Source organism: Arachis hypogaea, chromosome 14 (assembly GCF_003086295.3).
Source record: "Arachis hypogaea cultivar Tifrunner chromosome 14, arahy.Tifrunner.gnm2.J5K5, whole genome shotgun sequence".
In the NCBI taxonomy this organism is placed as follows: domain Eukaryota; kingdom Viridiplantae; phylum Streptophyta; class Magnoliopsida; order Fabales; family Fabaceae; genus Arachis; species Arachis hypogaea.
The window spans coordinates 130716749-130787888 of record NC_092049.1 but is presented as its reverse complement, the minus strand read 5'-3'; the positions used below and the strand labels follow the sequence as shown (position 1 = coordinate 130787888).

Sequence of the window (71140 nt, the reverse complement as noted above, 5' to 3'; positions counted from 1 at the left end):
GATACTTGGATATTTTGCACTTTGGTTATATTATTTATGAAATTTGTTTATAAACATGAATCATATTTGATTATAGATTTGAACATAAGACTACTACTTTCTTATACAAGTGACTGATAAACGGCTGATTTTTGGATCATGTGCGTTGTAATATTATAATAATAATAATCTTAAGATATATTTTCTCTATATTACTACTATTAAAAGTTGTGAAAAAAAAGCAAGAAAACTTCGTATAAAAAGTGTCTTTATCGATGCCATTAGAAGCCAGGTAGAAATTATGATGGTTGGACACAGATGAACACGAAAATAAAGTAAATGGAGGCTACATGTCCAATATCTAATTAACGAGTGACGTCAAATATAGCATCCTTTTTCCTCTTGGCAAGATGATTGTTGTTTCACATTTCCAACTCCCAACACGTGTCTTCAATTACCTAAAAACAATGAGTTGAAGGCCGTGAAGTGAAACGATTTTGCAACCATTGAATGGAAGCACATGCAAAGCAGATATTGTTTGAAGAAAAAATTTAATTGGACATGTGTAATTATGTTTGTTATGGGTTAGTTAATTATGAGTAGTAGGAAATCTGTTATGAAGTAAGCATCAAGTATATAATAACCCTCCATTTGGGTAATGAATGAGAAAATCATACTCATTTCTCATATTCACCTTCTCTAATCTAAGTAACTGGTGCACTAACAATGTAAATGAGAAGTAGCGATAGCAGAATCAATAAGTTCGAGTATGAATGTTGAGCTATCAGAATTCAGAAGCATAACTAATATATACAAATGGATTGCTCATGCTTTTACAATAAAAGACATATTACAAAATGTGTATTAAGAAGTCAGTAATATGGCAGCACGCTCTTCCTCTTGTTCATACAGTGGAGGGGAAACCACTAGCATCTTATTCCTAGAAGCTGGAGAATGTGAGATCATGTCCATATTCAGTTCAAAGAGTTGCTTTTCTTTTCCCTGTTTGGGATTTTCTTTTCTTAAAATCTTGAATGTCTTGCTTGCACACCCAACGTGCACTCCTGTCTTTCAATAGGCACCCAGCCAGTGCTCAATATTTTGACATGAAAACAAGGATAATCAGAAAAATATTCAGGTTCACCTTCGCTGACCTGTTCCTGCAGCCGAATCAAAGGTTTAAACCCCATATATGGGCGATATTCATTGTCATTGAAGTAATCATTGGTCAAGCAGAGAATGTAAAGGTTATAACCTTTGCACATTCTATATGTTCTCCAAGGGATGATGCATCCATTACCATATCTAGCAGAATAAATTAAAAACCACTGATTTATCAAATCACCCAAGACACTGTATAAAACAAGAAACATAATTAACCTTTGCATGGCAATCAAACTTTAGCAATCAAAGTTCTAATGAGGTGCATCAAAGACATAACCCACAGAACTAGGTAGGTTATTCTTTATCAATAATCACAGATCAAAACAACTCGAAACTTACAAGAATGGCAACTAAGTTGACGTTGGTACTCTCCATGGCCTGCAGATTTTCTCCTTCCCTCTGTAATGAATCTGAATCTGTGTTGTTATTCTTCCCAAACAAGTTCTATGCTGCAGCAATGAAAAAGTCAAACCATTGTGAATCTCAAGCGCCATCTTCCTAAACACCCTCCAACCCAACAAAAAAATTTTGTTGTAACCTCATTGCAACAATTTACACATGAAACCAAGATTAAAATGTTTCCCGCATGATATTTAAAAAAGATAGAAATGCTATCACACTTGAACTCAAATACAACCTCCAAATTCCCAATTCATATTCCTCCCCACCCACCTTTTTTCATATTCACAATTTGAAACACGCAATTTAACACAGTCGCACATTTCCAGGAATCACATAACACAAACTCGCCACTATCGGAAACCAACATATTATTTTTCCTAAAAATGGAAAGAGAAAGAATTACAAAATAAAATACAACTTCAAATACCAATCTATTATATATCTATTATATATCTCTAATTTTAAGGCTAAAATGTGCCACATGTCATTCTCTTCTCTCTTCCTTTCTTTATCTCTTTCATTTTTTTATTTACTCTATCTCTCTTATATATCATTATCAATGACTAATTACGAATTTGACAATTAAAATATACAACATAACATTCTCTAATTATATTTAAATTAAATTAAAATTAAAATTAAAATATAGCTATATTATATATTAAATTTATATATTACTAACTAATTTAATAACTAAAATGTGTCACATGACACTCTCTTATTAAAATTTAGATAAAATATTTTCCTCTTAAATTAGTGAACATTCTTCTTATATTTTCTTATCTACCTCTCTCTTTTTTTCTATTTCTCTTTATTCTTCCCACTCTATATATAATTTATAATTCATATTTTATATTAGTAATTTGACAAATCAAAATGTATCACCAGATATTTTTATTATAATTAAAATAAAAAATTTTCTTAGCTTCCAAAATTAACAAACTCCATCTCTCATTCTTCTTCTTTATCTTTCTCTCTCCTTTCTCTCATTCTTTATTTTTCTCTACCTTTAAGTTCTACGAAAAATAGAATTAACAACATAATATAATTTAAATTAAAAATATTATTATATACATATTTTTTTATTTAATTTTAAATTTTTACTGCTTATCTTTTTAATATATATTTTTACTTTTTTTTAATATTTATTACATATAATTTTAAAAAAATACTAATGTTATGATTAAAAATTAAAATTAAAATTCAATTATTTTTAAAAAAAATAAGTTAATTTTATAACTATCAATATAAATTTTTTTTATGTTAATATCTAATTATATTTTTATATATATAGAAAAAAATATTATTTTTAAATAGCAAATATAAAAATTAATTATTTCTATTTGTACAACAAACTTAATATCTAATCAAATATAAAAATATACATGTTAAATTCTTTCAAATTTTAGATAACGAATGTTAAAATTAAGTAAAAAATTAAATTCTTTCATTTAAAAATAATAACTAAAAAACTTATTATTTAATTTTGTTTAAGACTCTGGTCTTCTTAGTCGACGGGGACTTTTGTCCCTTACGACCATTTTATAAAAGTAGTTTAATGTTATAAATTTTTTGTGTCATAATCTATAATACCAGGATCGATGTAATTTTAAAAAATTTATATTCCCGTAATAGTATTACCGGTAAAAATACTAGTATTATATAAACTCAAGATTTACATTTATCTCTGGGTTCACATGGCTATTGGATAGATGCAATGAGGTCTCTGAAAAGCTTCAAATCTGGGGAACCATTTAGCTGAAGAGATCTAAGCACTCTCAATAGCGCTCTCCACTATGGCAGCACGCTCTTCCTCTTGTTCATACAGTGGAGAGGCAACCAGGAGCATCTTATTCCTCTTGTTCATATAGAAGGTGAAGAATGTGAGATGATGTCCATGTTCAGTTCAAGAGTTGCTTTTCTTTTCCTTGTTTTCAGTTTTGATTTGTTGAAATGTTGAATGTCTTGCTTGCACACCCAACGTGCTCAAGATCTCCGTAAACGGATATTATCATAATGATTACTGGGAAATAGCAATTGGAAGCGATTGTGTTGGCATAACAGCTTACTAAAATAGTAACTGTTCACGCACACAATGCATAAATTATTATCTAACTACAGCGCTCGTTAAATAAGCTCTTGTTGATTAATTCTTTACCGTTGCAGATCAGCCAAGGCTGTACGTCATCATTTACTGAAGGATTTTCAATTAGGAAATAGAGAGCAAGTGCGATGGTTTCAGTTGAAGGGAATGAGACTGATACTGTGTTACCTTCTTCCTGATGATCAAACCATGATGGAATTTCCTTCCCAGGTATCCCCATTTGCAAGAAGTCTTCACGATCTTGGCTAGCTGATTCTGCAAAGACACAACACGCCTTTGATATAACACCATTTACATTTGATGCAACCAGTGAATAACAACCCAGTGCGTCTAATACTCTTAGACTTGATGGAAGCTTTAGCTTGCACATATTTGAGAAAGCTAAATCTCTTATATCCAAATCTGTCCACTTCATGTAACGTAAAACGATGCCATGAGTTGCTTCAAATTCCTACATAGATTATTTATTCATTATGGATTCTTATCGTAATTCTATACATCATACAATTGTAAGAAAATGGCACATACCTTGTTTTGTGTAAGGACACGATCAACATCTTGATAAGACCACAATCTACTACGCTTGCTCAGATTGTTGGGAGATTCTTGCTTTACAATATGTTTGCCCATATCTTCAAGAAGGTCATGCATCCTGAGTATATCGCCACACTCATCATCATTTGTTCTGGTTAGCAAAGATTTATCTATTAAAGTAGCAATGCCAATTTCAGCATGATAACCACACCTGTTTAATATATTTGTCACTTTCTCTAAATATTCTCCTTTAAAAAAGCAAGAAATATCTAAAAAAATATTCTTTTCCAAATGATCTAAACCATCATAACTTATTTTCAATGTATTAAAAATTTTGTTACGTGGACAGCTCTTTATTTTTTCAATAGCACTCTGCCAAACATGAATGGTTCATCCACAAAGGTGAGAACCCAATACTACAAGTGCCAATGGAAGGCCATTACAATAGGTTTTGGCCTTCTAAAAGCATTCAAATAAAAGAGTTCAAGTGCTTCATTTTGCTCCAACCCTTCAACCTTACAAATTCTATTCACGGCTCCATGCACTTCTAGTACATGTGTATCTCTAGTTGTGATTATTATTCTGCTTCCAGGACCAAACCAGTCTTGTTCACCAGCCAAATTTTCCAATTGGCCTTCATTGTCTACATCATCGAGAACTAGAAGGACCTTCTTACAGCATAAAGAGTCACGAATAATCCCTTTTCCCTCAAACTCGTCATTGAAAGTACCTGAATTTATGTTCATGCTAGCAAGAAGTTGCTTCTGTATTTGAACAATACCTCTTTTCTCACGTGTCTCTCTTACATTGACAAGAAAGCAACTAGCTTTAAATTCACTTCGAATGGTTTCATAGACTCTTCTAGCAATAGTTGTCTTACCTATGCCACCCATTCCACATATGCCAATGAAACGAACATCATTCACCCCAATACCGATGTGTCTAACAACTTCTTCCAACCTTGAATCATTCCCTACCAGATTCTCCATTGAAGATGGTAATTTCATAATCAATCTTTCATGTATATGTTGAGTAACGCTTTCCACGAGAATGGCCTCGTTCCTATACAAGAAAGCAATATCTGTGTAAAGTTTGGCAATAAATAGAACCAAAATAAAGTAACAATAACCTTAAGAAATTCCATTAGAACTTAGAAGGGAAATACAAAATCCTAAGGAGGATAATGTAAGTGTTCCAAAATTTCTATTCTTTGTCTTTCTGAATTTTTTTTTGTATTTTCTAATGCACATTTATTTAACTATCTATCTATTCAATTTATAATACACAAATTTTGATACCAAAGTTGTGGAAAGTTAAATTCTTGAATCTTGATAACTAATGTGATCTCCAAATTTGCCATAATGTTAATATCAAATTATTAAACTATTCTAATATTCTTTCCAACCCAATCTCATTCTTCCACCTCACAATTAAATTACATAGCCTCATAGATGTAAACGGGTAACATCACACCTTAAACGTAAATGAATTCGTTACGTGATTGGTTAATGATTAATTGTAAGCTACAGAAGTTGATTATAACTTCTTAAGTTGATAAAAGTATAAAACAAGCTACTGCTTTAATTTGAATATGACTGTACGTGTAATGTTTGAGATTTCAATAAATAATATTGTTTACATCTGAAAGATATTTTACTGAGAAGTGAGAACTGATCCAAATTATACAACAAACACACCCCATAAGATTTAGATTTTGCTCGTGCCATAAAACAAAAAGGACATTCGATATTTATATTTATGGCACATAAATTAGGACAGCAAAATAAATGAGTTTAATGGTGAGTTAGCTTACTCGAATCGTTCAGAGTCGCAATTAGAATAACTGACAACTTGTGTTAAGGCATTTCTCCATCTTCTAACCCTGTCACTTTCTTGTCCAAATCTGAGTTCATGTTTCTTGAAAGCATCTTCAAAGGCTCCAATTTGATGCCTGACGTTGCAAGGCTTGACATGATAGAACACTGCCACAATCTGTAGCCCCAGGTTGTTGCTGCACTCAACTAAATATTATGCTCAGTAAAATACTCTCATTGTTTTGTTGCTTTTATTTTTTTGTAATTTTGAATGACTTTATAAGCCTAATGAAATGTGCATAAAAATTATAGTAAAGGAAGTTTACAGAGAAAGTGGCTTCATCATTGCAACCAGAAATTATAGAAACCTATATCTGTATGAAACAATACCATATATAATTATACATGTCTTGAAGCAAATTATGGATGGCAAACATATTATTCTCATCTATTGTTATCAAAGGTCTTTCCATCAATACAAGCTTCAAAATAACAACCCTGGTTTTTTTAATGAATTTGTTACATAGTGTCTTCTTTTTCTTTTAAAACAACAAGCAATATCTAAAAAGACATTCTTTTCCATGAAATCTAAACTGTCATGACTTATTCTCTTCAACATTATTGGGCCATGAATGCTCTTTACTATTTCAATACGATGTCAATACTTCAAGTGCCAATGGAAGACCACCAATATATTTGACCACTTCTATGGATAAACTCAAATACCCTTGGACGGGTTTTTATTGTTTCGAAGCTTTTAAACAAAAGAGATCAAATTTAAAACCAATAAAGTCATTAAGTAATCGGCCACTTAGTTTTTCTTTTCTTGAATGTTTCTTCTTTATTAAGTAATCGACCACTTACTCTGATGCATAGGAAGGAGGAACCAGGGAATGATGCACAAATTCTGTAACTATACTTGCCCATGCTACGAATGTACATTATGGTGCAAGACCTGACCTAAGAATTGGGCAATTTGCTATTATTTTTGTAAAATATAACACTAATTACCTTTATAAATATATCACTAACCTCAAGTGAAGGGCATTTTATTTTAAACTATAGCCTAGAGACACCAAGGGAATGGAATTGCCCTCTTTTCTTTTTCTTTACTTTTTTTTTCTGTGTTTTTTATTTTCTTTTATTTTTTCTTTTTTGAAGGATTACTATTGCAACTGAAGGATTACTTGTATTGTTAAAAGATGTAAGATGCTTAACTATTAGCAAGAGTTGATCTTAGCTAGCTTATTTTGAGTTAGAATTTTTGTTATTTTTTGATAGTGTAAATTGGTTATGTAACAAAAGTTAGACCCTAGTCCCTAGCTACCACCAATAACAGTGCTTGCTTATAAATACTTGTAGTCTCTTGCTTCTAAAAAAATAAAATCTGTCATGAGGAACACACACACAAAATAAATAAAAAGGTTTTTAGTTCCATATCTTTTTCTAGAACATTAACATACAAACAGTTTAATATTTTATAAATTCAAATCGTTTCATGCATGGTTACATCAAACTCAAATTTATATAACACAATGCAGATTGACAACAACTGAAGTTGTGCATTGCTAAGGCTTCCACAGCTTTTAAGAACTGATGTTTCATGTTTCCAGACCCGGAAAAATGAGATCACTTTAGTTCTTGGCCAAAATCAAATTTGTATACTCCAGCTTCTTCAAAAACTAATCAAAATTGGAAAAAAAAAATGTGAAAATGTTATTAGCTTTCAAAATTGATTCTTCCAAAAAATTAAATAGTGCTCTTGGGAAATGGCCATACCTTTCTTCCCTGCCAAAGTTGTTCAGTTCACTCACATCATCTTCAAATATCTTTGTCTCACATATATTCATTATCTCAATGCTTTTGTTCAAGTCAAACAGACTTTGTCTTTCATTCTTTTGCCTTTCAATCTCACTTTTGTTCAAATCTTCAATATCCTCAATGCATGTCCAGCCAGTGCTCAATACTTTGGCATGATAACAAGGAAGATATTCGAACTCTTCAGAATCAAATTCCCCATACTCAACCTCCGGCCGAAGCAATAGTTTAAACCCCATATCTCGGTGAAATTCTCCCCTGAAGTAATCATTGGTCAAGCAGAGAATGTAAAGGTGATAACCATCACACATTCTATATGTTCTCCAAGGAATGATGCACCTATTACCATTGCTAACAGACAAATTCAACTTCACTGATTTATCAAATCCCCAAAACGTTGTATAAAACAGGAAACATACTGCAATACCCTTTAAATTTTTATTCAGATGGCAATCACTTGGATATGGGACTAGTGCTTGTGCTGCACCATTACCATTCAGAGAATAATTGACAAACAAAGATGGAATTTTGGTACTTGGGATCAGCATTTCCAAGACCACACCTTGATTTTCTTGATCCTGGCTACTAGAAGATTTAAAGGCAGTGCAAATGGTTGACAAAACATTGGATTCAAGTATGTTCAGTGATCTACACCCATATGCTTCTAATTCTCTAATACTAGGTGGAAGTTTTGGCAGAAACTGAAGACAACCACATCTATTTAGCTTAAGGGACCTAAGCTTGGAAAGTTCATGAATGCTTATTGGGATATTAGCAAACCAGTGACCACTTAGATCCAAATGCATCAATGATGGGAAGTAGCAAAATAGATCATGAGAAAAAGATATTTCACTCTGGTAACATCCACTCAAATTTAGATTACTCAACAAGGGGAGGCTTGAAATTGAAGATGGTAATCCATGAAGGTTAAAACAAGAGCCAAGATCCAAGTTCTTGAGGGTCTTTAACCTGTGAATGGTATCAGGAACAGAATCAAGTTTTCCACAACCCTTTATGTTCAAATCTTCAAGGCCAACTAAATTTTCAAGTGATGAGGGTAACTTTCCTATAGGAGTTCCGCTGAGAGAAAGCTTTGACAATTTTCTCATGCATTCTCCAAACTCCGGGGGATTTTCGAAACTCTCACAATGCTCAATGATCAGCTCCTTCAAGGAACTCATCTCCAATTTACCTGGAAGAGTTTTAAGCATTTCACAGTAGCTTAGATTTAAGTGAACAAGGTTCTTGTGGTGTACAAGGGATATGTGAACCTCAGTTAGGCTATCACAACCTTGGAGATCAAATGTTTCAAGAATGGGAACCCCAGAAATATCAGGTGTCTGCTTTAGGTTCCGGGAGCTACTCAAATCCAGGTACTTCAGCTTTTCAAAAAACTGATTAAAAAGAAAGAAAACACACAAATTTCAAAATATTATAGTCTTTCATAAGTCAATATGGTAAAATCAAATTTAAAAGATCTGTTGATGAAATGATCTAACCTTTTTGCCATGCCAAACTTGTTCAAGGTTGCTACGTTGCATTTTGATTTCAACAGCTTGATATTGTTGATTTAACAAGGGGAGAGTTTCCAAAGGACAAAAATCCCAATGCAGAACTCTTACTGCACTAGGGAAGTGGTTGAGGCCAAGGGGAAGTTCCATGTATGGTAAACTGAGATATCTTAACTGTGTTGTCTTTGAGAAGGCTTCAATGCTCCAATGTGCTGAGAATGGCTTACTCCGAAACCAATAAAATTTATCATGTCCAAAGCTTAGAACCATACTTTGAATTGCTTCTGTTCCCTGAACAAAATAAAGATGACAAGGAATAAATTTTACAATCAACTGAGATACCTAAAATGTGACCTTAAGAAATAGAAGGAAACTTGGACATTGATAAAACTTGAGGAAAATAGGAAATAAAACAAATAAATGTTTATTTTCATATCAGATCAATCAGTTGTAAAGGAAGTTTCACCTACCAGATCATTTGTCAACACTTGATGAATGTCATCTTTAGACCACAGCCTGCTACGCTTGCCTGGGTTACATGGAGATTCTTTATACACAATATGCCTCCCCATTTCTTGAAGCAAATCATGCATTTCTAACTTATTATTCTGATCTAAAGTTACCAAAGCTTTATCAATCAATGTAACAATTCCGCTTCCAATATCACTTCCAACTCCAACACAAAAATCACACATTCTTAATATATGTATTGCCTCATCTTTTTCCATTCCTTTGAAGAAACAAGCAATATCAAGAAAAATATTCTTCTCTGTTGGCATCAAATGATTGTAGCTTATTTTCAATGCATTGAGAACTTCAAAATGTGGAAAATTCATTATTTCTCTAATGGTACTATGCCAAAAGTCAGCATTTCTTCTATATAGATAGGAACCTAAAACCTCAACTGCCAAAGGAAGACCTTTAGTATATTTCACAACTTCTTTACCCAGAGAAGAATATCCTTGTTTAGGTTCAAGTTGTTTAAAGGCTTTCAAATAAAACAGATTATAAGCTTCTTCTTGATCTAACCCTTTAACTTCATAAGTTCCATGGACTCCATGTATATCTAGCAAGTGCATATCTCTGGCTGTGATTATTATTCTACTTCCAGGTCCAAACCAATCTTGATTCTCTGCTAAATTCTCTAATTGCTTTAGCTCACTTACATCATCAAGAACAAGAAGAACTTTCTTATTGCACAAAGCACTTTTTATCATTGATTTTCCATCTTCTATGTCATGAAAATAGCTATTTATGTTTAGACATGCAAGAAGGTCTCTTTGCAACTGAACAAAACCATTTTTTGCAGACAACTCTCTAACATTTCGCATGAAGCAACAAACTTTGAATTCACCTCGGATGGCTTCGAATACTGCTCTCGCTATAGTTGTCTTTCCTATGCCACCCATTCCCCATATCCCTACAAAGCGAACATCATTCAACCCAATACCTATGAGATTAATCACTTCCTCCAACCTTGAAGCAATCCCAACACGATTCTTAGTGCAAGATGGCAATTTCGGAATTAGCTTTCTATGTATGTGTTCAGAAATGCTTTCCACAAATCTTGCCTCAAGTCTAAAAAGATCATAAAGTGAAGAAAAGTCATACATCTTGCTTGTCACTCAAGAAACACTAGCAAAATAGTGTAACCGGTGTTTTAGTTTCCAAAATTAAGCAAAGATATAATTTTCTAACAAAAATACGTAGTATAAATATTATAACTTGATGAAGAATCATTCCGAAAAAAGAAATAGCACTTCAGCAATTAGATGGTTATCATTGACACCAAAACCCTTAATTACCATAATATGTTGATTGTATTTAAATTTTGATTAATACAAAAATCTTGCTAACCAATGTTATGGTGATAAGTACTAGTGTGCATTCAGATTAACATAGTAGAAAATAAATGAAGAATTACTTACTGATGTTTGGAATCCCAACCAGAATAACTAGCAATTTGTGTGAAAGCATCTCTCCACCTTCTAACCCTCTCACTGACTTCACCAAATCTGTGTTCATGTTTTCGGAAAGCTTCATCAAAGGTTCCTTTTTGGTGTCGCACATCAGAGGGCTCAACACCATAGAAGATAGGCACAATCTGTAGCCCCAGGTTGTGTTTGCAACTCCACAATCTTTTGAAGCTCATCCAAGCACCAAGCAGAGGAAGCATAGTTTGGCGAGAGAACAACGACCGCGAACATGGACTCTTGAATTGCTCTGAGAAGTTCAAGAGAGATAACTTGACCTCTCTCAAGGTCCTTGTCATCCTTGAAAGTTGTGATTCCCTTCCTTTCAAGCGAGGCACATAAATGATCAGTGAAGCCTGTGCGAGTGTCTTCACCCCTGAAACTCAAGAACACATGATAGGTCCATGATCTTGGTGAAGGAGGAGTGGAGAAAGAAGAGGCTTCAGCAGCTAAAGATGCCATTGCCATGTATACGGGAAAGTGTAATAACAGATTGTGTTTTGTGGTGTGTATATTTTTTTTAGCAATGTTGTGTTCAGTAAATATTGTTAACATGGATTAAATAGCAAATAAATATCATGGTTTAGTGCATGTGAATAGAGAGGAAAGTGAGCAGAAGCTGCTTGGGTAGCTTCCATCACAGGATAGGAGAAAGCCAGGAAGGAGTGCAAACCATTTTCTTTAAAGATATGGCCTACACACTACAGGGAAAAGAGAGGGTGCAGAATAGCTGAATAAGCGTTTACTTTGGTGATTTGTGTGGAAATTAAAATAAAGGTGAATCGTTAAGAAATAATTAAAAAGGTGAATTGGGTTGTTGCATCTAGATAAGAGCATATTGGTCTCCCATTTGCTACGTCTTCTTTTAACAATAACGGAATAACTCATAACAAGAATCTTCTTCATATGTATCCAGAAATTCTAAATTATAATAATATATTTTATCATAATGGATAACATTTATATCATGAATTTCATCATTCGTATTTAACTTTTACTTTTATTTAGTTAGTGTATTTAATATTTCAAAAAAAAAAAGCAATATCAAGAAAAATGTTCTGCTCTATTGGCATTAAATAGTCATAACTTATTTTCAATGCCTTGAAATTTTTGATCTGCAGACCACTTTTTTATTTCATTAATAGTACCATGCCTGAAATCATCATTTCTTCCACATAAGTCGGAATCCAAACCAATCCTTCTTAGCATTCCAACACAGTTCTCTGTGCAAGATGGTAACTTTGGAATCAACTTTTTATGTATGTGTTCAGCAATGCTTTACAGGAGTTTTGCTTCATGGGTGCAAAGGAATTAAGAAGAGAAGTAAAGTCATAGTTACAGTCTAGTTACTAATCTTGATTGCATTATATACAGAGATCTGAGACTCTGACATAATATGCAAGTAAACTAAGTATGATTTTTAATCCCTAAATAATGATTCATAGTTTATACGACTTCCTCATTTTGTATTTATATTATAACTTTGAATTGAAAAAAAAAAACTTATTAACTTTATAGACACTGTTTTATCAAATTTGATCAGAGATCTGTTCTTTTTTATAAAATAAAATATGTAATATAAATACTAAGTTCTCCTACAGTTAGATAATTAGCATCTAAGCCATGTCATTCTCTAACAATATATAATCTTGCACTATTTGATTTGTGCTTAAAGGTAGGTCAATGTCACATAAAAAAGAGGAAAGAAGTTGCAGCTGTTTGCTCATCTAATTTGACTAAATCTACATTTTGAGTTCTTTAGATTTTGACTGGCGATATTACTATTAGAAGGAATTGATCTTAGCTAGTTTATTGTGAGGTAGAAATTTTGTTACTTTTAACAGTGTAAATTGACTATATAACAAAAGTTAGACCCTAGTTCCAATCTACCACCAATGACAATGCTTGCTAACTAGTCTTCTTTGTCTCTTACAACATAAAATCAGTCATAAGAAACAAAACTAAAAGAGATAAAAAGGTTTTTAGTTCCACACCTTTTTCTAGAATGTTAACATACAAACAAGTTAATTTATTATTTTATAAATCCAAATTGTCTCATACATGATACATGGTTACATCAAACTAAAATTAAGACAACACGAGATGCATATTGACATGGGCTAAAATTTGTGCATTGCTAAGGTTTTCACAACCTTTAAGAACTGACATATCAAGATTCCAGACCAAAAAAATGAGATCACTTTAGGTTCATGAGGGAACTCTTATTGTTGTACTTTCAAGATTTATTCTTCTAACAAAAACTAATCAACACTGTAAAAAAATGTGAAAAAGTTATTAGCTTTCAAGATTTATTCTTCTAACAAAATTAAATTTAGCTTTTGGAAAAAGGCCATACCTTTCTTCTCGACCAAAGTTGATCACTTCATCAATCACATCATCTTCAAATATATTTGTCTCACATAAATCCATTATATCAGCTCTTTTGTTCATGTCAAACACTTAACTATCAAAGTCCTTACACCAGATTATAAATTGTCTTCAGCACTAGAGTTAATTATCTGCATTAATCCTTCATAAAACTTCATCATACATATTTTAAATTTATATATCATTTTCCTGAACATGTCACGAGATTTTTTTTTATAAAAGAAGTTACAGCAGTGGAGGAGAAATACAATGATTCCTCCAATGCCATGAAACTTTATAGAGCATAATTAATTACATTTATTAGCTTGAAGCAACAAAATTTCCTAATAAATCCATGCCTTTTCAATCTATGTATCTTACCTTCAGAAAAATATGTTGTTCAAATCTCTACTTTGAGATACCTATCCGAGTTTGCAATTTACCAGTAACTTAATATTGAAGTGTGCAGCATGGTACATTCAATCTATGATTACGACATCAACATTAACATATCTTTTAGTAATTTCACAAAATGGAAATTTCATTTTTTTTATCCTTCATACCATGATTATAAAAGGGAAAAAATCTTACACCAATATTAAGATCACAATTCATTTTCAACAACAATAAGATTAGAAGTTTTCAAATTAAAGGAGGATACAAAATCAAAACTAGAAAGGTTCCTACACTGCAAATCCTTTGATACAATTCAAGATGAACTTGGTTGAAAAATGGAAGATATAAAGGTATCTAGGCACAGAGAGTTGCTTTTGTCCAATGTGTATTCTTTTCTTTGAAAGCTGGACCCTTTTTGGAAAGAAAAGATGTCTGCAAATTGAAAACATGCAGTTGTTTTAAGAAACGAATCAGCATATTAAAGGTTTATCAAGTAAGAACTTCAAATAATGTGTGATAAAAAATTAGTTGTTAATCAAACAGTATTCAAAGTTCTAATGAGGTACATCAAAGACATAGCCTGCAGAACCCGACAGCATATAGGTAATTCTTTATCAATAATCGCAGATCGAAACAACTGGAAACATAAAAGAATGGCAACTAATTTGACATTGGTACTCACCATGGGCTGCAGATTTTCTCCTTCACACTCTAATGAATCTGAATCTGTCACGTCAGGCTTGCCAAGTCTCACTCGTTGCTGTAGCAACATAAAATTGAAAACATTGTCAATCTCAAGCCATCTACCTAAAAACCCTCCAACCCAATAAAAAAGTTGCTATAACCTCATCGTAACAATTACAGATGAAACCAAGATTAAAATTTGTTCTCAAGATATTCAAAGAAAAAAGAAAAAACAAAAGTGGAAAAGCCATCACACATGCACTCAAATACAACCTCCAAATGCTCAATTCATATTCCTTCCCAACCCACCCCTCTTTTTTCTCATATCAGCAATTTGAAAAAGAAATAAAACTAAAATACAAACTTCAAATAAACTCAAGATTTACATTTCTTTCTGGGTTTAAATGGCAGTTGAATGGATGCAGTGAGCTGTGTCAATAGCTTCAAATATGAGGAGCCTTTTAGCTGAAGAGATCTAAGCTTGGCAATCATGTTCTTCCTCTTCTTCATACATTGGAGGGTCAACCACAAGCATCTTATTCCTAGAAGATGAAGGATGTGAAATGATGTCCATGTTCAGTTCAAGAGTTGCTTTTCTTTTCCCTGTTTGGGATTTTCTTTTCTTGAATTCTTGAATGTCTTGCTTGCACACCCAATGTGCTCCAGATCTTTTTGCTCGGGTTTTACAATAATCACTGGGAGGAAATTGCAGTTGGAAGCGATTGTCTTGGCATAACAGTTTACTAAAACTGTAATCATTCAGGCAGAGAATGAACAAAGTCTTAGAATTTGGTTCCATTGACACCTTCAATAATCTCGTGTTGATGAATTCTTTACCGTTGCAGATCACCGATGGCTGTTCTTCAGAGTATTCGTCACCATCTAATAGGAAACAGAGAGCAAGTGCAATGATTTCAGTTGAAGGGGAATTATGCGGGAATGAGAGTGATACTCCGTTATCTTCTTCCTGATCCTCAAACCATGCTGGCATTTCCACATCATTGAACAACATTTGAAAGAGATCTTCACGATCTTGGCTAGCTGATTCTGCAAAGACACAAAACGCCTTTGATATGACATCATCAACATCTGATTCATCTAGTGAAATACAACTCTGTGCGTCTAATTCTCGTAGACTTGATGGAAGCTCTGGTATAACCTTCATGAAATAGCAACAACGTAGCTGCAGACGTGTAAGTCTGGGAAGTTGATGGATACTTATTGGAACTCTTAAAGAACCGCACTGAGATAAATGCAAATCCGTCAACGAAGCTAAGTGGGCAATATCATAGGAAAGGGTCGACTCTTCTCTAGATGAGTCAATATAGTAGGAAAGGGTCAGGCTACTCAAAGAGGTCAGGCAAGAGAGAGAACGTAAAAATCCAACAATATTTGGGCTGTCAGACGTATCGTGAACTGTGAGGGACTCTAACCCATGAGTTTTGTGTGGAAGACAACTAAGCTCCACGAATCTACTTAACGCCAACCTTTTTAGGCCAACGAAACATCCAAGCGCCAAGGGAAGACCAGTAATCTTGTTGCATCCACTTAAGTCCAACTCAGACACGCCAGCCAAATTTCCAAGCGTGGGTAGCTCTTCTATGCCTGAACATGTCAGAATAAGAATTGATAACTGTTTCATGCATTCTCCAAATTCTGGCAGTCTTCTCAAACTACTGCAGCCATGAAGATATAGTTTCTCGAGTGAACTCATCTCCAATTTATCTCCAAGTGTTTCAAGACTCCTACATTGACTTAAATTCAATTCAACAAGCCTCTTGTGGTGTGCGAGAGACGGGTGAATATAATCCAGCTCCTTGCATCCCTGAAGATAAAGTTTTTTAAGATTGGGAGCCCCAGAAAGATCCGGCGTTTGCTTCAGCTGCGTGCACCCTAACAGATTCAAGTACTCTAACTTTTCTAGAACCTGAAAAAACCAAAAAAAAATATCACATGGTTAATATTTTTGCTGGAAATGTTTATGTAATAAAATTTGATAGAACTGTTGATGAAAAGGTCTACCTTCTTTCCATCCCATAACTCTACAATTTCGCTACAAGGCAGATCAATATCAACAAGTTCATAGCGTTGATGATCTGTAAGGGGCAGAGTTTTAAGCGGACATTCTTTCCAACAAAATACCTTTAATGTACAAGGAATATCGCAGAGAATGGGAGCTCTCCTGCCATCTAAAATGAGAAGCTTTAACTGGCCCATTTTTGAGAAAGATAAATCTCTCAGATTCTCTGTATACCAATAATCTAGAACGATGCCATGTGTTGCTTTAGTTTTCTGCACATACACGTAAATAAATAAATAATTAATTAATTAAAAAACCAATGAAAAAATTATATTGATCGAGATAACCACAAAAACAAAAAATAGTTTTTAGTTACCTGGATATAATATCAAATACATTGTCAAATTCTTATTTTAACTCTATGCATCCTATAGTTGAGAAAAAACCGACACTTACCTTCTTTTGAGTAAGTACAAATTCAACATCCTCTGAACACCACAATCTGCTACGCTTACAAACATCATTCTGAGATTCCTGAATTACAATTTGTTTGCCCATTTCTTCAAGCAGATCATGCATTCCCAACCAATAATCATAATCATATTTGTCTATAGTGATCAATGATCTATTAATCAAAATATCAATACCGATTTCAGCATCATGACCACATCTTTTTAATTTCTCTGTTACCTCCTCTTTCGGCCATCCTTTAAAGAAAAAAGCAATATCTAGAAAAATATCCTTTTCTGTATCTTCTAAACCCTCATAGCTTATTTTCAATACATCAATAATTTCAGAATGTGAAGACTTCTTTATTCTTTCAATAGCACTATACCAAACCGCAATAGTAGGTCTACCATTAAGATAGGAACCCAATACTTTAAGTGCCAATGGGAGACCACCGCTGTATTTGACCACTTCTTTGGACAAATCCAAAAACTCTTCTGAAGGTTTTGGCAGATTAAAAGCTTCTAAAGAAAAGAGGTTAAGGGCTTCACTTTCCACTAACCCTTCAACGTTATAAGTTTCATGCAACTTATTTTTCCTTAGCAGATGGAAATCTCTAGTTGTGATTATTATTCTGCTTCCAGGACCAAACCAATCTTTTTCCCCAGCCAAATCTTCTAATTGTTTTTCATGATTTACATCATCAAGAACAAGAAGTACCTTTTTGAGACGTAAAGAGTATTGAATTATTGTCCTCCCATCATACTTGTTATGAACAGCATTTGAACTTATATTCATTTGTTTAAGAAGTTGCTTTTGTATGTCAGTAATGTCTTTTTTCTCGCAGTGTTCCCTTACGTCGGCAAGAAAGCAAGTAACTTCAAATCTACATCGAATGGTTTCAAAGACAGCTCTAGCAAGGGTGGTCTTACCCATGCCACCCATTCCCCATATGCCTATAAAGCGAACATCATTCAATCCAAGGCCTATTAGAGTAATCACTTGTTCCACTCTTGAATTAATCCCCACAAGATTCTTCATTGAAGATGGCAACTTAGGAATCAATATTTCAAATATATGTTGAGCAATATTTTCCACAAGTACTGCTTCGTCCCTGTTTAGGGAAAGAGAATTTCTTTGTAAGTCTAGCAACACATAAAAAAAAAATAAAGCAACAACTTTTATTATAAAAAAGAAATTTTGTAATAAGATAAACGAAGACAATACAAAACAAAACAACTGAAGTTTACAAAAACAATTTTCTTTTACAAAATTTATTTGCAGTAAGCTATATATATTTTCCAGGTAATTTATTCATTTGATATAGTTTTTTATAAATTTATTTTAATTTGATACCTGATTCATTGAATTATTATTAGTTAGGTGGCATACTAACAAACCGTATTATACGAAAGTATTTCTGGTTATATAAATCATCATAAAAAATCAATAACTCTTGATATCTATTTATGCCTCAAAAAAGGATAATGCAATATATATTTTTGAGAAATACTCCAAATTAGTGTTTAAAAATTTTTTAGTCGGACATTTTAGTTTTTAGCTTAAACATTGCATTCTATTTGCTTTAGAAAAATATTTAAAATGTAATATTACAAAATAATAATACTATTATATAATGTTAAGAGTAATATCTGTCTTATCGATCTTAAAAATTTTTAGTGAAACATTTTAATTATGCCATTTACCGGAGCAATTTTAACAAGCAGATCTATGTTATTTGTTAAAAATGGTATCTATAATGATTGCAGTTTTATTTACAGGGATATGGATCTAAAAGTTTGAACATGTATAGCAGATAAATTTCAGTAATAAGAAGAGTAATAAGTTAATGACTAGTTTAGCTTACTGATTTTGGGAGGTCCAACCAGAATGAGCAGCAACTTGTGTTAGCGCATCTCTCCATCTTTTGACCTTCTCACTGTCATGTCTCTCTTCGTGTTTCTTCAAAGCTTCCTGAAAGGTTCCTATTTGGTGCCTCACATCACAAGGCTCCACACCGTAGAACACCGGCACGATGTATTGCCCCAGCTTGTTGTTGCACTCCATGATCTTTTGGAGCTCATCCAAGCACCAACTAGAGGAAGCGTAGTCCGGTGAGAAAACAATGACTGCAAACATCGACTCTTCAATTGCTTTCAGGAGTTCTTTTGAAATAACATCGCCTTTGCGAAGGTTTTGGTCATCTTTGTAGGTTGTGATTCCCTTCCTGTTGAGGGCGGCATAGAGATGGCCAGTGAAGCCTGTGCGAGTGTCTTCTCCTCTGAAACTCAAGAACACGTGATAGGTGCATGATCGTGGTGGTGAGATTGAAGTGGAAGAAGAGGCGGATGCCATATGTTAGAAGTTTGAAGAAGTGTATGTATGTGCTGCACAAGAGTTGTGGTTATTAACACTAAACAGTTAATTAATAACTTCAATTAAGAAACTCTTTGTGAAGAGAGAAAGGAAATAAGCGGAAGCTAGTGGGTAGTGATGAAGGAGACACAAAGTTGAGAATACCGAAGACGCATGAATCTGTGAAAGTGGTACACCTTCGATGTAAATGAATTTTATTCTAAAATTTTAAAAATGTTTTATTATTAACAATAGCAGAAAATATTTTTGTCAACAAATTTATAAATTGAAAGTAATTTTGACCGTTTATATATATATTAAAATAAAAAATAATGAATGGCTGCCAAAAAATATATATAGTTATTGAAAATTAAAAGGTATATTAAAAATTAAAATCGAATAACTTAAGAAATTATGCAATCTATTTTTAATATATAAAAGTAAATATATAAGTTTACCCACATTACTTTTAAGCTATTTCTCTTCTTCTACTAATGTCATATTAGTAATATCGCTTACTTGGCAAAATTTTAGAATCAACCACTTAATTTTTGTCAAATCATCTATTATTTTCAAATCAGCAAAAAAAAAATAAAATATACAAAAAATAATACAATAATTATCAACGACAATAACTAAAAATTAATAGTGCCTAACCAAATCTGTAACTTATAAAAATATTAAATTCATATTCCTATATTTATTATATATTACCGTTGTAAACAATACAAAAAATTTGTAACTCCAATAATTAATTTATTAATTTCTATAAATAACTCATTCAATGTAATAAACATCCATATTACAAATGTCATAATAATGAGTTAAACCCCAAAGTGGTCCCTGAGATTCACGGTTTACACCAATTTAGTCCATGACTTACCAATTGCACCATTTATGTCCCCGACTTTGTAAAAGTTGTACCAAAGTCGTCCCTAGCCACATCTCCGGGTAAATTAACTGCCGCCGGCAGTGACCTGGCACTGAGAAGCCACGCTGGTGCCACGCTGGAGTGCAATCTTGGCGCTAAAAATGTGGATGGATGGAACGACGTCGTTTCATGTATGTTTAGAAACAAAACCCAAATAACCCAAGTTCTATGATCACTTCATCTTCCTCTTCGTCTTCTGAAAACCAAAACAATGCACCATGAAATCCTGAGTGCTGGCCATTGTATAGGGTTTGAAGGTTGAAAACGTTTGGCTCCGTGGAGTTCGCTGCCACTGTGATAGTGTTGTGCGGTCGTTGTTGGTGAAGGAAGGAGAAGCAGTTCATCGCGATCACATGAAGGTACGTTTGAACTCGAAAAAAATAATTCTTTTCAACAAAAAGAATAGCATCAATGTCTGTGTTTGTTGAAAATTTGATTTTGGTTGATGAAAGTTGAAAGTTTTTTATTATCTGTTAGGGTTTTTGTGTGTAGTGGTGAAATTTTTTCCATGCTCTGTTTTGAATGCAATCTTAGTTGGGTTGGTTGATGGGTGTTTCTGGTGTTTTATAAGTGGTTGAATGTGAATGTTTGTTTTTGCATGTGTGAATCTGATTGTTTGGTTCCTCAATTTGGTTTTTTGCATAATGCAGATGGAGACTTTGATGGATATGATGTTCCATCATGGGGGAACATTTAAAAAAAATGATGATGGAATACTAGTGTACTCACCATATAACAGAACTTGCTTAGGAGACTTAGATGAGGACACGTTGGATGTGTTCTTCGTAAGGAACTATTACAAGGAGCTTGGGTATGACAACATACTTCAGTGTTGGTGGCTGCCTCCTGGGAGGAGCTTAGATGGTGGACTGAGGGCTCTTACATTCGATGATGAATTAAGAGAGATGTGTTTTGCTGCACAGAATAATGATGGAGTTGTTGATGTGTACTTTGAGCATGGGGTGTCCACACCAGAGGTGATTGCAGGGAAGGAGGTTGTAGTATGGGTTGATGATACTTGTGAGGGAGAGTTGGTGAGCAAGAAGAACACAAGTGAGGGTCCCGAAGCTGATGGTAACACCTCGAACCCAACTACAGAACCGAATCCTATCCCAAATGCAAACTCAAGCCCCATAAACAATCATATTTCAACCCCCCTGAAACCAACCCTATCACTATTCCAAACCCCATTGATGATAACACAACCCCAAATTCAATGCCTGCTAAGGCTCATGAGAAACCCAATCTGAAACCCAATTCTAATCCAAAGCTTAAGCCTAAGTCAAAGCCCAACCCAACATCCATCTTCAGGCCCAAATTGACTAAAAAGCCCAATCAGAAGCCCAACCCAAACCTGAAAACCAAGCTGAGAGAGACTACTAAGGCATGCTCCACAGCCAAAGATAAAGGCAAAGCAAAAATGAAGTCCAAACCTCAGTTTTTACCTAGGAGAATTACAAGATCTCAGGCTGTTGGAACATATAGAAGGTCTGCTAATAAGAGCAAGGGAGCTCTTCATGTTGACTTAACTGTAAATGATGATTCCAGTGATGATGATAATTCAGAGGATAGTTCCTTTAAGCCAATACAAGAAGATAGCTCTAGCAGTGAAGATAATGCAAGTATGTCCAAACCAAGAAATAAGAAAGTTAAGGACATCAAGACAGCTACATATGCTACTGCTAAGACAAGAGAGAACATAATGCAACCAGATAATGCATTGGTTGAAGATGTCTCAGATGGAGAGGTGGACTTGGGGTTTGTGGGAACTCCAGGGATTGTTGATGTGTATGAAGCACTTGACCCAGGTGCAAAATCTGATGGTGCTAATTCTTAGCACTCAGAGGAGATGAAGACTCCTCCTAATTCTGAAGATGAGCTACAATCTGATGAGGAGTCAGACGAATTTCCAATATTTAGAAATGGGACAAGATTCGGTGAGCTACATCTACAAGTAGGTATGAAATTCAACACCAAGTATGAGTTCAGAGAAGCTGTAAGAGAGTATACTATCCAAGAGGGGAGGAGAATTAAATTAAAAAAAATGACAATATTAGATGCAGGGCTGTATGCAAGGTGCAAGAGTGTGCCTGGGTTGTGTATGCCTCAAGGGACTGTGATGACTCATACTGGCAAATCAAGACTTTCAACGACGACCATACTTGTGCGAGGGAGAACACCAACAGGGCTGCTAATAGGGCTTGTGTTGCTAGTAAATTAGTGAAAAAGGTAAGGAAATACCCCAATTTCAAGCAATGCGAGGCTACTGTATGTGTACTTCAGGACAAAGTGTGACCTTATTCTAAATAGAAATTCCATTGCAAGGGCACTGGAAGATGCAAGGAATGTAGTATACGGGGATGAGAAGGCACAATATGCAAAACTAAGGGACTATGCTGAAACTTTACTGAAGACGAATCCTGGATCTACGGTGCAGATATGTGTCAAACCTCAACCAAATGGAGACGTCATATTTGATAAGATGTACATTTGTTTGCATGGTTGCAAAATGGAATTCAAGGCAGGTTGTCACCCCTTGATTGGGCTTGATGGGGCATTTCTGAAGACACAATTTGGAGGTCAGATCTTAGCTGCTGTGGCACAAGATGCCAATCATCACATTTACGTGATTGCATGGGTTATAGTTGAAATAGAGAATACAGACACTTGGAGATGGTTCCTGGAGCTGCTTCATGCTGATCTTGGAGACTACAAAACTAACGGATGGTGCTTTATTTCTGATATGCAGAAGGTAATGTTAACTTTCATGTGCTTTTAACAATCTTTGATTCTCTGGATAAGTGAATTGGATGGGAATAATGGTTGTAAAATTTGTATGTTATATATGTCCTCTGGATTTTGTATACATGATGTTGGTTGTTGATATGCACTGTTAGTTAGACCCGAATAGCACAAGGGACCAATCGTGCATTTTACACCAAACTGGAGGGACTAAATTGTGTTAAAATGTGAAAGTTAGGGACTATATTAGGTTCATTAATGTAAACTCAGGGACTGTTCTGTGGCATGATAAAAGTTTTTACATCAGTTTTTGTTTCTGAAACATAGTGTAACAATGTCCTGCAGGGTTTAATTCAAGCTGTCCAGGAGGTGATGCCAAGAGTTCACCACCGTTTTTGCGTTTGGCACCTCTGGAGGAACTTCAACAAACAATGGAAGGACCTTGAGTTGAGGGGACTGATTTGAGAATGTGCTAGATCTACAACATTCCAGGATTTCATCGATAATATGAACAAGATTAAGAGGGTGAACGAGGAGGCTTGGGCATATCTCAACAAATGGCCTAGAGAACCATGGACAAAGTCCCAGTTCAGCCATAGGCCAAAATTGGACAACATTTGCAACAACGCCTGTGAGGTTTTCAACGCAAGAATCAAAGAGACCAGAAGCAAACCCATCATTACATTACTTGAGGAGGTGAGAATGTTTGTGATGAGAACTATTGCGAAGAATAAGGTAAAACTGGCAAATCATGTTGGCATACTCCCTCCTGTAATTCAAAGTCGCCTAGATAAAATCAGAAAAGAATCAAAGAACTGGATGCCTATCTGGACCGGTGATGAAGACTATGAAAAATTTGAGGTTCATGGCCATCCAACAAACATGGTGGTGGATCTTGAAAAAAGACTATGCACTTGCCAATTTTGGATGCTGGCTGGTGAGCTTTATCAAACTCTCTAACTTAATCATTAACATTTGTGTACTTTGAAAACTGTGATTGTCTTACTATGCATTTGTGTGCTTTGAAAACTGTGATTGTCTTACTATGCATTTGTGTTACTAACTGTAGGCATTTCATGTGTTCATGCCTGTGCTGCCCTTGCAAGGTAAACAAGAGGCCGGAAGACTTTTGTCACCAACTGTGTACTATGGAGGCATACAACAAGACTTATGCCCATCACATTAACCTTCTTCTTGGCCAATCATTGTGAGAGAAATTCTTGTACACTCAACCACAGGCCCCTAACATTAGGAGGAGGCCTGGAGCTTTGACAAAGAAAAGGAGAAAAGATGCTGATAAGGGCAACAATGGTAATAAGAAAGCCAAACCAAGTGGAGGTTTGAAAAGGCATTTGAAGCCATTCACATGTAGGTATTGTGGGGTAAAAGGGCATACTAAGAGAGGGTGCTCAAAGAAGAGACTGGATGAAGTAGCTGCTGCAGATAAAGCCAAATCAAATGTTGCTGCTTTTGCTTCTGAGGCTTGCCCTCCCCCTCAAATTGATACTGTTGCTTCTGCTTCTGAGGCTGGCCCTCCCCCTCAAACTGATGCTACACCAGCTGATAACCCTTCCTGCTGTGGAGATTGACATATCACAACCAAACTACGAAGGATCACAGGTAATACACTTTTCCACGTTACAACAGCACACAAGTATAATTTTTTTTTGTTATCTGGGCTCATGTGTTGAACTGTTTATCTGTTGTAGGACATAGCAGGACCTGCTGCACCTGCACCACCAAGGCCACAGAAGTTGCCCACCAAAAGGAGGAGCTCACCACCACCTCAATCCATTGGTGTGGATCCAATGCAAGGAGCTAGTGTGGCTACATCTTCCAGATTGCACAACTTTATGAAGTTTGTTCTAACTCCCGGTTTCAAAGCACCAAGGAAAAAGAACAATTCATGACTTTGACATCAGGATGTTTAGGACAGTACTTTGTTGTTTTGTTAAAGGCAGTTAGTAGATAGTTTCTTTGTTTAGGACAATTGTCATAACTTTTATATTGCCAGCCTTGATAACTATGCTGTGGCACTTCTTTTGTTCCTTTAATGTTTGCTACTCAAATATGTTTATCTTTGCTACTTTTGTAATTATGCATTATGCATTATGCTATTATGATGTCAGATGATCTGTAATTATTTCTCTTTATGATAACCAGTCAATAAAAAATATGGCATATATCTCAAGATAAAAAACTACCTCTTACTTTCATTCATCCATGAACACATTACATACAACATTGTCAGAACTTCAAAGTCATAATCAATACAGCAACTACAGTGAAAAACATCACTATGCATAAGAATTGTATCATAGATTTTTGGGTCCTCACTTTAGCTTCCAATTTTCCAATCCTCCGGGCTAAATTCACTCTCACTTGCTCATTGTCAACTGCAGTTGCATCCACTCTTCTTTCATGTTCCTCTTCTTCTTCTACATCATCAGCCCAGAGAAAAAATCCACACCATGTTTTGCCCCTAGTCTGAATATGAGATATCATAAGAAGGAAAGAACAGAAAACAACTAATCAATTTTTCTTACCAAAAACTCACATTGTAATTTGGACAATCGAAGAAGGGCTTATCTGGGTTGGTAGTTGTTCCGGACCAACGAAGCACCGGCCGGCAGCCACACCCACACCACTCTGGTACCCGCAACGGTCTGGTCCGACTCCGCGTTCTCGTCGTCGATCGTGTAGAGCTTCCTTGACCCTGGCTCGCACACCTAATCATGGTTTTCGTTGCAGTTCAACGAGTAGGAACAACGAAGACAATGAAGAATGTTGCTGGGCAGAGAGAAGAAGATGAAGAGGGGTGACGATGCCATGCTACAAATTGGGATTAAAACTAGATATAGGGACCACATTGGGTCAAACAGTTTCAATTGCCACCTCAGCTTGCCTTTATCTACGCCAGCGTGGCTTCTCAGTGCCAGGTCACTGTCGGCGGCAGTTAATTTGCCCGGAGATGTGGCTAGGGACGACCTTGGTGCAATTTTAACAAAGTCGGGGGTATAAATGGTGCAATTGGTAAGTCAGGGACTAAATTGGTGCAAACCGTGAATCTCAGGGACCACTTTGGGGTTTAACTCTCATAATAATATTATTAATCATAATAAATTTTACGTTACAAATATTCAAATTCCATACTATTTGAACTACTTATATAAGTCTCTTATCACTATTCCTTAAAATTACATCAAATTTAGCACAAAAAATTATTTCCGAACGACACAACATCTCAAACTTACTCAATGGAGATAACTTTGTTCAATGTGAAAAGTGTACGAAAAAAGCATATGAAAAAGGAGATAACTACATTTGTGGCACATATAATCAAACACCACAATATTCTACAATAAGGTAACTCTATATACTTTTCATAATCCCATCTATCAAATTATTAGTTACTAACCCAATACTTATTTTAGGTTCAAAATTCAATTAAAGGTTTCTGACAAGCAAAAAAATTGTTGGGTACAATTGCTTCAAATCTAATGGCACTCCAGAAAAGTAATGACATTGAAGTACCACACCAATTGAAAAATTTGTACAACCTCACTTATATTTGAAGTCAATGTAAATGATTTTAATCTTAAAGAAAGTTATCAACAATACACTATTACCAAAACATTTGTTCTAACCAAAAATACTAAATTTCAACACCCATTTGTTACCAAGACATTTGTTCTAACCAAAAACACTAAATTTTAACACCCATTACAACAAATAAAGCAGGTAATACTAAAAAAAAAATCACTTATTTTAGTTATTTTAGACATCATTTTTATTTTTAATTTAAATTATTCATTGATTATAGGAACCAATTTCGCCAACACTAATATCATCACGAAGATCACATACCTATCAAGATATTAAGGAGAAAGAAAACTATACAAATTCAAGACACAATTTCGGAAGAAGAACATACTTGCAAAAATGGAACAAACAACATAATAGAAAGTGCATATAACTCAATAATTCATAAAGAACATGCCTTCACAAGAACTTATACAAAAAAAAAGAAAGTAACAACTCTAACAACAAGCAATAAAAAAAAAGAGGATGAGCACCACATAAGAAGACTAAGTTTATTAATTAAAACAAATGCAAAAATCAAACCACCAAATAAAAATGTCATTTTGTACATACAACTCTAATATCCAAATTTTTTGTACTATAAATTATTTTAAATAAAATACCTTTTAAATAAAATATCTTTTAAATTTAACTTCAATTTACATATTTATTTTAATTTTACAAAATATAACAATTTTTAATATTTATTATATACTATTATTAATTTACCACCGCCAACCACATTGTAATATACAATACGACAAATTAAAAATTTAATGATATCCAGTCAAGAGATACACAAGGCACTAGACATGAGAATGGCAGCCAGAGAATAAAAAGAAACATTGCATGAAGAGATTTACGAAGAATAGCATGACATTACATAGTCAAAGGGTCAACCACTATATATGATCCATTAAATCCACACCTAAGCCGCACGGGGACAGGCCTGGCACTCCATAACAGCTGCTGCGTGGAGAGAGCCGCTTAGCCGCAGAATTTCCAAGTTTTATTTTTCAGTTAAAGGGACAACTGGTGTTCTGCACATTCACATCATCACCTCAAAATTATTCTGCAACGTCGGAGCCTTTAACATATTTTCTTCAATATCCGAATGATTCAAAATAAAAAAATACTAGTATACCAGTCAAGTACACTGGTACATGTGAAATCTTTTTAATAGAATGTATCATGTAGCTGCAGCAGAGTTGTGTGAATAGAGAGAGGAAAGTCAGTGGAACTGTGGAAGGAAAAGCTAATCAAATTTGTATACTCCAGCTTCTTCAAAAGCTAATCAAAATTGAAAAAAAAATGTGAAAATGTTATTAGCTTTCAAAGTTGATTCTTCTCACTAAATTAAATAGTGCTCTTGGGAAATGCCCATACCTTTCTTCCCTGCCAAAGTTGTTCAGTTCACTCACATATATCCATTATCTCAATGCTTTTGTTCAAGCCAAACAGACTCTGTCCTTCATTTCTTTGCCTTTCAATCTCACTTTGGTTCAAATCTTCAATCTCATTGATACACGCCAAGCCAGTGTTCAATACTTTGGCTTGATAACAAGGAATATGTTCAAACTCTTCAGAATCATATTCACCATACTCAACCTCCGGCCGAAGCAATAGTTGAAATTCTTCCCTGAAGTAATCATTGGTCAAGCAGAGAATGTAAAGGTGATAGCCATCACACATTCTATATGTTCTCCAAGGAATGATGCACCTATTACCATTGCTAACAGACAAATTCAACTTCACTGATTTATCAAATCCCCAAAACTTTGTATAAAACAGGAAACATACTGCAATACCCTTTAAATTTTTATTCAGACGGCAATCACTAGGATATGGGACTAGTGCTGCATCATTACCATTCAGAGGATAATGGACACAGAAAGATGGAATTTTGGTACTTGGGATCACCATTTCCAAGACCACACCTTGATTTTCTTGGTCCTGGCTACTAGAAGATTTAAAGGCAGTACAAATGGTTGACAAAACATTGGATTCAAATATGTGCAGTGAGCTACACCCATATGCTTCTAATTCTCTAATACTAGATGGAAGTTTTGGCAGAAACTGAAGACAGTAACATCGATTTAGCTTAAGGGACCTAAGCTTGGAAAGTTCGTGAATGCTTATTGGGATGTTAACAAACAAGTGTCCACTTAGATCTAAATACATCAATGAAGGGAAGTAGCAAAATAGATCATGAGAGAAAGATATTTCACTCTGGTAACATCCACTCCAATTTAGATTACTCAGCAAGGGGAGGCTTGACATTGAAGATGGCAATCCATGAAGGTTAAAACAAGAGCCAAGATCCAAGTTCTTGAGGGACTTTAACCTATGAATGGTATCAGGAACAGAATCAAGTTTTCCACAACCCTTTATGTTCAAATCTTCAAGGCCAACTAAATTTCCAAGTGATGAGGGTAACTTTCCTATAGGAGTTCCGCTTAGAGAAAGCTTTGACAATTTTCTCATGCATTCTCCAAACTCCGGGGGATTTTCGAAACTCTCACAATGCTCAATGATTAGCTCCTTCAAGGAACTCATCTCCAATCTACCTGGAAGAGTTTTAAGCATTTCACAGTAGCTTAGATTTAAGTGAACAAGGTTCTTGTGGTGTACGAGGGATATGTGAACCTCAGTTAGGCTATCACAACCTTGGACATCAAATGTTTCAAGAATGGGAACCCCGGAAATATCAGGTGTCTGCTTTAGGTTCCGGGAGCTACTCAAATCCAGGTACTTCAGCTTTTCGAAAAACTGATTAAAAAGAAAGAAAACTCACAAATTTCAAAATATTATAGTCTTTCATAAGTGAATATGGTAAAATCAAATTTAAAAGATCTCTTGATGAAATGATCTAACCTTTTTGCCATGCCAAACTAGTTCAACGTTGCTATGTTGCATTTTGATTTCAACAGCTTCATATTGTTGATTTAACAAGGGGAGAGTTTCCAAAGGACAAAAGTCCCAATGCAGAACTCTTAATGAACTAGGGAAGTGGTTGAGGCCAAGGGGAAGTTCCATGTATGGTAAACTGAGATATCTTAACTGTGTTGTCTTTGAGAAGGCTTCAATACTCCAATGTGCTGAGATTGGCTTACTTCGAAACCAATAAAATTTATCATGTCCAAAGCTTAGAACCATACTTTGAATTGCTTCTGTTCCCTGAACAAAATAAACATGACAAATAATAAATTTGACAATCAACTGAGATACCTAAAACATGACCTTAAGAAATAGAAGGAAACTTGGACATTGATAAAACTTGAGGAAATAAAACAAATAAATGTTTATTTTCATATCAGATCAATCAGTTGTAAAGGAAGTTTCACCTACCAGATCATTTGTCAACACTTGATGAATGTCATCTTTAGACCACAGCCTGCTACGCTTGCCTGGGTTACTTGGAGATTCTTCATACACAATATGCCTCCCCATTTCTTGAAGCAAATCATGCATTTCTAACTTATTATTTTGATCTAAAGTTACCAAAGCTTTATCAATCAATGTAACAATTCCGCTTCCAATATCACTTCCAACTCCAACATAAAAATCACACATTCTTAATATATGTATTGCCTCATCTTTTTTCATTCCTTTGAAGAAACAAGCAATATCAAGAAAAATACTCTTCTCTGTTGGCATCAAATGATTGTAGCTTATTTTCAACGCATTGAGAACTTCAAAATGTGGAAAACTCATTATTTCTCTAATGGTACTATGCCAAAAGTCAGCATTTCTTCTATATAGATAGGAACCTAAAACCTCAACTGCCAAAGGAAGACCTTTAGTATATTTCACAACTTCTTTACCCAGAGAAGAATATCCTTCTTTAGGTTCAAGTTGTTTAAACGCTTTCAAACAAAACAGATTATAAGCTTCTTCTTGATCTAACCCTTTAACTTCATAAGTTCCATGGACTCCATGTATATCTAGCAAGTGCATATCTCTGGCTGTGATTATTATTCTACTTCCCGGTCCAAACCAATCTTGATTCTCTGCTAAATTCTCTAACTGCTTTAGCTCACTTACATCATCAAGAACAAGAAGAACTTTCTTATTACACAAAGCACTTTTTATCGTTGTTTTTCCATCTTCTATGTCATGAAAAGAGCTACTTATGTTTAGACATGCAAGAAGGTCTCTTTGCAACTGAACAAAACCATTTTTTGCAGACAACTCTCTAACATTCCGCATGAAGCAACAAACTTTGAATTCACCTCGGATGCCTTCATATACTGCTCTAGCGATAGTTGTCTTACCTATGCCACCCATGCCCCATATCCCTACAGCGAACATCATTCAACCCAATACCAACCTTGAAGCAATCCCAACACGATTCTTAGTGCAAGATGGCAATTTCGGAATTAGCTTTTTATGTATGTGTTCAGAAATGCTTTCCACAAATCTTGCCTCAAGTCTAAAAAGATCATAAAGTGAAGAAAAGTCATACATCTTGCTTGTCAACCAAGAAACACTAGGAAAATAGTTTAACCGGTGTTTTAGTTTCCAAAATTAAGCAAAAATATAATTTTCTAACAAAAATACGTAGTATAAATATTATAACTTGATGAAGAATCATTCCGAAAAGAGAAATAGCACTTCAGCAATTAGTTAGTTATCATTTACACCAAAACCCTTAATTACCATAATATGTGTATTGTATTTAAATTTTGATTATAACAAAAATCTTGCTAACCCATGTTATGGTGATAAGTACTAGTGTGCATTCAGATTAACATAGTAGAAAATAAATGAAGAATTACTTACTGATGTTTGGAATCCCAACCAGAATAACTAGCAATTTGTGTGAAAGCATCTCTCCACCTTCTAACCTTCTCACTGCCTTCACCAAATCTGTGTTCATGTTTTCTGAAAGCTTCATCAAAGGTTCCTTTTTGGTGTCTCACATCAGAGGGCTCAACACTATAGAAGACAGGCACAATCTGTAGCCCCAGGTTGTGTTTGCACTCAACAATCTTTTGAAGCTCATCCAAGCACCAAGCAGAGGAAGCATAGTTTGGCGAGAGAACGACGACGGCGAACATAGACTCTTGAATTGCTTTGAGGAGTTCAAGAGAGATAACTTGACCTCTCTGAAGGTCCTTGTCATCCCTGAAAGTTGTGATTCCCTTCCTTTCAAGTGAGGCACATAAATGATCAGTGAAGCCTGTGCGAGTGTCTTCACCCCTGAAACTCAAGAACACGTGATAGGTCCATGATCTTGGTGGAGGAGGAATGGAGGAAGAAGAGGCTTCAGCAGCTAAAGATGCCATGTTGTGTGGTCTGAATGCTGTGTTTAGCAGTGTTGTGTTTCTTAAGTATTGTTAACTATAATAAATTGGGTTGTTGCATCTAGATAAAGATCATATTGGTCTTCCATTTGCAATGTCTTCTTTTAACTATAATGAAATAACTCATAACAAGAGTCTTTTTCATATGTATCCAGAAATTCTAAATTATAATAATATATTTTATCATAATGGATAACATTTTGTATCAAGAATTTCATCATTCATATTTAATTTTTACTTTTATTTAGTTAGTGTATTTAATATTTCAAAAGTCAAACAATAATAAAAATAATATACTTTTAATATGAGCTTGATGTCTACAACACTTTTTTCCTCTTGCTTAAAGTTAAAAATAACGAAGATAAAAAACAAACAGAAAGAAAAATAAAGAGAGGGAAAACAAATTGATGTAGATGCCAAATCATAAGTTCATATTAAATAACATTTGATCTGAACATCTTGAGGACAAGGCCTTATCTTTGTTCTGTGCCAAAGTTGCTTTATATTACTAGATTGTAGTTTTATGTCAACAACTTGATATGATTGATCTGCAAGGAGCAAAGTTTCTGAAGGACACTCACTCCAATGGAGGACTTCCAATGATCTTGGAAGGAAGTCGAGGCCAAGGGAAAGAAAGATTCATGATACGTAAACTCTTGATTGCATTATATACAGAGATCTGAGACTTTGACATAATATGCAAGTAAACTAAGTATGATTTTTAATCTTTAGATAATGATTCATTGTTTATACGACCTCCTCATTCTGTATTTATATTATAACTTTGAATGGGAAAAAACGTATTAAGTTTATAGACATTGTTTTGTCAAATTTGATCAGAGATCTGTTCTTTTTCATAAAATAAAATATGTAATATAAATATTAAGTTCTCCTACAGTTAGATAATTAGCATCTAAGCATTATCTACCAATATATAATCTTGCACTATGTGATTCATGCTTCATGGTAGGTCAATGTCACATAAAAATGAGGCAAGAAGTTGCAGCTGTTTGCTCATCTAATTTGACTAAAAATATACATTTTGAGTTCTTTATATTTTAACTGGCAATATTGTATTGTTAGAAGATGTAAAATGTTTGGCTATAAACAGGAATTGATCTTAGCTAGCTTATTGTGGGCTGGAAATTTTGTTATCTTTTAACAGTGTAAATTGGCTATATAACAAAAGTTAGATCCTAGTCCCCATCTACCACCAATGACAATGCTTTCTAACTAGTCTTTTAAGTTTCTTACAAAATAAAATCAGTCATCAGGAACACAAAACCAAAAGAGATAAAAAGGTTTTTAGTTGCATACCTTTTTCTAGAATTAACAGAACACCAGATGCAGATTGACATGGGCTAAATTTGTGTATTGCTAAGGTTTCCACAACCTTTAAGAAGGGACATTTCAAGATTCCAGAACCAAAAAAATGAGATCACTTTAAGTTCAAGTGGGAACTCATATTGATGTACTTTAGCTCCTTCAAACACTAATCAACACAGTAAAAAATGTGAAAATGTTATTAGCTTTCAAGATTTTTTCTTCTAAAAAAATTAAATTTAGCTCTTGGCAAATGATCATACCTTTCTTCTCTACCAAAGTTGTTCACTTCAACAATCACATCATCTTCAAATATACTGGTCTCACATAAATCCATTATCTCAGCTCTTTTGTTCATGTTCACGCAGATAATTTGGTTTATGACCTGCTTCTTGGAAAAAAAATGCTCAAATTTCAATGATAAGAATTTTTATATATTGTTTTTAGTGCTGATGTGGCTATATATATTTTTTGGCAGGGTTGACATATAATCCCACAAGTATAAAGCCCAAGTTTACATTAACAAATTACACATCCATTCAAGAATAGGTGGTTTTGTTTTCGTGTATATATATATATATATAAGAAATTATTACAATTTTCACAACTAAAAAAAAACTAATTATTATCACCTTAAAGCTCTAAAAACCTCAGAAATTTATGGAGAAGTGTTTTTGGGTTGCTAGAAAAACAAATATTCTCTAAATAACATCACTTCTGGCTTAGTCTAAAATGATTGTTTATAATTTCTTACAAAGTAATAACTCTGCTTTCTATTCACCAGGCACGAAACTCTTGTGATGATTAGTGGAGGCAGTGGCATCACCCCTTTTGTGTCTATCATCAGAGAGCTAATATACTAAACTTAACATTGAGATACAGAACTCCAAAACTTACCTTAATTTGTGCATTTAAGAACACCTCTTGTCTCTCAATGTTAGATATGATCCTACCAAGTTATGGAATCAACGGTGACATTTCTAGTTTGCAACTACAAATTGAGGCTTACATCACAAGAGAGGAAGACCTTAAACAGAATAATAGTCCAATTCCCCTTCAATCCATATGGTTCAAGCCTAACCAAAAAGACTCACCTATTTCTACTATTTTAGGTCCAAATAGTTGGGTTTGGCTTGGTGCTATAATATCATGTTCTTTCATAATCTTCATTATCCTAATTGGGATGATTAACCATTACTACATTTTCCCTGTTGATCATAACACCAATAAAATATTTTCATACCCTTTGAAGTCTTCTATGAACATGTTAGTGATATGTGTGTCAGTAGCAATGGGTGCAAGTGTAGCTGTTCTTTGGAACAAGAAACAAAATGCCAAAGAAGCAGAGAAGGTACAGAATATGGAGGGGTCATCTCCATCAGTAGGATCAACAAATTTCAAAGTTTGTGACGTAGAAAGAGAATTGGAAAGCCTACCAAACCAAATCCTTGCCAATGCTACAAATGTGCATTATGCTGGAAGACCTGACCTAAGAAGTAAGTCACTTCACTTTTTTTTTTGGGCAAATTACTATGTAATTTGTAAACTATAACACTAATTACCTTTATAAATATAACACTAACCTCAAGTGAAGGGAATCTTTATTTTAAACTATAGCCTAGAGACATATCAAGGGTATGAAATTGCTCTCTTTTCTTTTTTCTTTTCTTTTTTTCTCTGTCTTTTATTTGCTTTTATTTTTTCTTTTTTGAAGGATTACTGTTGGAACTGAAAGGGTCAAATGCTGGGGTTCTTGTTTCTGGACCCAAGGAAATGAGGCAGGAGGTAGCAGCTGTTTGCTCATCTAATTTGGCTGAAAATCTGCACTTTGAGTCCTTTAGCTTTAATTGGTGATTTTACCTGAATTGTTAGAAGATATAAAACGTTTGGCTATTAGCGAGAATTGATCTTAGCTAGCTTATTTTGAGTTAGAATTTTTGTTATTTTTTGATAGCATAAATTGGTTATGTAACAAATGTTAGATCCTAGTTCCTAGCTAGTAGCTACCACCAATGACAATACTTCTAAATTCTAATAGTCTCTTCTGCTTTTTAGAAAATAAAATCTGTCATAAGGAGCATAACAAAAAAGGTAAAAGGGTTTTAGTTCCATATCATTTTTCTAGAATATTAGCATACAAACAATTTCACATGGTTACATCAAACTCAAATTTACACTACACCAGATGGATATTGACATGGACTGAATTTTTGCCTTGCTAAGGTTTCCATAACCTTTAAAAATTGATGTTTCAAGTTCCAGACCCGAAAATTGAGATCACTTTAGTTCCAGGGGAAACTAATAGTGATGTACTCCAGCTCCTTCAAAAACTAATTAAAAAAAATGTGAAAATGTTATTAGCTCTCAAGATACATTCTTCTAACAAAATTAAATTGAGCTCCTGGCAAATGGACATACCTTTCTTCTCAACCAAAGTTGTTCACTTCAATCACATCATCTGCAAATATATTTGTCAAACACTTTCCCCTTCACGCCTTTGCCTTTCAGTCTCACTTTTGCTCAAATCTACGATATCCTCAATAGGCACCCAGCCAGTGCTTGATATTTTGGCATGAAAAAAAGGATAATCAGAAATATTTCAGGTTCACCTTGGCTGTCCTGTTCCTGGGGCTGAATCAAATGTTTAAAGTTTAAGACCTGAGATCTCGGCGACATTTGTTGTCATTGAAGTAATCATTGGTCAAGCACAGAATGTAAAGGGATGATGCATTGATTATCATGTCTAACTGATAAATTTAACCTTTCCCTCTAATGAATCTCAATTTGGGTTGTCAAACAATTCAAACCATTCTCAATCTCAAGCGCCATCTTCTTAAAAATCCTCGAACCCAATAAAAAAAATTATTGTAACCTCATTGCAGCAATTTACACATGAAACCAAGATTAAAATATTTTTCCCAAGACATTCAAAAAAAAAAAAAAAGAAAAGAAAGAAAAGCCGTCAGACATGAATTCAAATACAATCCCCAAATGCTCAATTCATATTCCTCCCGACCCACCTTTTTTCATATTCACAATGTGAAACACGCAATTTAACACAAACAACATTCCCAGTAATTACATAACATAAACTCTCCTCTATCCGAAACCAACATATTATTTGTCCTAAAAATTGAAAGAAATAGAATTGCAAACTAAAAGGCAAACTTCAAATGACAATATTGATATAAAAAAGATTTACATTTCTTTCTGGATGGATGCAATGAGCTGTGTCAAAAGCTTCAGATATGGGGAACCATTTAGCTGACCAGATCTAAGCTTGGCAATGATAGATATAATATATTGAGAAAGGTGTGTTATGAGCAATGAGAACTGGGATGCAAAGGGAAGAGAGGTAAGAGTTGAGGTGGGTCAAAGTTTTTGCGAGATGCCAAAGGGCGAATAGCGGCCTCCGGTGTGGCAGCACGCTCTTCCTCTTGTTCATACTGTGGAGGGGCAACGACGAGCATCTTATTCCCAGAAGTAGAAGGTGAAGAATGTGAGATGATGTCCATAATACGTTGAAGAGTAGCTTTCCTTTTCCCAGTTTTTGATTTTGTTTTCTTGAAACCTTCAACGTCTTGCTTAGTCACCCAACGTGCTCCATATCTACGTCCTATATCAAGATGATGATGATAACCTGAAATTACCAATTGGAAGCGATTGTGTTGGCATAACAGCTTACTAAAATAGTAACCGTTCATGCACACAATGAACAAATGATCTGAAGACTCCACGTATAAACTCGCATTGATGAATTCTTTACCGTTGCAGATCACCGATGGATTTTCTTCGTCAATACATCTTTTTTCAATTAGGAAACAGAGAGCAAGTGCGATGGTTTCAATTGAAGGGCAATTCTGCGGGAATGACACTGATACTCCGTCATCTTCTTCCTGATGCTCAAACCATGCTGGAATTTCCTTCCTAGGGATCAACATTTGCAAGAAGTCTTCACGATCTTGGCTAGTTGATTCTGCAAAGCCACAACACGCCTTTGATATAACATCATCAACATTCGATGCATCCAGTGAATCACAACCCTGTGCGTCTAATTCTCGTAGACTTGATGGAAGCTCTGGTAAAACCTCCAATTCATCGCAACAGCTTACGTTCAGACATTTAAGTCTGGTAAGTTGATGGATAGTTATTGGAACTCTTAAAAAACTGCTGTGAGATAAATCCAAATGCGTCAACGAGGCTAAGTGGGCAATATCATAGGAAAGGGTCGACTCTTCTCTAGATGAGCTGTCAGAATCATCATAATCAGCTCTGACTCTGAGGGACTCTAACCCATGAGTTTTGTGAGGAAGACAACTAAGCTCCACGAATCTACTTAACACCAACCTTTTAAGGCCAACGAAACATCCAAGTGATAAGGGAAGACCAGTAAACTTGTGGCATCCAGTTAAGTCCAACTTAGACACGCCAGCCAAATTGCCAAGCGTTGGGAGTAGCTCTTCTATACCTGTACCTTCCAGATCAAGAATCGATAACTGTTTCATGCATTCCCCAAATTCTGGCAGTCTTCTCAAACTACTGCACCAGCGTAGATCTAGTTTCTCGAGTGAACTCATCTCCAATTTATCTCCAAGTGTTTCGAGACTCTTACATCCACTTAAATCCAATTCAACAAGCCTCTTGTGGTGTGCGAGAGACGGGTGAATATAATCCAGCTTCTCGCATCCCTGAAGATTAAGTTTTTTAAGATTGGGAGCCCCAGAAAGATCTGGCAATCTTCTCAAACTATTGCACCAGCTTAGATTTAGTATCTCGAGTGAACTCATCTCCAATTTATCTCCAAGTGTTTCAAGACTTTCACATTCCCTTAACTCCAATTCAACAAGCCTCTTGTGGTGTGCGAGAGACGGGTGAATATAATCCAGCTCCTTGCATTCACAAAGATTAAGTTTTTTAAGATAGGGAGCCCCAATAAGATCTGGCGTTTGCTTCAGCTGCTTGCACCGTGACAGATCCAAGTGCTCTAACTTTTCTAAAACCTGAAAAAACATAAAAAAAAAATATCACATGGTTAATATTTATCCTGAAAATGTTTATGTAATAAAATTTCATAGAACTGTTGATGAAAAGGTCTACCTTCTTTCCATCCCATAACCGTACAATTTTGCTCCAAGGCAGATCAATTTCAACAAGTTCATAGCGTTGATGATCTGTAAGGGGAAGAGTTTTCAGTGGACAATAACTCCAGCGAAATACCTTTAATGTACAAGGAATATCGCAGAGAATGGGAGCATTCACGCCATCTAAAATGAGAAGCTTTAACTGGCACATTTTTGAGAAAGATAGATTCACTTCAGTCTTGCTATTCCACTTACGTAGAACGATGCCATGAGTTGCTTTAGTTTTCTACACATATACGTAAATAAACAATTAAAAAAACTAATGAAAAAACTATACTGATTGAGATAACCACAAAAACAAGAAATAGTTTTTAGTTACCAAGATATTATATCAAATATATTGTCAAATTCTTACTTTAATTCTATGCATCCTATAGTTGAGAAAAAACGACACTTACCTTCTTTTGAGTAAGTACAAACTCAACATCCTCCAAACACCACAACCTGCTACGCTTACAAGCATCATTCGGAGATTTCTGAATTACAATTTGTTTGCCCATTTCTTCAAGCAGATCATGCATCCCCAGAGTAACCTTCCCGTGTATCTTATTCTTCTCTAATGTGACCAATGATCTGTTAATCAAAATATCAAAACCGTTTTCAGCATCATGACCAGAAAATTTTAATTTTTCTGTTACATAATCTTTCACCATTCCTTTAAAGAAACAAGCAATATCTAGAAAAATATCCTTTTCTGTATCTTCTAAACCCTCATAGCTTATTTTCAATACATCAATAATTTCAGAATGTGAAGACTTCTTTATTCTTTCAATAGCACTATACCAAACCGCAATAGTAGGTCTACCATTAAGATAGGAACCCAATACTTTCAGTGCCAATGGGAGACCACCGCTGTATTTTACCACTTCTATGGACAACTCCAAAAACTCTTCTGAAGGTTTTGGCAGGTTAAAAGCTTCTAATGAAAAGAGGTTAAGGGCTTCACTTTCCACTAACCCTTCAACGTTGTAAGTTTCGTGCAACTTATCTTTCCTTAGCAGGTGGAAATCTCTAGTTGTGATTATTATTCTGCTTCCAGGACCAAACCAATCTTTTTCCCCAGCCAAATATTCTAATTGTTTTCCATGATTTACATCATCAAGAACAAGAAGTACCTTTTTGAGACGTAAAGAGTTTTGAATTATTGTCCTCCCATCATACTTGTTATGAACAGAATTTGAACTTTTTTTCATTTGATCGAGAAGTTGCTTTTGTATGTGAGTAATATCTTTTTTCTCGCAGTGTTCTCTTACGTCGGCAAGAAAGCAAGTAACTTCAAATCTGCTTCGAATGATTTCAAAGACAGCTCTAGCAATAGTGGTCTTACCCATGCCGCCCATTCCCCATATGCCTATAAAGCGAACATCATTCAATCCAAGGCCAATTAGAGTAATCACTTGTTCCACTCTTGATTCAATCCCCACAAGATTCTTCATTGAAGATGGCAACTTAGAAATCAATATTTCAAATATATGCTGAGCAATATTTTCCACAAGTACTGCTTCGTCCCTGTTTAGGGAAAGAGAATTTCTTTGTAAGTCTAGCAATACATAAGAAAAATAAAGCAAAAACTTTTATGATAAAAAAGAAATTTTGTAATAAGATAAAGGAAGACATTACAAAACAAAACAACTGAAGTTTACAAAAACGATTTTCTTTTACAAAATTTATTTGCAATAAGCTATATATATATATTGCAAAAAAATTGATATGTATATGAAAAAGATTTAAACATTATGGCTAATTTTTAGTATACTGTTACCATCGTTGCTTAAACATTGCATTCTATTATTTGCTTTAGAAAAATATTTAAAATGTAGTATTACAAAATAATAATACTATAGCAGATAAATTGTAGTAATAAGAAGAGTAATAAGTTAATGACTAGTTTAGCTTACTCATTTTTGGAGGTCCAACCAGAATGAGCAGCTACTTGTGTTAGCGCATCTCTCCATCTCTTGACCTTCTCACTGTCATGTCTCTCTTCGTGTTTCTTGAAAGCTTCCTCAAAGGTTCCTCTTTGGTGCCTCACATCACTAGGCTCCACACCGTAGAACACTGCCTCGATCTGTAGCCCCACCTGGTTCTTACACTCAATGATCTTTTGGAGCTCATCTAAGCACCAACTGGAGGAAGCGTAGTTCGGTGAGAAAACGATGACTGCAAATATAGACTCTTCAATTGCTTTGAGGAGCTCTTTTGAAATAACATGGCCTTTGCGAAGGTTTTGGTCATCTTTGTAGGTTGTGATTCCCTTACTGTTGAGGGCCGCATAGAGATGGCTAGTGAAGCCTGTGCGAGTGTCTTCTCCTCTGAAACTCAAGAACACGTGATAGGTGCATGATCTTGGTGGTGGGATTGATGCGGAAGAAGAGGCGGATGCCATATGTTTGAAGTTTCAAGAAGTGGATTATGGTGTGCGTATGTGTTGCAGAAGAGTTGTGATTATTAACTCTAAACAGTTAATTAGTAAGATCACTTGAGAAATTCTTTGTGAAGAGAAAGGAAAGTAAGCGGAAGCTGCCTCTGGGTACCGATGAAGCCATGAAGGAGACACAAATCTGAGAGAGTAATCAATAATGAAAACCCGTTTTATTAGTGATAGGGAAATGCTAGTTGGACAATATTAATAGGCCTTTAATCAGCCTTTAATCAGATTTAAATAATATTTAATTATTTTTTTAGTGTAACATGTTTCTATTTTGTAGATACATATCTATAATTAGATTTTAATTTAAATTTAAATTTTAAAACCCACCTACTTTATTGGTGGTTACGGTGACTTTGCTTTACTTTCGTAACTTCACGTAACAGATACAGTTTTTTAAATTCCTTATTCTACGGGATATTCACACGCATTAGTGAATCCCAAACCAAAAAGGACGCTGCCAGCTGAATTCTTCATCTCGTCTTCATTGGTGAAGACCATCACCACCTTCCAGCTGAAGCACTCTCTCATTTTGCATTGGTGAAAGGTATCATTATTTTCCACACATGTGTTTATGTAATTTGTTAAGAAATATCATGTTCAACATTTTTAATTATATTTTAATTTAAACATAAAAATACTCTGCTGATTTAATTGGAACAAGGTTGATCTTATTTAATTTTATTAATAAAGTTGTTGCAAATAAAGTATATAATCAACAATTAATTTAAAATTGTGTTGTTATTTTTCGATTATAATACATCTGATAGTATGATACTTTATATAAAATATTTTTAAAACACATCTAAAATCAGTCAACTTTAATAATACAATATAAATGTTAATAATACAATTATGAATGGTCGAATATAATTATATACATAAACTAAAATATTTTCAATTGTAACACATCTAAAATATTAAGTTATACAAAAAATATTTTTAAAACACATCCAAAATCATAAATCTAAAATTTAAATTTAAACATTAAAAAATAATTGTAACACATCTAAAATTATGAAGTTATACAGAAAATATTTTTGAAACACATCCAAAATCATAAATCTAAAATCTAAATTTAAACATTAAAAAATAATTGTAACACATCTAAAATTATGATGTTATACAGAAAATATTTTTAAAACACATCCAAAATCATAAATCTAAAATTTAAATTTAAACATTAAAAAGACAGCGTTGTAAATGAGCGCCGAAAAGGAGGAAGGCAGCGTTGAGAATGAGCGCGGAAGAGGATGAACGACAGCGGAGGATGACTTCTCGATGTGCACCTCTGAGTTTTCTATGTGCGACTCTGAATTTTCGACATGGCGCAAACGTGACTTCTCTGCTTTTTTGAGTGTTTTGTACAGTTTAATTAATAATTTGATAGTTTAAGGTTTATTTTATATTTTTAAAATCAAAATTTTGAATTTTGAATAACTTGATTTTTAGATATGTATTTAAATTATAATATATTAATAATTAAATATATTAAATCTGAAACAAAAATTTAAAATTTAAATTTTAAATTTCAGTTTTTTTAAATTGTATTTTGAATGTGTATTTAATTTTAAAAAGATAATAAATCTATTCATAATTTTTAGTTGTGTTTGTTTTAATTTTTTTTAATTATTGTAATAAAAGACTGAATGTTATACTATTTTTAAAGGATATCTAGTTGAACCGTTCATTTATTTATTTATTTCGAGTAAAATGATAGTAATAATTACTACTACTGTAGGTTCCACAGGAGACTAAAAGGTAAAAACTATAGGAAAATTATCACATGTTCCATTGTACTAGCATGAAACATCAATTCTCAAGGAAACAAATAGTGGTTCACGCCCCATTGTTAGCCAAGCCAGGAATTTAGAAACTTAACCATTGACAAATGGGTCATTTTAGTTTTGCTTCAAAAAGGATAAAATTGTTTTTAAGTTCTTCACTACAAGACAAATTACATAATGGAAACCGGACCATTCTTAAAATACACACCATTAGTAACATATCCTAACATATTTAATTTTATATTTATTAACAAATCATTCAGTTTTTTAGTAAAAAATTATAAACATATTCAGCAGCTACCTTGGTAAAAATAATATTATATAAAATAAGCAAATAATATATATCAAAATAAAATTTAATTTTCAAATATTAACATTACAATTAAAAATATTGAACTCTTCTTACTAATTTTTCTTCAAAATCAACTCTTTTACTTTTAATTTATCTTTTAAAAAACTTAAAAATACAACTTTGATAACATTCTCATTTAAATCTTTTAAAATACTTATTCGACATCTAATTTTCTAAAAACACAAAATTCGAACGAAAAATATACGTCTAATAGATTTAATGACAAAGAAAAAATATTTATTTTTTTAGTGCTTTCACTAAATCTAATCTATGGACTTTGAATTGATTTCAATCCATATATTTTTAACTTTAGTTTTAAAAAAAAAAATTAGTTCATTGCTGTGGTACTTATATGAAGATTTAAATTTAGTATCTAATGATATTAGATTTTTTTTATTTTGTTGTGTCCAAAAAAATATATTTGGCTATTTTAATATTAAAAAAGATTATAATTATCAAATTATCATAAATCAAAATTCATTATATATACCTTCACTTTTATAATTTATATATAGATAATAATATTATCATTCCTAAATCTTGTTACTCTACCATGATTTACTAAAAATTTTATACTATATTTTAATACGTAAATTATGGTAAGGTAATTATTTTACAAAAATACACAAATCACGCTATATCTTATCACTATTTATTTGTAAATTTAATAGTATTCTTTAACACATAAATAATGATAAGATAATGAATTTTTAAAACTGTACACAAATTTCACCAAACATAATTTGCTTACACAATTGTCGCTAAACATGATTCATGTCCATCATGGATTTCAATAATTTTTCCACCATCACATACTAATAAATTTTTTTTTTCAATACATAATTAAGTTTAAATTACTAAAAATGACATTTTTAAATTTTTAACGCTATCGTTCTGTATACATACATTTGGTCATTTATTTAAAACGGAGTTAACTACTAATTTAGTCCTTACACAACTAAAGTTGTGTTCGTTTTCTTTTTATGTTTCGCTTTCTTACGATTTGTGTGCGATACGAGTTCTGATTGTTTTGTTTAACTTTTTTTTCAAGGATTTTAGTTAAATTTCTTTTTATATATGCCTATGTATGCAATCTTATTTTTGGAGACCCTAATACCTCACCACCTTTAATTTACGAATTTAAGCGTAAAATTCTGTGTAGTAAAATGTTACACTTTTTATATCATATGATATTGTTTTAACTTTAAAATAATTTATTTTAGTATAAATATGATGTAACATTTATTAAATTTAATTTAAAAAGTTAAATTTGTATTAATATATTATATAAAATTTATAAATTTGAACCTTCTAATTTTATATCTGGTCAATCCAATTTAATTTGATTTATTTTGGATCAATTTAAGGTCGGATTAAAATAAATTCACTAGATATTAGAGATCCAAATCTAATTGAACCATGTCCAGTCCGACCCATGTGCACCACTACTTGGGTTGTAGTATCAATATTAGGAAAGATAGAAGACTCGAGTCCGCAACCTCTTAATTGAGTATGGGGAGACTATTTTTTTTTTGTTTCTCACGGTATCCCCCAACTCGGCAGGTCAAGGACTAATCCGTCGCGGTACTGAGCTCCATTTAAGGGTTTGCCGCTGGCCAATGGGTTGTTGCATGCACAAGGCGGGATTCGAACCCCCGACACTTGCTTAAGCGGACTAGTGAGCTAACCACTAGACCAACCCAACTTGGTTAGTATGGGGAGACTATGCCATTTGAGCTATTACTTATTGGCATAAGTTGAACCGATTAATCCATTCATAACTAAATAATTATATAAAATTTAATTTATTTTTTTATTTTTATAATAAATATTTTTTTTGTAATTTTATTTTATATTCAATTAATTATTAATTTTAAATTTTAATAACTCATCAATTAGTTTATATTTATTATAACTCTTCAAGTATTTATAAATTTATATTTATTATACTATTTAAGTATTAATAAAAAAATAACAATCATAGAAATAGAAAATATATTATAGTTAATAAAATATTTTTTTTAAATTTATAAATATAATTTAATTTTATTTACGTAAAATATTTAATAAAAAATTATGTATAAAAAATAATTTTTTTTTAGTTTAATTGGGTTTGATCATATTTCATATTTGACCGAATCAGTTTATATAAATTTGACTGAATTTTATTGTATTTAACTAAGTTTGACCGGATTAATTATTTGACTAGTTCAAATAATAATCCAATTCGAACTAATGACCGGATTTTCGGTTCAAATTTGATAACTTTGACTAGGAGTATGTTTGAATTTTATTATAATTTTGGAACAAAAATAATATTTTGTTTTTTTTAAGTAAAGTTTTTTTTTTTATCAAAGATAAAATTGAGACTTGAACCCGTAACCTCTAAATGAGTATAAAGAGGCCATTTAAACAAAGTTATACGTGATAAATTATGAATTTTTATAGGTGTGTGTGGTAAATGTAAAGAAAGAGCCTTACATTTTTTTACAACTTAATATAATTATCATTGACCACAGAAATATTATTTATATAAAGAGGAGTTTTAATTTTAAAACTAACAAAACATATTTTTTCAATATAAATAAAGTCAAGTGAAACAAATTCTAAACTAACATTTCCACTTTAAAAAATCCAAGATTTGTAACTATACATTATTTTTGCTTTAATTTTTAATTTTTTTATCTCATAGTCTTCAATCTATTATAGGATTAATCAATAAAATCATTTAATATATAAATCTAAGTATTTAACTGTTACGAATCTTATAACTGAGCAATTATGAATATTGAAAATAATAAATTAAATAAAAGAAAAATAATCATTTTTTAAATTAAATATGCATGGAGTAAAAAGAAGCAACAAAAATATAAAGAAAAATATAGGGATGAGTTTTATATTTATTCTTATGTAAAATTTCGATTATGGATTATGAAGTTTTGTTTTTTATTTTTTATTTTTTTATTATTGAAGATGGGAAGACTCGAACCCTCAATTTTTTAGGTAAATATAGAAAGACTATATCATTTGAGTTATAACTTGTTAGCTTAGTTGTGAATTGAGGGTTTTGATTATGGATTAGGAAACAATTCAGCTATGTTACCAAAAGCATTTCTGTCAACTTCTGCCAACTCTTATTTATAACTGTGTTTAATGAAAGTGTCTTTGTGGATGTGTCTAATAAAAATGTATTTTTTATGACTGTGTTTAATATAAGTGTCTTTATTGATATATTTTCTGGATGTGTCTCTTTATATATATGTTTAAAATATAATAATTAATTATTGTTGGTAATAAGTTGCAGATAATATATTGGTACCCTATACTTTTTCATTATGAAATTATGTATAAAGTAACATGTTTATGACATATTTAAATACTATAGTCAAAGAAAGAAACATCACCTGCAATGCAAGTATAAAAAACCTTAACTAGTTTTTTTGTTCAATTCATCAAGAATTAAGAAACTATGCATTTTCAGTTCAAAAGAGTAGTTATGAGACTATCAACAATTGTATATCTATATACACATACATATTTGTGTAAACATGTAAATTAAATGGTTGAAAGAAACAACTGAAAAAAAAAGGTGAAATATAACTGAGAAATAATAGTATTTATATATGTTTATATCCGTGCCGCAAATATGTATCAAATTAAAAAAGAAAAAAAGAAGAAACTAACATTATAATATGAGAAGAAAAAAAATGAGTTATGAAAAAAAGTGAGAAGCAAGGAATTATAAAAGAAGAAAGTAAATAAGTAAAAATATAATTTTATATTAAAAAGATAAATAGTAAAAATGAGTAAAATAAAATAGTTTTATAATTTAATTTACACCTATTAAAAATAATAACAACATAAAAATATATAATAAAGTAATAAACTAAATAAAAACAAATGTTAAAGAGAGACTGAAATAAAAAATAAATCTAACTAAATGAACTAATTTATACCAGTTCAACTAATGTATACGCTATTTTTAGTAAACTCCAACACAAATCTAGCTACCTTCCAACTAGCTTGGGCAAACAAGGAACTCCAATCCTCACAAACTGGTAAAATGATAGACTGGTTGCATGACTAAGGTGGGCTTCTTTTACATACTGTCTACAGAAGTTATTGTTTTTGAATCTAGACCGTTTACATTTTTTAAATTATATCTTAAAAGTTTAAAATTGAGGAACAAAATGTTCCGTGTTCGTACAACGGAACACGTGAACAACTTCCAAAACTATATTGTCATCTCTTTATCATTGCAAATAAAATGCGTATAAGTTAATAAATGAAGATTATACAGATGAAAACTCAGGCGAAGTCAGTGAAGTTGATATTGAGAGTTGTTAGTTGAAAATTTAGTCAAATTAGTCAAATTATTTAACGATTCTTAAATATAAATTTCACATGAAGTCGACTGTACACACCGACTATATATCAAAAAAGTTAATTGGTTCTTCTCATATACGAAATCAAATGTTGATATATGTATTTTTATGTAGGAAAAAAGTTTGGTAACTAAAAAGTTTCAGCCATAATAGGCAAAATTTTTCGTAATATACTTTATTTACATTATTTAATAACAGTTTTATTTTTTAACCCACTCTCTTATCATTCTATTTATCCTATTCTTATCAACTCCACTTATTAATGATATTAATTATAATATCATATCCCTTACTATTAGGCATTCTTGTAATCAATAATTAATATTTTCTTTTATAATTTGATTTTTATATTTAAGAATATAATAAAGATTAATAATAATAATTAATAACGGTTATTATTTATCATTGTAATTGATTCTTGCTCTACTCCTTCACCTAATGAAAATACGATAATATCACATAAATTCAATAATTGTAATTGATTATTATCATAAACGTTTTTTTGTTTTATTATTATTATCATTACCGTTTTTTATTGTAATTAATTTTTTATTTTTGTTAAGTCATTTATCATCATTCAATGGAGAGATACAAAACCTGAATATTACCCTAATATGATTTTGTTTTCGTTAATTCAATTATTTTTGTTTAAAATTCACAACTCTAATACCATTGCAAGCACAATTAGAATAGGTCAAGAAATTTTGCAATAAATCATCTTTATCATTACAAATAGTATGATATTTGAATTCGACTTTAATACGGTACCTATGGTAGAAAGTGTTGAAGAATTTGAACAATAGATAGACTCACCCGACGAGGTTATTGTCAGTCAATCAATTTTCGAGAATATGAAAAACTACACTAGTTTTAATGAGGTATAGTCATAAACTGATTTAATTTTTTTTTATGTTTTTATGTGCATTTATAATTATATTGTACTAACTAAGTTCATACACATAACATTCATACGTTTATATATATAACATCCATAATTATATATAACTAACATCTAAAAATTAAATTAATATTTATTAGATATTACATCCATACGCATATCATTTTCTAGTTATTGCATAAGTAACTATAAAATTAGCACATATGTTTTTAAATTTTATCATAATTGAATTTAAAAAAATATCAAATTCTTAAATTAATTTATTCAATTGATAAATTTATTCATAATATCCATAAATTCATACACATAACATCCATATTTTTATATTAATAACATCCATAATTTTATATTCATAATATTCATAATTTTATACATATGATGTCTATAATTAATAAATTTTTATAATTAATATTATCAAATTTAAACTATACGTCTTATTGCATTCTTCAAATTATCTCATATATGTAATAATAGGTCATGATTTTAATTATTTTAATATTTTTATTTAATATTCGTATGTATGCTTATTTATTGATTTTAATATGACAAATTAATAATTATTTTAAAAATTTATTTTTTAATTTTTGTTTATATTTTATTTTTTGTTTTTTAATAGTCTATATATAAAATATAAATTATATAGTAGAAGTTGTTAAAAATTTTTAATTTATAATTTTTGCAGAAAATTATTGTATTTTAATAGATAATAATGTGATTGAGAGATGTTATGAATTTGATTTGAGAGAAACTGAAATTGATTTTGGAAAGAACATTATGACTCCAAACATGCAGTAAAATGATAGGTAATAAAAAAAATAAATGATAAAAAAATGTATATCACTTACTTATTAAGAGAATAAAAATTTTTACGTTATATTTCTATATTGTAATTATTCTTTGACTACCTAGCATCACCTTTTTGTGTATTGGAATAATGAAGTGACGTATTGTCAATGACTTTATTGCCTTATAGGTGATATTTCTTTAAAAAGAAAATGATGTTTCGTAGAAATTAGTTAAACAAGATGCTTCAATTGGAATAGTCTATTTTGTATTTCCTTTTGTAACTTAGAATAATAATTGGTCAACATTGATCTAATTTTAATAATTTATTAACTAATAACTCAATGAAAGAAAAATACACCGTGTCTTTTATAGTGTATTTACACATAAAATTTAAAAATAAAAAATAGGTCTCATTATTTTTTATCTCTACTTTTAAAATTTTAAGCAATTTAAAGTTTTAAACAAAATATTATAGGCACCAAAACATCTCCCAAAATACATAAATCTAAAACCATAATGAGGAGAATTAATAGAATTAACATTCAATCAAAAATTAAAAAATTTTCAATTATTTACATAAACATACATTAAGATCATGTACCAAATACTATATTTTCTTTTACAAGGATACAATTATTATATATAAGTTATAACATAAGACTTTAATACAATAATATCGTGTATATATATATATATATATATATACACGAATATGTTTTTAACTCCAATTTTAAAACTAACTAGATATGTTTTTCTTTTCTTGTACAATCAAGTAAAACAAATTCTAAGTCAATGAGTAATAATTCAAATGGCATAGTCTTCCCATACTCAATTAAGAGGTTGCGAATTTGAGTCTCCATATCATCGATAAAAAAAAAAAAAGTAAAACAAATTCTAAACCCTACATTTCTACTTTTGAGTCCAATTATTTTAGCAATAGATATACATATCTTCGTGTAATCGTAATTATACATTATTTGTGCTTTAATTTAGTTTTTTAAACTTTTTTCAATTCATAACCTTCAATTAATTATAGAAAGAGATATTAATAATATCATTTAATATAAATACTAATTGTTATGATTGTGAATATTAACAATAATCACTTAAATTATTTAAAAAAAAAATTTCCATAAACTTTTTTATTTTATAACCTTCAATTAATTATAGGATGTGATGTTAATAATATCATTTTTATTTGTGGCCGATAAAAAAATCCGATGATAATATTTTTCTGTCAATTTTTTTTATAGAAATTTATCCAAAAGAAAATCAGACAATAATAAGCATATTTCTTACCGTGACTAAACTCAAAAATTATCATTTTCGCTTTTCATCACTTTAGCTTCATTCTCATTCTCATGATTTAATTTATTTATCTTCTTTTTCGTGACTTTCACTCTCTTGATTTCTATGTTGCTAAACTAAAAAATTTAGTAGAAAAATTCACAACCTACTCTTATTTTCTTGATTTCTCCTCTTACTAAACATAAAAACTCTAACCAATCAATATTTACAAACTATAACTTCAAATGTCTTAATTTTTTTTTTTGGACTTATGCATTGTTTTAATTTTTTTTGCATTTTTCTTTTTATCGCGTTTCTCTTTCGGAAGACCATGACTAAATACTAATCAACCAACCACATTTATTTGACATGGTAATGTTCTTAAATACAATGGATCCCTCTGCCATGCCAAAAGAAAACTCTTCATATATATATATATATATGAATACTATCCAACCCCTCTAAAATAACATGTAAGTTACCATTCATTATGTGTCGCATTGTAATTGGTCTTTATCTTAACCATAGTTGGGTTATTTTATAATTTATTATTCTTAAAATATCAAAACTACACTCCCGTTAATTGAAGCACATTCCACTCCTCCATTTTTTGTTCATCACTTCATCACATAGATTCAGTCCTTTCAAGCACTGTTTCGTGACAAGAAGCACCAACGTCATTGCCATCTACTGTCCTCACACACAACCTCTCTTTCTTTAGTGCATCAACTCTTAGTCACGTCGTTGAATTCCGTCGCCCATAACTTGTCCTTCCCAGTATAGCCAGCGCCTCTTTTTGCCATGGATCACTGCTTATCCACATGATTAATGGTTAATATTGGTTATTAAATTTTTTTATTAAAAAATATATCTTTATTTAACTACATGATGGAACATATATTTATATGTAAAATATAATATAATAAAATAAATCTATTCAAAGTATTTAAAAGTATAATTAAAATTATGAACATACAAATATAATAATAAAATTTGTACTCCAAACAAATAATCATATTTTTTTATCATATATATATTATTTAAAAAATAAATATATTATTAAAATTAATAACAAAAATTTAAAATGATAAAATTTAACTTTTTTATCGTATTTTTATAGTATTTTTATTTTTTTAATTTTTAATTTATTAGTACTTTATTATTTAATTAATAATTAAACAAATTATTTTTATAAAAAATTATTTTTTGTATTATATTAGAAAAAAAACCAATATAGCAATTTAAAAAATAAATTGTATAAATATTTAAGAGATAAATATGAAATACATACCTAAAATAAATAAAACAGACAAAATGGGAGTACTCTTGAGAAATGGAGAATTATTTTTGTCTGTTTTATTTATTTTAGGCATGTATTTCATATTTATCTCTTAAATATCTATCTATATAATTTACTTTTGTATTTAAAAATTTTAATATTATCTATTTTATATTTAAAAATTATTTTTACATTATTTTTTAAACTATTATATTGGTCGCTTCTTTAAGATAATACAAAAAATAATTTATCATGAAGATAATTTATTTAATCATTAATTAAATAATAAAGTACGAATAAATTAAAAATTAAAAAAATAAAAATACTATAAAAAATACTTGTAAGAAAGTTAGATTTTATCATTTTAAACTTGTGTTATTAATTTTAACAATTTATTATTTTTTAAAATAATTTATGTACAATAAAAAATATATTTTTTCTTATTTTAATTATACTTTTAAGTACTCTAAATAGAGTTATTATATTATATTTTACATATGAATATATGTTCTATTGTGTAATTAAATAAAGATTTATTTTAATAAAAAAATTTAATAACCAAACTAAACATTATTTAGGTATGTATTTTATATTTATCTCTTAAATATTTATACAATTTATTTTTTAAACTGTTATATTGGTCTCTTTTCTAATATAATATAAAAAATAATTTTTCATAAAAATAATTTGTTTAATTATTAATTAAATAATAAAGTACTAATAAATTAAAAATTAAAAAATAAAAATACTATAAAAAATACGATAAAAAGGTTAAATTTTATCATTTTAAATTTTTGTTATTAATTTTAATAATATATTTATTTTTAAATAATATATGTATGATAAAAAAATATGTTTATTTGTTTGGAGTACAAATTTTATTATTATATTTGTATGTTCATGATTTTAATTATACTTTTAAATACTTTGAATAAATTTATTTTATTATATTATATTTTACATATAAATATATGTTCCATCACGTAATTAAACAAAGATATATTTTTTTAATAAAAAAATTTAATAACCAAATTAACTATTAATTATGTGGGTAAGCAGTGATCCACAGAAAAAAGAGGCGCTGGCTATGCTGGGAAGAGAGGTTGTGTGGGAGGGCATGGCGATGACGTTGGCGCTTGGAAGGACCAAATCTAGGTTGATGAAGTGATAAACATAGAATGGAGGAGTGGAATGTGCTTCAATTAATGGGAGTGGAGCTTTGATATTTTAAGAATAATAAATTATAAAATAATTCAACTATGGTTAAGATAAGAACCAATTACAATGTGACACATAATGAAGGGTAACTTACATGTTATTTTAGAGGGAGTTGGGTAGCATTCACCACACACACATATATATATATATATATATATATATATATATATATGAGACATGCTACACATACAAGTTTATACAATTTAATTCTAACCCAATAAAATTTACTTTTATAATGCAAAAAAGAAGAGGAAAAGTTTTAAATTATACAGAACTTATCAATATACATACACTAAAAATTCTTAAACAATACAATATAAATGACTTGTATAAACTTGTATATGTAAATGACTTGTATGTAAAGAATAATTCTATATATATATCTCAATTAGACTTAACCAACTTGATTAGTACGAATGCAATAAGCCAATAATAACGGTCTTCCCATTCAATAATGAACGGTTGCATAGATAATTTTAGGGTAAAAAAACAAGTTGCACTAACAAGTTGCATAAATAAATGTTGGGCTTCCACGAGTATAATGATCATATATCCAGATGAATCTCGTCATTTTTTTCCCACAAAATCTTGTTATTTTTTAATAAAAAATATTTAGAAGACAATAAAAAATAAATTTAATAAAATAATTTAAAGTTATTTTATTTATATTTTTAAATATTATTTATTTTATTTTATATTCTTTAATTATCATTAAAATAACTAAATAATATTATATATAATAAATATATTATTATTATAGATGTTATATACATAAAATTGTAAATATTAAAATATATAAAATAATTTTATATTATTATTTCTCTAAAAATATATTATCGTTTGTTAATATAATTATGAATAGTGCTATTATTATTGAATTTTTTGGAAACTGCATGAGATTTCTTTTTCTATTTTCATCTATTTTCCTTTTCTTCGTTTATTTATTTTGTAAAATTAGTTCCTTTCTAAATGACCCGTTAACGAAGTTGACAAAAAAACTCACCTAATTTAACTGTCACATAGCATTAAATCATTAGGCAAGCTTACATGACAGAAAAATGTTCAATCAATTTGACATTTTCAATGGAGGACCAATTTGATTATGGAATAAAACTTGATGAACCAATTTGATTATCGTTTCTATTTAGAAATCAATTTCAAAAATAATTTGTACTATTAAATTTAAAAATTATGTTGTGGTAATTCACAATAAAGCAAATCAAAGTTTAACATTTTTAATGTAAATGTTCTTTTCTATTAGAATTAAAAAACTCATATCATGCCAATGAGTTATAGCTCAAATGGTATAGTCTTTCCATACTCAATTAAGAGGTTGCAGGTTCGAGTCTCCTATTTTTGGTAAAAAATAAATAAATAAATATAAAATAAAAAACTCATATCATTATATTATATTTCAATTTTAATACCAAACTCTATTGAATTATATTTGTGGTAGTGTTTCTCATTGAATAGTATTTATTGTGATGATTAAAAAACTGAGGAGTTAAAGATCAGGTTTCTGCGTGTTAGCTAGTTTGTGTGATTGTGAATATTGATACTAACTGGAAGCTACTGCTTAGGCGACTTCATATAAAAAAATCTAGAGATCAATTAAGATATTTTCTCATCGTGATATGGCTTATGGCCTACGCCGAAGGAAGAATTTAAGGGAAGACTTATTTATATAAATTTAGATCCTCTAAATTTTGAATTTTATTTTAGAGAATGAAATATAATTTTTCATCACTTATTTCATAGGTAAAATAAAAAAAAATATAAAAAAAAATTATTCAAAAGTGAAAAATCACATTTTACTTTCTAAAGTAAAAATTTAAAATTTAAAAGATCTAAATTCTTACTTAAAACATAAAAAGTCTTGCTCTCAAGGACTAAATACTAAATAGTAATACTCAGTATAATACTCTAATTATTTTATTGCTTTTATTTTTTGTAATCTTTAATGATTTTATAAGCCTAATGAGATGTGCATAAAAATGATAGTAAAGGAAGTTTGCAGAGAGAGTGGCTTTGCTAGGAATAAAATTGCTCTCTTTATTTTTTTAACGGAAAATTCAAAAGTTGTTTTTTATAAAAAAATTTAAATATTAGAATACTCTAAATTAGCTGAATTTTATTCTCTAATAAAAATATAGGATATAGAATTTATATATGATATTAACTAAAATTTTTAATATAAAAAATTGTTTTTTTTTTTTGAGAAATCTTATTATTATTAAAAAAACATGAAATTTTACTTTAATGACAAAATTTATTTAGAGTAAGTGAAAATTCGCCCAATTTATAATCTACCATACGATCTATATATAAATAGGTAAACACTTTTTTAAATCAATAAATAAAGTTGATTTTAAGAAAACATTTTTTTTTAAAAAGTGATTTTGAAGGATTGCTTTTGAAACTGAAAGGGTCAAATGTGGGGGTTCTTGTTTCTGGACCCAAGGGTATGAAGCAGGAGGTAGCGGCTGTTTGCTCATTTAATTTGGCTGAAAATCTGCATTTTGAGTCCTTTAGCTTTTAACTGGTGATTTTACTTGTATTGCTAGAAAATGTAAAATGCTTAGCTATTAGCCAGAGTTGATCTTAGCTTATTTTGAGTTAGAATTTTGTTATTTTTTGATAGTGTAAATTGGTTATGTAACAAATGTTAGATCCTAGTTCCTAGCTACCACCAATGACAATGCGTCTAAATTCTAATAGTCTCCTTTGCTTCTAGAAAATAAAATCTGTCATAAGGAACACAATAAAAGAAAAAAGAAGATAAAAAGGTTTTTTAGTTCCATATCTTTTTTTAGAATATTAACATACAAACAGTTTAATATTTTATAAATCTAAATCATTTCATACATGGTTACATCAAACTCAAATTTATCTAACACCAGATCCAGATTGACAAGGACTAAATTTGTGCATTGCTAAGGTTTCCACAGCTTTTAACCACTGATATTTCAAGTTTCCAGACCCAGAAAAGTGAGATCACTTCAGTTCTTGGCCAAACTTATATTTGTATACTTCATCTTCTTCAAAAACTGATCAAAATTGGAAAAGAAAAAGTGAAAATATTATTAGCTTTTAAAGTTATCTTTCTGACAAATTTAAATATAGGATTGATGCAATGCTGCTTCAATTCAAGCAGTGTTCTGTTAATACAAGATTATTAGCAAATACTAAAATGTATGTGTGTGAAAACAGGAAAGTGAGTGGAAGCTGCTTGTGTAACTTCTATCAGCATAAGATTTTGCTTTGTTGACTTTTGTGGAAAAGACAAAAAGGTGAATTGGTTATTGCCTGGAAATGATATAGTAATTTACTATTTTGATGTTTGTGTTTTTGTGTAAATGGATGTGTTAATCAATAACTATATGAGACTGATTATAATTTATAGTTAGCGTTAAAGAAAATAAAACATTCTCTGCAGATACTTGGATATTTTGCACTTTGGTTATATTATTTATGAAATTTGTTTATAAACATGAATCATATTTGATTTTTGGATCATATGGTTGTAATATTATAATAATAATAATAATTTAAAGATATTTTCCCCCTATTACTACTATTAAAAGTTGTGTAAAAAAGCAAGAAAACTTCGTATAAAAAGCGTCTTCATCGATGCCATTAGAAGCCAAGAAAATAATGGTTAGTTAATTAGACAGTTGGCAGCGAGTTACTTAGAAGTCAGTAATAATAAGTAGTAGGAAATCTGTTATGAAGTAAGCAGCATGTATATAACCACCCTCCATTTCAGTAATGAATGAGAAAATCATACTCACTTCTCATGATTCACCTTCTCTAATCTAAGTAACTAATGCACTAACAGCGTAAATGAGAAGTAGCGATAGCAGAATCAATAAGTTCCAGTATGAATGTTGAGCTATCAGAATTCAGAGAGTAAATACCTATAGTTGTCCCTGAGATTCACGCAAATACCCATAATAATCCCTAAGATCCCAATTTCCTCATTGTAATCCTTCAGATAGAGCTCCGAGCACTCAAACTGGTCCCTGACCATATTTCAGGTGATGACTCATCACCAGAGTGCTGACGTGAACTTGGATTACCACGTGGGAGGGGTCCAAAACGTCGTCGTTTTGGGTTTGGCGCCCTTAAAAGCCAAAAACGACGCCGTACACAAACACTTCACTTCACTTATCTCTTCTTCTTCCACCCTCTGACTTCTTCTTCATCTCCCCATCAATGGCGTAGCCATAGGGTTGTATTCGCTGGGTTTAGGAAAATTTGAGAGAAAAAGTAATCCGATCGAAGTTGTTATCGTTCTTCCCCTCCTTCACCACCATAAGCACGAGGTTCTGACTTTGTGATCGGACTCAAGGTAACCTTTTTTTTTTTCAATACAGTGTTGGTTGATGATATGCAAGTTGTTAGTATAGTTGAGGTTCTGGAGTTTTGGTCTCATTATAGTGTCTAGGATTTGAAGGCTGGCTGGGGTTTGTAGGGTTGCTCTATTTAACCTGAATGAAACACGGATGAAACAGGGAGTTGTATGCAGGATTGGAAAAATATGTTTTCTTGTGGTGATTAATTTTTTTTAATGTATTAGTAGGCTTTCTTTACATTTTGTCTTAATACATGTTCCCTTGTATTTTCTTTTTATATTTTCTGTAGGTAGTACCTTATGAACGTCCTGTACTAAGCAAGACTTACCTTTTTCCTGAGTGTAAGTTGTGATATTCTCTCTCCCTCTATGCTATAATTATCTTGATGTGACAATTGGATTTTGCAGCCCCTGCTAGACTTTCTGGTTTCCATGTTTGTGTTGGAAGTGAAAGAGAAAGGTGATTATTACGTTTGGTTCATCACAATTATTGGATAGTTTTAAGGACAGCTAGGCTCTCATGCTAAGTGAAAACAAGAGTAAATTAGAAAAATGGTCCCTAACAATGATTTTTCAAATGCAAATTTAAATGTTTGATTGCAGGTATAGAGTTGATTCTTAGCACAGAAATAGTGAAAGTAGACCTTGCTGCAAAATCTCTATATTATTTCATGCCATACTGTTTTATTTCTTTATATGTTTTTAAAGAAGTGCATTATAATCTGATATAAAGTTGCATAATTAACAATGCAAAAATGCTTTACATATAATTGATCCTCAAAAACTATGTTGGGTACTCAAACCAAGTTAATTGAAGATTTATATGCATATAACAGTCCTAAAACTATCATTGCATGATTTGAAAAGGTTTCAACCTTGCTTTTTCAGGTGAAAGATTGGGGGTGTGGCTTGTTCTCTTTTCAACTGTTTATTTATCAGTAGGAATTGCAACTGCATTGATCCTTATAGGAGGAAAAACCATGAAACTCTTCTTCCAAATAGTTTGTGATCCAATGTGTACCTCAAATCCTTTAGGTTGGCTTCTAAATTTTTTGAAAGGCATTAGTGCTGCTCGTATAAAAGAAATGCAACAAAATCTTTCCAAGGTTTGTATTCTAGGTTATGTACAGTCTTTTGCTGCTGAAACCTTGCAAAAACTTTCTACTGTTTCCCAATGCCAATGGCAAGTTTAAGCATAATTTATGCCCCGTGCAATATAACCACTAATCACCCTGCATATTTGTTATTTTTCTAAAATTGATATTTAGTTCAATGTCTTGCTTTCCTATTTGGCATTAATTGCTTTTATTTTATTTTCCAGTACTCAATACATTTCCTGTATCCTTGTCCAGCTCAACCATTGGGTCCTGAAGACTTGGTTTGGAGAATGGTTTGTTACTTTCAGTTTTGATATTTTTCGATATGCTTGACCCTCAGTATTCCTAGACTGCTTCTTTTAGGAACTGAATGGCATTGTTCTCCTTTAACTATGGCATTGTTCTGTTTATGATGATGCTACAGATGGCTGGGAAGGTGGTGAAGCTTCATTCCCGAAGATCACAACGTGTAGTTCAAGGGTATGAAAAAGAAGAAGAAGAGATGAAGTCGAAGAGGAGATGAATTATATGAAAATTTGGGGATTTAGGGTTACATATAATACGAAGGACCAACATGGGTACAAATTGGAAATTAGCCAGCTCAGCTAGCCGTTGGACCCTCCAGCGTGGCAATCCGAGGCCACGTCAGCGCTCCGGTGATGACTCATCACCTGAAATATGGCTAGGGACCACTTTGAGTGCTCGGAGCTCTATCTGGAGGACTACAATGGGTAAATCGGGATCTTAGGGATTATTATGGGTTTTTGCGTGAATCTCAGGGACGACTATGGGTATTTACTCGAATTCAGAAGCATAACTAATATATACAAATGGATTGCTCATGCTTTTACAATAAAAGACATATTACAAAATGTGTATTAAGAAGTCAGTAATATGGCAGCACGCTCTTCCTCTTGTTCATACAGTAGAGGGGAAACCACTAGCATCTTATTCCTAGAAGCTGGAGAATGTGAGATCATGTCCATATTCAGTTTAAAGAGTTGCTTTTCTTTTCCCTCTTTGGGATTTTCTTTTCTTAAAATCTTGAATGTCTTGCTTGCACACCCAACGTGCTCCAGATCTCCCCGAAGGATTTTGAATTAGGAAAGAGAGAGCAAGTGCGATGGTTTCAGTTGAAGTGAATGAGACTGATACTCGATTATCTTCTTGAGTGAATTCATCTCCGATTTGTCTGCAAGTGTTTCAAGACTCTCACATACCCATAAGTACAATTCAACAAGGCTCTTGCGGTGTGCGAGAGATGGATGAATATAATTCAGCTCCTTACATTGCCCAAGATGAAATGTTTTAAGATTGGGAACCCCAGAAAGATCTGGCGTTTGCCTCAGCTTGCTTTTTAGAACCTGAAAAAGACATGAACAAATATCACATGGTGACTATTTTTGCTGGAAATGCTAATGTAATAAAATTTGATAAGGTCTACCTTCTTTCTATCCCATAACTGTACAATTTTGCTATAAGTCAAATCAATTTCAACAAGTTCATAGTGTTGATTTTTAAAGGGTAGAGTTTCCATTGGACAACCTTTCCAGTGCAAAACCTTTAATGTACTAGGAATATCGCAGAGAATGAGAACTTTCACGCCATCTAAAATGAGAAGCTTTAGCTTGCACATATTTGAGAAAGCTAAATCTCTTATATCCAAATCTGTCCACTTCATGTAAGGTAAAACGATGCCATGAGTTGCTTCAAATTCCTACATAAGAGCATACAGTCATTTAGTGTGTCTATTCATATAGGAGAATGATGGCGAACACGTGGAATTTAAGTGCAACTCTACATACAAATAAACATTTTAAATTGCTATATGTAATATGTATGTACTAAGCCTTTAATGTATTGTAATTGCAGTTGCATCAATTGAATATTTGTTGAATATTTTGCAATTAAATTAAAATCATAATACAATTACATACCCAATGACTTGAGTTTTACACATATTTGCTCTATGATATGGATATATATTCCAAGTTATTTAAGGATTATAGTTTTGATTATGGTCTCAATCATGAATTTTGTTCATTAGTGTGCAATTAAGGTAATAATATAACTTTTATGCGATCTCAATCGCAATTTCGAACATTTTTCTAAATATTATTTCTGTTTTAATAACTAGGATTGGTGGTGAAGGAAGTGATTTTTGTGTTTTCGCAGATGGCAGAAGAAACTAGATAAATCAGCACTAATGTTGGGGAAAGTTGGGAACATATGCTTGGCAATGTTGTTTTTTCCAGTGACACGTGGCTCCTCATTGTTGCCACTGGTTGGTCTAAAATCAGAGAGTTGCATAAAGTACCATATTTGGCTTGGAAATATGCTCATGACAATCTTCACTGCTCATGGCCTTTGCTTCATCATTTATTGGGCAGTGACTAATCAACTTTCAAAGGTTCGTCAAAATAGTCCCCTACTTTTTCTCTCCCCTTTTTGGACTTGAAAAATGGTAGATTCTCAACTCATGGAGTCAATTCATGGTGCATTTTAAAATTTGATGGAGTAAAATATAGGGTTGTTGACTGATAAATGTGAAAAATAAATTGATGGTTTTCAGTGGCTAAGAGAAGGGGGTTGAATCTTAGCCTTCTTTTTGCTTGGTTACACTTGCTGGTCTTTGAGGAGACTTTTTAATTTTTGTCTTGTCCCTAGCCACGAGACTTTTAATTTTGTCTCGTCACTTGGCACGAGATATTTTTCAGTTTTAGCTCCTGTGCAGTAGAAACAGAAATGGAGTAGAAGAGAGAGAAAATTACACTCAGATATATCCTGGTTCAGCTGCTAAGTGCAGTGCAGCCTACATCCAGTCTCCATCACAACAATGATGGAATTTTACTATAATCTTCTTGATTACAGAATGTAAAGTGCTAACCCAACTTACAAGGGGATTCTCACAGAATCATGAAACACAACACAGATGTACAAAGGAACTCTAAAGACATCTATGGCTTTTTCTTTTAATTTTGCACTCTTTGTCTTTTTTCGCTCTATGGCTTTTTCATACAAACCTCACTGTTTGCCTTTTTCCATGAGACTTAAGACATGACAAAATTAAATAGAAAAATACAAAACAGAATACATTGAAGGAGAAGAAAATCTGTTAGCTCAGGTAGCTCTGAGAACTCTGTGCCTTGCACTCTCACTCTGTCTCCTTGAATCAAACCCTGACTGTTCACCCTTACTTATAGGGAGAAGCCTTCAAGGTTGAAACTAAACAGACCAAGCTAAACTTCTTCTTCTTCAAAAATAAAACCGGTTCGACCAGAGAGAGAGAAGAGATAACCCATGCAAAACCCAACATGCAATTACCTCTAGTCCTTCCTTGGTCATCACTCTTCATCAATCCGAGCGCTTCATCCTTGGCTTGCTTTCCAAGATGAATTTCTGGCCTTTGATGCTTTATGATGATGATGGCTTCATCTGCTCCAATCTCTGCCTCTTCCATCACGTAGCCACCCTAGCTACTTCCTGTGGTGGTTGAGCAAAATCAGAGACAAGCCATCCTTCCAAGAATCTTCACCTTGTTAGCCGAGATCTTCTTCATCCATTTTTGGTATGAAGAATCTAAGATCTCATTACAAAATCTTACCATAAGTAATGAGAATCTTAGCCACAGCATACTTTTCTTTTTCTTTTTCGTGCCATCATTTTGATGGTCTTGTAGCGTGCTTCTTTTTCTCTTCGGTGGCTATGCTTAGCTTCCATGGTTTCTCTGTGTTATGACCGAAGGTTAGAAGCATAGAGAGAAGAAGAGAAAGTATGATCATTAACTAAAGGATTTAGACACAATAAATTAAATGACCACTTCCCTTTTGTTTCTTGGTAGCGTGCCTTTCATTAAGGCTATCAATCAAATCAATGAAATTTTCTCTCATAGTTCCAAAGCATTTATTAACTTTACTCTAATAAAATTTGAATTCCATCACATGGTGAAGTGTGAGATCCGTTAAAGGCATAAAGCAATAACAACATTTGCTTTCCTGACTAATTGTATTCGGATCATGCATTGGATGTATAGCAAAACATGATTAACTTGGACTTGTAGCAATAATGGATCAATTTGGCCCAACCAAGCAAAATAATTCAACCACTCATTCATAAGATAATTTTGCACAAGGTTGGAGCTTGATTTTATTTGGGCTTGGGATTTTTTTTCTTGGCCCAATTGGCATAACCATAGTTTCAGCCATAAGGAGCAAAATAACAATGCTGAATGTTAACTTTAATTTGGGCTTGCACCAGAATTCTTTTATTTTCGGCCCAAACAAACCTGCATAGCAAAAATTAATTTATTAACATTTGTGAATTAATATTTTTGCTATTGATCAAAGTAATAATGTTTAGTCATTACAAATATTAGCTTAGAATTTTTCAAACTCATCATAAATCAAGTTTGCGAACTTACGATATGTGGTCTAAAACTTGAATAACACTGTATGCATTCAAATTTCAAAGCTTGGATTCAAAAGAAAAGAAGAAAGTACCAATTCTAAGGGCATGTTTAATTCTTGTTTATCTTTTTCTTTTTAATGTATTATTGGATTTTAGGATCTTGTGAAATAAAATTAATTAAAAATTTTAAATAAAAGAAACTATACTGACTAACTAACTATTTCTAGCACAAACAAGTTAATTTACTACTATTGTGCTCTATGCTAGTCACTTGGAAATTTTTTTATCATTTTGTTATCTACTATAACATAGAACTATAGATTCATGATACTATTACTATGATTCTCAATGCAGATGCTAGAATGGAAAAAAACAGGGATATCAAATGTAGCAGGAGAGTTAACTTTGCTAATTGGTCTTTTAATGTGGCTTACAACATTCCCTTGCATTAGGAGAAAAGCCCTTGAGCTTTCCTTCTACACACACCACCTCTACATCCTCTTCATTGTGTTGTTCATCTTTCATGTGGGAATCTCCTATGCTTGTATTATGCTCCCTGGTTTCTACCTCTTCTTGGTTGATCGTTATCTAAGGTTCTTGCAATCAAGACAGCGAGCTCGGTTGGTTTCTGCTGGTGTTTTGCCATGTTAAGCGGTAGAACTTAACTTCTCTAAGACCCATGGTAAGATAAAATAAACTAGATGTTTAGTCCCTTAGATCTTGTCTCTTAATTGTTTAAAGATACAGAATACTAATTACAGACACCAAAATCATAGAGGGTGTGAGAGAGATGGGAAAAAAAATCAGTTTTTCCTATTCTTGGGACTCGGGTAGATTTAAAAAACAGTGTGTGCAAAGACATTATCACTTTCTGCAAACAAATTTATATAAAATAAAAGATCAAGTTGAGGTTGCATGCTTTTTTAAGGACTAGAGTATTATCACATATATTTTCTAAGGACTAGACTAATAAAAAATCTTTCAGGAATTTGACTAATGTGATGTATAATTTTCAGGGACTAAGTTGATATATTATAAATTTGTAAGGAACCAAACCAATGTCAAATATTTTTGAGGGATCAAGTAGATAATTTGGTTTATGACCTGCTTCTTGAAAAAAAAAATGCTCAAATTTCAATGATAAGAATTTTTATATATTGTTTTTAGTGCTGATGTGGCTATCTATATTTTTTTGGCAGGGTTGACATATAATCCCACAAGTATTGTGTTCATAAACATACCAAGCATATCAAAGTTGCAGTGGCATCCATTTACAGTTACTTCTAATAGTAACTTGGAGCCAGAAATTCTAAGTGTTGTCATTAAGAGTGAGGGAGCTTGGTCCCAGAAACTCTATCAGATGCTTTCAGTACCATCTGCAATTGATCATCTCAATGTCCATGTTGAAGGTCCTTATGAACCTGTATCTACCGATTATCTAAGGTTTGCATTTTTTTAAATATAAAGCCCAAGTTTATATTAACAAATTACACGTAATTACACATCCATTCAAGAATAAGTGTTATATATATATATATATATATATATATATTAAGAAATTATTACAATTTTCACAACTAAATGGGAAAAAACTAGTTATTATCACCTTAAAGCTCTAAAAACCTCATAAATTTATGGAAAAGTGTTTTTGGGTTGCTAGCAAGACAGTTACTCTCTAAATAACATCACTTCTGGCTTAGTCTAAAATGATTGTTTATAATTTCTTACAAAGTAATAACTCTGCTTTCTATTCACCAGGCACGAAACTCTTGTGATGATTAGTGGAGGCAGTGGCATCACCCCTTTTGTGTCTATCATCAGAGAGCTAATATATCTGAACATAACATTGAGATACAGAACTCCAAAACTTACCTTAATTTGTGCATTTAAGAACACCTCTTGTCTCTCAATGTTAGATATGATCCTCCCATGTTATGGAATCAACGGTGACATTTCTAGTTTGCAACTACAAATTGAGGCTTACATCACAAGAGAGGAAGACCTTAAACAGAATAATAATCCAATTCCCCTTCAATCCATATGGTTCAAGCCTAACCAAAAAGACTCGCCTATTTCTACTTTTTTAGGTCCAAATAGTTGGGTCTGGGTTGGTGCTATAATCTTCATTATCCTAATTGGGATGATTAACCATTACTACATTTTTCCTGTTGATCATAACACCAATAAAATATTTTCATACCCTTTGAAGTCTTCTATCAACATGTTAGTGATATGTGTGTCAATAGCAATGGGTGCAAGTGTAGCTGTTATTTGGAACAAGAAACAAAATGCCAAAGAAGCAAAGAAGGTACAGAATATGGAGGGGTCATCTCCATCAGTAGGATCAACAAATTTCAAGGTTTGTGACGTAGAAAGGGAATTGGAAAGCCAACCAAACCAAATCCTTGCCAATGCTACAAATGTGCATTATGGTGGAAGACCTGACCTAAGAAGTAAGTCACTTCACTTTTTTTTTTGGGCAAATTACTATGTAGTTTGTAAACTGTAACACTAATTACCTTTATAAATATAACACTAACCTCAAGTGAAGGGAATCTTTATTTTAAACTATAGCCTAGAGACATATCAAGGGTATGAAATTGCTCTCTTTTCTTTTTTCTTTTCTTTTTTTCTCTGTCTTTTATTTGCTTTTATTTTTTCTTTTTTGAAGGATTACTGTTGGAACTGAAAGGGTCAAATGCGGGGGTTCTTGTTTCTGGACCCAAGGAAATGAGGCAGGAGGTAGCAGCTGTTTGCTCATCTAAGTTGGCTGAAAATCTGCACTTTGAGTCCTTTAGCTTTAATTGGTGATTTTACTTGAATTGTTAGAAGATATAAAACATTTAGCTATTAGCGAGAATTGATCTTAGCTAGCTTATTTTGAGTTAGAATTTTTATTATTTTTTGGTAGTGTAAATTGGTTATGTAACAAAAGTTAGATCCTAGTTCCTAGCTACCACCAATGACAGTACTTCTAAATTCTAATAGTCTCTTTTGCTTTTTAGAAAATAAAATCTATCATAAGGAGCATAACAAAAAAGGTAAAAGGGTTTTAGTTTCATATCACTTTTCTAGAATATTAGCATACAAACAATTTCACTATTTATGAACCCAAATAGTCCCATACATGGTTACATCAAACTCAAATTTACACAACACCAGATGGATATTGAGATGGACTGAATTTTTGCCTTGCTAAGGTTTCATAACCTTTAAAAATTGATGTTTCAAGTTTCCAGACCCGAAAATTGAGATCACTTTAGTTCCAGGGGAAACTAATAGTGATGTACTCCAGCTCCTTCAAAAACTAATTAAAAAAAATGTGAAAATGTTATTAGCTCTCAAGATACATTCTTCTGACAAAATTAAATTGAGCTCCTGGCAAATGGACATACCTTTCTTTTCTACCAAAGTTGTTCACTTCAATCACATCATCTGCAAATATATTTGTCAAACACTTTTTCCTTCACGCCTTTGCCTTTCAATCTCACTTTCGCTGAAATCTACGATATCCTCAATAGGCACCCAGCCAGTGCTTAATATTTTGGCATGTAAAAAAGGATAATCAGAAAAATCTTCAGGTTCACCTTGGCTGACCTGTTCCTGGGGCTGAATCAAAAGTTTAAAGTTTAAAACCCGAGATCTCGGCGACATTCATCATTGAAGTAATCATTGGTCAAGCAAAGAATGTAAATGTGATAACCTTTGCACATTCTATATTTTCTCCAAGGGATGATGCATCGATTACCATGTCCAACTGATAAATTAAACAGCACTGATTTATCAAATCCCCAAGACACTGTATAAAACAAGAAACATAATGCAATACCCTTTGATTCATATGGCAATCAAACATTAGTAATCAAAGTTCTGATGAGGTACATCAAAGTCATAACCCACAGAACTAGACAACATATAGGTTATTCTTTATCAATAATCGCAGATCAAAACAACTCGAAACTTACAAGAATGGCAACTCTAAGTTGACATTGGCACCCTCCATGGCCTGCAGATTTTCTCTTTCCCTCTGTAATGAATCTCAATCTGGGTTGTCAAACAAGTTCTATGCTGCAGCAACGAAAAATTCAAACCATTCTCAATCTCAAGCGCCATCTTCTTGAAAATCCTCGAACCCAATAAAAAAAATTATTGTAACCTCATTGGAGCAATTTACACATGAAACCAAGATTAAAATATTTGTCCCAAGACATTCAAAAAAAAAAGAAAGAAAAAAGAAAAAGCCGTCACACATGAATTCAAATACAATCCCGAAATGCTCAATTCATATTCCTCCGCACCCATCTTTTTCCATATTCACAATTTGAAACACGCAATTTAACACAAAAACACATTCCCAGTAATCAGATAACAAACTCTCCTCTATCCGAAACCAACATATTATTTGTCCTAAAAATTGAAAGAAAAAGAATTGCAAACTAAAAGGCAAACTTCAAATAGCAATATTTATATAAAAAATATTTACATTTCTTTCTGGATGGATGCAATGACCTGGGGAACCATTTAGCTGAGGAGATCTAAGCTTGGCAATGATACCTGTAATATATTGAGAAAGGTGTGTCATGAGCTATGAGAACTGGGATGCAAAGGGAAGACAGGTGAGTTGAGGTGGGTCAGAGCTTTTGCGAGATGCCAAATGGCGAATAGAGCCTTCCGCTGTGGCGGCTGGCTCTATCTCTTGTTCATACAGTGGAGAGTCAACCACGAGCATCTTATTTATAGAAGCTGAAGAATGTGAAATCATGTCCATGTTCAGTTCAAGAGTTTCTTTTTCTTTTCCCTGTTTGGGATTTTCTTTTCTTAAATTCTTGAATGTCTTGCTTGCACACCCAACGTGCTCCACATCTCTGTACTCGGATATCACGATCGTCATCATCTGGAAATAACAATTGGAAGCGATTGTGTTGGCATAACAGCTTACTAAAATAGTAACCCTTCACGCACACAATGAACAAATTATCTCCGCTAAACCCCACGTATAAACTCTCGTTGTCGTTGATGAATTCTTCACCGTTGCAGATCACCGATGGCTGTACTGCGTTAATATATTCTTGATTTTCAATTAGGAAACAGAGAGCAAGTGCGATGGTTTCAATTGAAAGGCAATTCTGCGGGAACGAGACTGATACTCCGTCATCTTGTTCCTGATGCTCAAACCATGCTGGAATTTCCTTCCCATAGATCAACATTTGCAAGAAGTCTTGACGATCTTGGCTAGCTGATTCTGCAAAGCCACAACACGCCTTTGAAATAACATCATCAACATTCGATGCATCCAGTGAATAACAACCCTGTGCGTCTAATTCTCTTAGACTTGATGGAAGCTCTGGTAAAACCTCCAATTCATCGCAACCGCATAAGTACAGACTTGTAAGTCTAGGAAGTTGATGGATACTTATTGGAACTCTTAAAAAACTGCTCTCAGATAAATCCAAATCCATCAACGACGCTAAGTGGCGAATATCATAGGAAAGGGTCGCCTCTTCTCTAGATGAGCCAATATCGGAGGAAAGACCAGTAATCTTGTCGCATCCACTTAAGTTCAACTCAGACACGCCAGCCAAATTTCCAAGCGTTGGGGGTAGCTCTTCTATACCTGTATCTCTCAGATAAAGAATCGATAACTGTTTCATGCATTCTCCAAATTCTGGCAGTCTTCTCAAACTACTGCAGGAGTTTAGATTTAGTAAGCTGAGTTCACTCATCTCCAATTTATCTCCAAGTGTTTCAAGACTCGTGCATCCACTTAAATCCAAAAAAAAAAGTCTTTTGTGGTGTGCGAGTGACAGGTGAATATAATTCAGCTCCTCACATCCATCAAGATGAACTTCTTCAAGATTGGGAGCCCCAGAAAGATCTGGCAGTCTTCTCAAACTACTGCAGTAAGATAGATGTAGTCTCTCGAGTGAACTCATCTCCAATTTATCTCCAAGTGTTTCAAGTCTCTCACATCCACCAAGATCAAGTGTTTTAAGATTGGGAGCCCCAGAAAGATCTGGTGTTTGCTTCAGCTGCTTGCACTCTGACAGATTCAAGTGCTCTAACTTTTCTAGAACCTGAAAAAACATTAAAAAAAATATCACATGGATAATATTTTTGCTGGAAATGTTTATGTAATAAAATTTGATAGAACTGTCAGACGAAAAGGTCTACCTTCTTTCCATCCCATAACCGTACAATTTTGCTCCAAGACAGATTAATTTCAACAAGTTCATAGCGTTGATGATCTGTAAGGGGCAGAGTTTTCAGTGGACAATTTCTCCAGCGAAATACCTTTAATGTACAAGGAATATCGCAGAGAATGGGAGCTTTCACGCCATCTAAAATGAGAAGCTTTAACCGGCACATTTTTGAGAAAGATAAATCTCTCTGATTCACTTCAGTCTCGCTATACTTCTTATGTATAACGATGCCACGAGTTGCTTTAGTTTTCTACATATACACGTAAATAAATAAATAAACAAACAATTAAAAAAACCAATGAAAAAACTATACTGATTGAGATAACCATAAAAACAAAAAATAGTTTTTAGTTACCTAGATATAATATCAAAGACATTGTCAAATTCTTATTTTAATTCTATGCATCCTATAGTTGAGAAAAATCGACACTTACTTTCTTTTGAGTAAGTACAAATTCAACATCCTCCAAACACCACAATCTGCTACGCTTACAAGCATCATTTGGAGATTTCTGAATTACAATTTGTTTGCCCATTTCTTCAAGCAGATCATGCATCCCCAATTGATTATATTTAATAGTAACCAATGATCTCTTAATCAAACTATCAAGACCAATTTCAGCCTGATAACCACATTCTTCTAATATCTTTCTTACATAATATTGCGGATCTCCTTTAAAAAAACAAGCAATATCTAGAAAAATATTCTTTTCCATATCATCTAAACCCTCATAGCTTATTTTCAAAGTATCAATAATTTCAGAATGTGAAGACTTCTTTATTTTTTCGATAGCACTATGCCAAACCGCCATAGGTCTACCATTAAGATAGGAACCCAATACTTTCAGTGCCAATGGGAGACCACCGCTGTATTTTACCACTTCTATGGACAAATCCAAAAACTCTTCTGAAGGTTTTGGCAGGTTAAAAGCTTCTAATGAAAAGAGGTTAAGGGCTTCACTTTCCACTAACCCTTCAACGTTGTAAGTTTCGTGCAACTTATCTTTCCTTAGCAGGTGGAAATCTCTAGTTGTGATTATTATTCTGCTTCCAGGACCAAACCAAGCTTGCTCCCCAGCCAAATATTCTAATTGTTTTCCATGATTTACATCATCAAGAACAAGAAGTACCTTTTTGAGACGTAAAGAGTTTTGAATTATTGTCCTCCCATCATACTTGTTATGAACAAAATTTGACCTTATTTTCATTTGATCGAGAAGTTGCTTTTGTATGTGAGTAATATCTTTTTTCTCGCAGTGTTCTCTTACGTCGGCAAGAAAGCAAGTAACTTCAAATCTGCTTCGAATGATTTCAAAGACAGCTCTAGCAATAGTGGTCTTACCCATGCCGCCCATTCCCCATATGCCTATAAAGCGAACATCATTCAATCCAAGGCCAATTAGAGTAATCACTTGTTCCACTCTTGATTCAATCCCCACAAGATTCTTCATTGAAGATGGCAACTTAGAAATCAATATTTCAAATATATGCTGAGCAATATTTTCCACAAGTACTGCTTCGTCCCTGTTTAGGGAAAGAGAATTTCTTTGTAAGTCTAGCAATACATAAGAAAAATAAAGCAAAAACTTTTATAATAAAAAAGAAATTTTGTAATAAGATAAAGGAAGACATTACAAAACAAAACAACTGAAGTTTACAAAAACGATTTTCTTTTACAAAATTTATTTGCAATAAGCTATATATATATATTGCAAAAAAATTGATATGTATATGAAAAAGATTTAAACATTATGGCTAATTTTTAGTATACTGTTACCATCGTTGCTTAAACATTGCATTCTATTATTTGCTTTAGAAAAATATTTAAAATGTAGTATTACAAAATAATAATACTATAGCAGATAAATTGTAGTAATAAGAAGAGTAATAAGTTAATGACTAGTTTAGCTTACTCATTTTTGGAGGTCCAACCAGAATGAGCAGCTACTTGTGTTAGCGCATCTCTCCATCTCTTGACCTTCTCACTGTCATGTCTCTCTTCGTGTTTCTTGAAAGCTTCCTCAAAGGTTCCTCTTTGGTGCCTCACATCACTAGGCTCCACACCGTAG

The 71140-nt window shown here is 32.4% G+C and overlaps 7 protein-coding genes, 1 long non-coding RNA gene and 2 pseudogenes across 18 annotated transcripts in view; 1 reads left to right on the top strand and 9 right to left on the bottom strand.

The window, feature by feature from the left end:
• Positions 1-711: 711 nt before the first annotated feature.
• Positions 712-1626, bottom strand: LOC140178899 (uncharacterized). Its single transcript, XR_011871886.1, has 2 exons — positions 1483-1626; positions 712-1284 (listed from the first exon to the last, which is right to left on the bottom strand). It is a non-coding gene; the product is annotated as an uncharacterized lncRNA (long non-coding RNA).
• Positions 1627-4527: 2901 nt separating this feature from the next.
• Positions 4528-6204, bottom strand: LOC112743218 (TMV resistance protein N-like). The gene is made up of 2 exons (XM_025792431.2): positions 5997-6204; positions 4528-5245 (listed from the first exon to the last, which is right to left on the bottom strand). The coding sequence occupies exon 2, from the start codon at positions 5188-5190 to the stop codon at positions 4600-4602; it is 591 nt and encodes a 196-aa protein (XP_025648216.2). The 5' UTR covers positions 5191-5245; positions 5997-6204; the 3' UTR covers positions 4528-4599.
• A 1206-nt stretch (positions 6205-7410) lies between these two features.
• LOC112744179 (TMV resistance protein N-like) lies at positions 7411-11965 on the bottom strand (annotated as a pseudogene).
• A 2215-nt stretch (positions 11966-14180) lies between these two features.
• LOC112744177 (TMV resistance protein N) lies at positions 14181-19815 on the bottom strand. Of its 2 annotated transcripts, none has more exons than XM_072215049.1 (6): positions 19081-19815; positions 17223-18327; positions 16769-17038; positions 15133-16673; positions 14745-14822; positions 14181-14494 (listed from the first exon to the last, which is right to left on the bottom strand). In XM_072215049.1, the coding sequence occupies exons 1-4, from the start codon at positions 19566-19568 to the stop codon at positions 15222-15224; spliced, it is 3315 nt and encodes a 1104-aa protein (XP_072071150.1). In that variant the 5' UTR covers positions 19569-19815; the 3' UTR covers positions 14181-14494; positions 14745-14822; positions 15133-15221. The 2 variants fall into 2 exon arrangements, with proteins under 2 accessions (XP_072071150.1, XP_072071151.1); XM_072215050.1 differs by having other exon boundaries at positions 16889-17038; positions 19081-19758.
• Positions 19816-27547: 7732 nt separating this feature from the next.
• LOC112744180 (disease resistance protein Roq1-like) lies at positions 27548-31141 on the bottom strand. The gene is made up of 4 exons (XM_072215047.1): positions 30172-31141; positions 29698-30000; positions 28210-29592; positions 27548-28113 (listed from the first exon to the last, which is right to left on the bottom strand). Exons 1-3 carry the CDS (start codon positions 31135-31137, stop codon positions 28237-28239), a joined length of 2625 nt encoding a protein of 874 aa, XP_072071148.1. The 5' UTR covers positions 31138-31141; the 3' UTR covers positions 27548-28113; positions 28210-28236.
• Positions 31116-33069, bottom strand: LOC140173169 (toll/interleukin-1 receptor-like protein). Its single transcript, XM_072215048.1, has 2 exons — positions 31606-33069; positions 31116-31255 (listed from the first exon to the last, which is right to left on the bottom strand). Exons 1-2 carry the CDS (start codon positions 32109-32111, stop codon positions 31138-31140), a joined length of 624 nt encoding a protein of 207 aa, XP_072071149.1. The 5' UTR covers positions 32112-33069; the 3' UTR covers positions 31116-31137.
• Positions 33070-35539: 2470 nt separating this feature from the next.
• LOC112744175 (TMV resistance protein N) lies at positions 35540-41196 on the bottom strand. Of its 4 annotated transcripts, XR_011871381.1 has the most exons (7): positions 40492-41196; positions 38992-40102; positions 38550-38819; positions 37219-38452; positions 36655-37092; positions 35871-36083; positions 35540-35782 (listed from the first exon to the last, which is right to left on the bottom strand). XR_011871381.1 is itself a non-coding variant. In XM_072215046.1 (5 exons), the coding sequence occupies exons 1-5, from the start codon at positions 40977-40979 to the stop codon at positions 36770-36772; spliced, it is 3426 nt and encodes a 1141-aa protein (XP_072071147.1). In that variant the 5' UTR covers positions 40980-41196; the 3' UTR covers positions 36426-36769. The 4 variants fall into 4 exon arrangements, 2 of the variants coding, with proteins under 2 accessions (XP_072071147.1, XP_025649506.1); XR_011871380.1 differs by having other exon boundaries at positions 36655-38452; XM_072215046.1 differs by lacking the exons at positions 35540-35782; positions 35871-36083 and having other exon boundaries at positions 36426-37092.
• A 17713-nt stretch (positions 41197-58909) lies between these two features.
• Positions 58910-60826, bottom strand: LOC112743212 (disease resistance protein RML1A-like; annotated as a pseudogene).
• Positions 60646-65731, top strand: LOC112744174 (ferric reduction oxidase 2-like). 2 transcript variants are annotated; one of them, XM_072215044.1, is made up of 5 exons: positions 60646-60874; positions 63226-63553; positions 64071-64314; positions 64630-65324; positions 65543-65731. In XM_072215044.1, exons 3-5 carry the CDS (start codon positions 64232-64234, stop codon positions 65680-65682), a joined length of 918 nt encoding a protein of 305 aa, XP_072071145.1. In that variant the 5' UTR covers positions 60646-60874; positions 63226-63553; positions 64071-64231; the 3' UTR covers positions 65683-65731. The 2 variants fall into 2 exon arrangements, with proteins under 2 accessions (XP_072071145.1, XP_072071146.1); XM_072215045.1 differs by lacking the exon at positions 60646-60874 and having other exon boundaries at positions 62825-63553.
• A 177-nt stretch (positions 65732-65908) lies between these two features.
• LOC112744173 (TMV resistance protein N-like) overlaps positions 65909-71140 on the bottom strand; it is a 5918-nt gene continuing 686 nt past the window's right edge. The window contains exons 1-8 of one of the 6 annotated variants that reach the window (XM_025793717.2): positions 70985-71140; positions 69506-70595; positions 69043-69321; positions 67355-68945; positions 66837-66939; positions 66575-66670; positions 66267-66480; positions 65909-66178 (exon numbers count right to left, since the gene is read on the bottom strand). The exon at positions 70985-71140 is cut by the window's right edge and continues 686 nt beyond it. In XM_025793717.2, coding sequence (XP_025649502.1) covers positions 67647-68945; positions 69043-69321; positions 69506-70595; positions 70985-71140 — 2824 coding nt within the window. In that variant the 3' untranslated portion in view covers positions 65909-66178; positions 66267-66480; positions 66575-66670; positions 66837-66939; positions 67355-67646. Of the gene's footprint in view, positions 66179-66266; positions 66481-66574; positions 66671-66836; positions 66988-67354; positions 68946-69042; positions 69322-69505; positions 70596-70984 lie in introns of all 6 variants that reach the window. The other 5 variants (XM_025793716.2, XM_072215043.1, XM_025793718.2 and 2 more) reach the window with 5 other exon arrangements.

What these genes read in the sequence shown, in the direction of transcription:
- LOC112743218 (XM_025792431.2), bottom strand. Translation starts at nt 5,190, where the DNA reads ATGAAATTACCATCTTCAATGGAGAATCTGGTAGGGAATGATTCAAGG.
- LOC112744177 (XM_072215049.1), bottom strand. Translation starts at nt 19,568, where the DNA reads ATGGCATCCGCCTCTTCTTCCACTTCAATCTCACCACCACGATCATGC. An exon ending in TTGTACTTACTCAAAAGAAG is followed by an intron (nt 17,039 to 17,222) that starts GTAAGTGTCGGT and finishes GTGTATGTGCAG; the next exon opens with AAAACTAAAGCAACACATGG. An exon ending in AGTTATGGGATGGAAAGAAG is followed by an intron (nt 16,674 to 16,768) that starts GTAGACCTTTTC and finishes TGGTTTTTTCAG; the next exon opens with GTTCTAGAAAAGTTAGAGTA.
- LOC112744180 (XM_072215047.1), bottom strand. Translation starts at nt 31,137, where the DNA reads ATGATGTTCGCTGTAGGGATATGGGGCATGGGTGGCATAGGTAAGACA. An exon ending in AAGTGTTGACAAATGATCTG is followed by an intron (nt 30,001 to 30,171) that starts GTAGGTGAAACT and finishes TATTTTGTTCAG; the next exon opens with GGAACAGAAGCAATTCAAAG. An exon ending in TAGTTTGGCATGGCAAAAAG is followed by an intron (nt 29,593 to 29,697) that starts GTTAGATCATTT and finishes CTTTTTAATCAG; the next exon opens with TTTTTCGAAAAGCTGAAGTA.
- LOC140173169 (XM_072215048.1), bottom strand. Translation starts at nt 32,111, where the DNA reads ATGGCATCTTTAGCTGCTGAAGCCTCTTCTTCCTCCATTCCTCCTCCA. An exon ending in GGTTGGGATTCCAAACATCA is followed by an intron (nt 31,256 to 31,605) that starts GTAAGTAATTCT and finishes TGATCTTTTTAG; the next exon opens with ACTTGAGGCAAGATTTGTGG.
- LOC112744175 (XM_025793721.3), bottom strand. Translation starts at nt 40,979, where the DNA reads ATGGCATCCGCCTCTTCTTCCGCATCAATCCCACCACCAAGATCATGC. An exon ending in GGTTGGACCTCCAAAAATGA is followed by an intron (nt 40,103 to 40,491) that starts GTAAGCTAAACT and finishes TTCCCTAAACAG; the next exon opens with GGACGAAGCAGTACTTGTGG. An exon ending in TTGTACTTACTCAAAAGAAG is followed by an intron (nt 38,820 to 38,991) that starts GTAAGTGTCGTT and finishes GTATATGTGTAG; the next exon opens with AAAACTAAAGCAACTCATGG.
- LOC112744174 (XM_072215044.1), top strand. Translation starts at nt 64,232, where the DNA reads ATGCTTTCAGTACCATCTGCAATTGATCATCTCAATGTCCATGTTGAA. An exon ending in GTATCTACCGATTATCTAAG is followed by an intron (nt 64,315 to 64,629) that starts GTTTGCATTTTT and finishes TCTATTCACCAG; the next exon opens with GCACGAAACTCTTGTGATGA. An exon ending in TGGAAGACCTGACCTAAGAA is followed by an intron (nt 65,325 to 65,542) that starts GTAAGTCACTTC and finishes TCTTTTTTGAAG; the next exon opens with GATTACTGTTGGAACTGAAA.